General features: G+C 55.9%; 2 protein-coding genes and 1 long non-coding RNA gene across 6 annotated transcripts; 2 read left to right on the top strand and 1 right to left on the bottom strand.

Moving 5' to 3' along the window:
• Window positions 1–43,056: 43,056 nt before the first annotated feature.
• On the top strand, window positions 43,057–46,078 carry LOC125282010 (translation initiation factor IF-2-like). The gene is made up of 2 exons (XM_048215908.2): window positions 43,057–43,395; window positions 45,789–46,078. Exons 1-2 carry the CDS (start codon window positions 43,092–43,094, stop codon window positions 45,827–45,829), a joined length of 345 nt encoding a protein of 114 aa, XP_048071865.1. The 5' UTR covers window positions 43,057–43,091; the 3' UTR covers window positions 45,830–46,078.
• A 1,822-nt stretch (window positions 46,079–47,900) lies between these two features.
• LOC130543892 (uncharacterized) lies at window positions 47,901–62,896 on the bottom strand. Of its 2 annotated transcripts, none has more exons than XR_008959647.1 (3): window positions 62,642–62,896; window positions 49,285–49,429; window positions 47,901–48,776 (listed from the first exon to the last, which is right to left on the bottom strand). It is a non-coding gene; the product is annotated as an uncharacterized LOC130543892 (long non-coding RNA). The 2 variants fall into 2 exon arrangements; XR_008959648.1 differs by having other exon boundaries at window positions 49,285–54,980; window positions 62,642–62,894.
• LOC125282798 (DENN domain-containing protein 3-like) lies at window positions 50,040–62,292 on the top strand. Of its 3 annotated transcripts, XM_048219401.2 has the most exons (5): window positions 50,307–50,394; window positions 51,305–51,419; window positions 53,623–53,765; window positions 60,705–60,824; window positions 61,180–62,292. In XM_048219401.2, the coding sequence occupies exons 2-5, from the start codon at window positions 51,365–51,367 to the stop codon at window positions 61,669–61,671; spliced, it is 810 nt and encodes a 269-aa protein (XP_048075358.2). In that variant the 5' UTR covers window positions 50,307–50,394; window positions 51,305–51,364; the 3' UTR covers window positions 61,672–62,292. The 3 variants fall into 3 exon arrangements, with proteins under 3 accessions (XP_048075359.1, XP_048075358.2, XP_048075356.1); XM_048219402.2 differs by lacking the exons at window positions 60,705–60,824; window positions 61,180–62,292 and adding an exon at window positions 56,740–57,502 and having other exon boundaries at window positions 50,040–50,394; XM_048219399.2 differs by lacking the exons at window positions 50,307–50,394; window positions 60,705–60,824; window positions 61,180–62,292 and adding an exon at window positions 56,740–57,502 and having other exon boundaries at window positions 51,123–51,419.
• Window positions 62,897–68,790: the final 5,894 nt, after the last annotated feature.

Below are 68,790 nucleotides of genomic sequence, written 5' to 3'. Positions count from 1 at the left end.
GAGGTGTGTGGTATGTGTGAGGTGCATGGAGTGTGTGATGCCTGTGTGGTGTGAGGCATACGTGTGTGGAGGGTGTGGGGTGTGTGTCAGGTGTGTGGTATGTGTGAGGTGCATGGAGTGTGTGGGGTGTGTGAGGTGCATGGAGTGTGTGGGGTGTGTGTGATGCCTGTGTGGTGTGAGGCGTACGTGTGTGGAGCGTGTGGGGTGTGTGTCAGGTGTGTGGTATGTGTGAGGTACATGGAGTGTGTGGGGTGTGTGTGATGCCTGTGTGGTGTGAGGCGTACATGTGTGGTACGTGTGGGGTGTGTGTGAGGTGTGTGGTATCTGTGAGGTGTTTGGAGTGTGTGGGGTGCGTGTGAGGCGCGTGTGAGGCATGTGTGGTGTGAGGCGTACGTGTGTGAAGCGTGTGGCATGTGTGCGCTGCCGTGGGTCCGCAGGAACAACAAGCCTCCAATGGCACAGGCCTCACCAGACACGGATGTGCAGACATGGACAGTCCCGTGTGGCCAGCAGTGCTTTTCTGCATCCACATCTTTTCCAGACCGAAGACCTCGCATGCATGTCGCCCCCCAGGTGGGCCTTCTTGTGGTTTTGTAGCTGGAGGACCAGCAGCTGAAAGAGGGGAGCTGACGGCGCAGCGCTAGGACACAGTCCTGGGGACCTGGAGGCAAGCTCCGGTCCGAGTGCTCTGCTCTTTCTTGCGCGTGGGGCAGAAGCATCACGCCCGGCACTCGGCTCAGAAAGAAGTAAGCGTCCTTGCGAGTGTAAGCCAGGCCCGAACCCCAGGAGGTGTGTATTCCGCTGTGTGCCTGATTCTCTGGGAGGCCAGCGTTAACTGGGATGAGGAAAGAGCCAATCCTGTGTGAGAACACAACGCCCTGGACTGCATCTGCCAGGGGAATCCAGGAGGGCGTGCTGGAGGAGGTGTCCCACGGACTGCTCTTTGTGCCAATTAGGATTTCTGTCACTAGGTGTACCAGGTCACTATGTGAACCACAGTGGCTTAACCAGAAGGGGGTTTCTAATGGCCTGAGAAGCCTGGAGGAGCTAGCCCCGGGCTGGAGCAGCCACCTGGAAGGTGGTCACAGCAGAGGCTCCTTCTAGCTCCCTGCTTTAGCATCCTTAGAGGGCGGCTCCATCGCTAGGCTTTGGGTTTGCAGGCCAGGAAAGAAGAAAGGGAGCGTGAAAGTCAGAAAGCAAAAGGTTAGCAGAGTCAGCACTTCCCACTGGGAACCTGGCAGGGTCCTGGGGCACCAGGGCTGTCTGAGTAGGGCAGAGCAGAGGGAGGGTGTGGGGGGGCCCTGAGTGGGCTGTATTCCCCAGTCAGCAGGGGGATGAGGGGTGGGAGGTGGAGCGGGCAGCCGGATGGAGGGAGCAGGTGGGGGCGCAGGGTGGCCCACTGGAAACAGGAGGTGGTTCACTGTGGTGAGAGGGATGAGCGTTCCTGCCTGTGTGCGTGCATGGATGCGTGTGCACCCATGTGACTGCGTTCGTGCGCCAACATACAAGTGAGAGCGTGTGCACACGCTGCCGTGAAGGACTGGGGATGATAACCGGTGGTGAGGACCCAGCTGGGCTGGAGAAGCTGTAAGTGCAGATTGATTGCATTTTGAGTGCCACTGACCACGGCAGGGGAATGACTCCGTGGGCCACAGGGGCAGCGCGGCAGAGACTGGATGAGAGGAACGGGAGCCTAGCAGCCAAGACACTGGTGGGGGGGCACCTTGGAAGGGGAAGTTCAGAACCACACACGAAATGCCCATACTGTTCTCATAAATGAGGCGCCAGTGGGAGGACCTAGAAGCCTCTCCTGCAGGTGCGCTGGGGGCCAAGTAAGCTGGAGGCCAGGCAGGCTCGCAGTGAAGCTGCCTGCTTCCACTTCCAGCTCTACCACTCCGTACGCATCCAGGAGGGACTCCTCTGTGTCTTGCTCTCCTTATGTGAAAAGCATGGTCAATGATGGTCTGAGCAGATGCGGGCAGCCGAATGGGTGCGAGGGTGTGGGTGGTGATGGGGCCACTGACCCCAGCCTGGAGCTCAGGGGAGACCTCCTGATAAGGTGATGTCTGCACAGAGGGAAGGACACACAGTTTCTGCCTCTGGTGTCTCACAGTCTGTCCCGTCAGGGACACAGGCATGTGTCACCTTGTGTTGCCCACTTCTGCTTTCAACTTCGAAGGAGCAGCTTGTATCAAAACAACTCTTCTGCAGAAATCAGTGACGAGGGCCAGAAACAATACAAAATAAAACCAATCTGAGAGCTTTGTGGAGGATTGAAGGTCACGTAGAATTGGGGTGCCCCAGTCCTAGCTAGGGAGGAACACACGGAAGCAAGTGGGACCTTCCACGTTCCCCTCTGGCATAGGGGTGATAATCATGCTGTGACACACAGAGGCTGGACATGAAGCACCTGCAGCTTTTGCAGCCTCGCAGTGACTGGGGCGTGAGGCTACCAAAGCAGCGGAGGCTGGAAGAACACTAAGAAAAGCAAACCAGAGGCAGGGGCACCTGGCATTCTGGGCAGCAGCTATGGCTCTCAAAATCTTTGCTGAATCTGGAGTGGCTCAGAGGTGAGAGGTCGGGAAGCCAACAAAAAGTGGCTGCTAAGAGGCCAAGGTGATAAGCTGTACTGTTAGCAGTCTCAAGAGGCTGGGGGAGAAGAAAATTGGAGTTCAGAGCCATTCAAGAATGATGGACTTCGTAAACACCCCCAGTTTTCAGCTAAGACCCCTGTAGGGTATGCTCTAGATGAAGCGAAATCAGAGAAACCAGTCCTCTCAAAGCCTGAATCCAGTCTTACTTTCTCTCAGGTTCTGAGTGGTACCAAGGGACCTTTCTCTATTCTTACTGCCAGTGGGAGAAAATCAAACCCTCTCTGGAGGAAAGTAAAATCCTCCAGAGCCTCTGTGCTTTTTCAAACACAGAGTCCGGCATTTAATGCAAAAATGACTAGACATATCATCAGACATGATTATTCAAATGTCATTAGAAGAGCCAATGAAAGAAAACCAAAACCAAAGCCAAACCAAACCCAAATGACATACTCAGGCAATAGAAACAAACCCACGGTTGATGCAAATATTAGATTTGAAAATGTAATGAAAATGTTGACATATAGATATCAAGATGGAGAATTTCAAAAAATGTGAGCTTATACAAAAGTAGAAGCTATAGGACCAAAACATATAATAACTAAAACTAACAATCCCATAGATGGGTTAATAGCAGGCTAGTTACAGCAAAGAGAATTAGTGAGCTAGAATTTAGGTTTGTAGGAAATGTTCAGACAGAAACATGGGAAAAGAGATAGAATAGGAAAACACAGAAAAGAACATTAGAGAGATATGAGGCATGGTGGAAAAATTTAATAGTCCTTGAAGGAAAGCAGAGGATAAGCCAGGAGCACAGCCTGAGATATAATTGTTGAGCGTTTTCAAATTGACAAAAGACATCAAGCCACAGAGTCGAAAAATTCTAAGAATCCAAATCAAGAGGAATAAAAAGAAGATCACACCTGGGCACATCATTGCCAAGCCAGCAAAAAACAAAGTCAAAGAGAGAGTCTTAAAAGTGGCCAGTGAAAAAGACACAATTACTTTAAATGGAGTGAGGGCAGAACAAAGATGGCCTGTCAAAGGACATGATGGAAGTCAGAGACAATATTCAAAGAGTGGAAGGAAAATGATGGAGAGCCTCTAATTTTGTGGTAAGCTAAATATACTTCAAAAATGAACTTGAAATAAAGATGTTTTCTGTCAGTAGTCACCAGATGACCCACGCTAAAAGAAACACTGGAGGTAGTTCATCAGATAGGAGAAAAATTATTCTAGATGAAGGTAGTAATGTAGGAATAAAGAGTGCTAGAATAAGCAAACAAGTAAATACAACTAAATAAATATTAACAGTTTAAAATAATAGTAATTTTTATGGGGTTTAAAACACATGTAGAATAAAAAGTAGTACAAAAGTCAGGATGGGGTTTATGGAGTTAAAATATAAGGTCCTTCTATTGCTTAGGAAGTGACAAGTGAAAAAAATTACAGTAAACTCTAAATAGTCAAGGATACATGTTGTAATTCCTAGAGTAACTATTTAAAGATAAATGATTGAACGCATAATTAACACCCTATAAGAAGAAAAAGGAAATAGGCTATTTGAATAATCAAGTCAAAAGGCAAGACAGGAGAGAGAACAAAGAACAGATGGGGCAAATAGAAAATAAACAGTAATATGGTAAATTTAAACTCAAAGAGATTAGTAATTGCACTAAATGTAAATGGACTAAATACTCCAATGAAGAGACAATGATTGCCAGATTGGATTGAAAACAACATAACAACAACAATCCAACTATATGCTACTTTTTAAGAGATGCATTGTAAATTTAAAAACACAAGAAGATTGAAAGTCAAAGGATGGGGAAAAATTTGGCATTCAAATGAACACAAAAGAAAGGAAAAAAGGAAGGAAAGAAGGTGGTGCAGTTAAACTAATATCAGATAGAAATCTGAGCAGCCATCATTATGTTATCAATGTTAGCCTTCAGAGTTAAAAAGGGACATTTCAAAATAATAAAAAGGTCATTCCAAAAGTAAGATATGAAATCCTAAGTTTGCACTCACCTGATAACGTAGCCTCAAAAGACATAAAGCAAAATTTGACAATCTAATGGATTAAGGACTATGGTATAGGACAGAGGAGTCAGCAACTAATGGCTGCCAGAAAGTTAGCAGGGGCTTCACTGAGGAGGAGACCTTTGAGCTGGGTCTTCAGGTATGAGTAGGAGTTTTCTAGGTGGAAATGACTGCAGGAATACTAACAGCTAGATCCTCATTTCTTTCCCTACCCCATTTCACTTAACTCTCAGAACAACCCCGTGATTCAGACTCCATTAGATCCCCAGCACTGAAACAAGGACACTGAGGCCAAAGGAGCTCAAGTAATTTGACTAAGGTGATGAAGCAAATGATGGATGAATCCAGGATTTGGACTCCTATCTGTTGGCTTCCAAAGCTGGGGTGCTTGGCCTCTAGGCCACCCTGTCTCGTGTGCAGAAGTATCGTGTTTGTTTGCTTTAGTCTCTTGTTTGACTTGTGTCTGGAGTGTTGATTTGAGGAAGACAAGTAGTCGAGCACCCTTAATTGTAATGTTCCCAATCCTAAAATATATCTGTATTTGTATATAGATACTGCAGATTTTAGATATAGATATAGACACAGATGTAGCTATATAGGTATATATCGATATATGCATATCGATATATATGACATAATTCTGCCAATGAGAACTTACAAAGCAGTAATAGGTGTCTTGAACTGAAATCTTACCTGACTTGAGCAGCGCAGCACAGCGCCACCCAGAATACGGGTGTGCATACTGCCACCTAGTGGCAGCCTATAAGAATTACAGGGACTGTGTGATAGAAAAGGTTTTACAGAATGCGGGGACTGAAAACCTGAAGTTATAAGGGAACGGGAAACATGGGACCCTGGCATTAAGTTGTTCAATAAATATTTGTCGATGAATAGATCATTGCCAGCCGCTTTTGATTCACGATCTCCACAATGTCCTTTCCCCCTCATTTTAAAAGTAAAATAGTTTTCCCTTGATTTTAGAAATTAAAAAGAAAAATAGCAGTCATCACTGGCTTTAGTACTCAGTACTCAGTTTCCAGAATGAATTCTGGTTAATGAACTTAATGCTTTCTTTCCATCTTACTTTTTAAGAAAAAAAAACCATTAAAACAAAATAAAAGTGCTACCTGCTCATAACAAAGAATTCTCAACATGCCCAAAATCCCCAAGATGGAATTGAGAACCCAGCCCCGGTCCCACCTGCCAGAAATAACCACTGGCATTAGGTGAACATCATTTCGGGGGACTTACATGCAAATACACAAACAGAAGGATGGGTGAGGAACAGATAGGTAGAAAGACTTACAAAACCAGAAGAATCATATATTGGTACTATTTTTATGTAATTGTACTTGAATTTAACAAAGGAAAAAGAAAGGGAAGCTAATGGAATTGCTGGGTTCATATGAATAGTTCTTCTAGACAAGAGAGGTTTTCAATAAAACATCCCTTCAAGTTTAAGAGAAGAGACCGTGGGGACATTAAAAGGTTGACATCATTATGATTTTTCACAAAGACATATGATCATTGTTGTTGTAGAGACTGACTTCTTGCTGTGAAACATGAGCTCCCTGGCCCAGCCACACTGGCACCAGCATGCGGTTTTGAGGATACAGAAGTCCTTTCATACCAGCTGGTAAATATCGGCTGCTGGACTCTGTCCACAGTGCTCTGCTCCCCAGCTACCCCGATCCACAGCCAGGAGCAGCTCCAACCCCATCTCCCCAGGATCCAGGGCTACAGGGAAAATGGGACCCTGGACCTTTCCCCAGGACCGCCTTCCACACCCCCTCTTCAAGCAGAGCGGCCCAGTTTTTATCCGTTGTATAGACTGGGCACCCACACAAGGCGTTGCTGGCAAAACGTATTCAGCACCCAAGGGGACTGAACACCACTGCTCAGGGTCAGTCCTCAGAGTCTTGCAGCTTTACAGTCCCCGGCCTCAGAGAATAGAGACCTTTCTGCCCAAGCATGCCTCGCTCATGAAGTCATCAGAGAACACGTCTGCAACCTGAGTGTAATTCCCTTGCACCCTAGCTGGCAGCAGACACAGCCCTTCCGCGTGGAAACTCCCCCATGATCCTGCTCCAAATAGGGTGAGGCAGGTGTGGAGCCCGGGCGCACCTGCAGGCAGCGGGAAGGGAGTGAGCTTTGCTCAGGGTCGGCTCCGCACCTGGCCCCGCGCCCAGGTCCTTGTGCTGAAGCTCTTCCCCCATCCCCTGAGGGATGCTTTCTCTCCCCACCCTCCACCCCTGCTTACAGGTGAGGACGCTAAGCTTGGAGGAGCACGTGCTTGCCTGAGACCCTCCTGTCCCCTCCAGGTACAGCCTGGACGTGAACTCGGGTCTGTCTCATGCCAAAGTCTGCTCTTTCAGGGTAGCCTCCGAGGACACCCCATGCTGTGTGGAGAGGGAAAGGAAGTCAGGAGCTGCCCCCGGAAGGGGCTGGGAGTGGGAGCTCGGAGGACAGCTTCATGCTCCCTTCTGGAGACAAAGCGCCTGAAACATGACTTGGTTCCTTTGTGTCCCTGAGCGCAGCAGGGCCAGACCCTGGAAGCCCCTGAGCACATGAGCAAAGGGAGCACGAGGCCCCAGCCCACGCTGACAGACAGCAGGGGTGGTCTTGGGGTCAGAGTGACCTGGGTTGGAGGCCGGCTCTGCCCCTTATCCCTGGGGCCTCAGGCAGATCACTGTCCTCCCAAGCCTTTAGCCGGATCCTGTCACTCTCACATTTGCAATGACCCCAGCTACAGCAGTGGACACCAACCCCGGGAGTTGGTCAGAACCAGCTGGGAACTTCCCACCGTGGCCTGTGGGTCAGAATCCAGAGCCCAGGGGCGCCTGGGTGGCCCAGCCGGCTAAACGTCTGCCTTCGGCTCAGGTCACGATCCCAAAGTCCTGGGATCGAGTCCCACATCAGGCTCCTTGTTCCACAGGGAGCCTGCCTCTCCCTCTCCCTCTGCCTGCTGCTCCCCCTGCTTGTGCTCTCTTTCTCTCCGACAAATAAATAAAATCTTAAAAAAAAAAAAAAAAAAAAAACCCAAAACCCAAAGCTGTGTCCTTGGTGAGCAAGTTCACAGTCATTGGCCCAAAGGAAAATCTGCAAGCCCCTTGCCCAGCATCTAGGCATTTTGTGATTTTGGTTTCCACACCCATCCAGCCTGATCTCTTGCTAACCACCCTGCCCCACACTCGTGTCCCTTTTGCCCCAGACTCCTCCTGGCACCTCGGTCACATCCACATTGGAGCTCACACTCTCCTTGCTGCCTGGAACGTCCTTCCCCTACCCGCTTTCCTTCTGACAAACTCTTACTCGCTCTTCAAGGCCCCATTCAAAGGTCACCTCCTCTGTGAAGCCCTCCTTCACTACTCCCACAGCTATACTTCTACACCACATTCTTCGGTGGTATGGTGGGTATGTGGTCCTCGTACCTGTCTCCCTGTTAGACTGGCAGCTTTCAGGGGACATGGGCCTGACACAGAGTAGTGAAGGAATGAAGAAGCAAATTGATAAAAAATGCATGGCCACCTTTGGGTGAGGGGTCTAGCCCATAGGACATGTTCCCAAGGTGGGTTGAGGGCCTGTGGAAGACAGATCTTCTGGGGCTTTGTCACAACTGCCCAGCAGTGTAGAAGTTTCCAGGGAAGGCAGAGGCCTTGGGGTCATCAGATATTTATTTTCTTTTCTTCAACAAATATGTATATAATCTATGCTCTTGGTAAAAATTCAGATAATCATGGAAGTGTGCAAAGCAAGCCATTCACACAGCCAGCCCTCCTCCCTACCCACAGAGGCCTGCTGGGGTATTTATTTTCAGTGGAAAGTTGGACTGGTTTCTCCCCACCTTGGGCCTGGAGCCCAGCGTGCAGGACTCGCCCTCAAGGGGACCGCTCGGGGCCCTCCGCCGCGTGCCCGCCTGCTGTCAGCCAGCCCCCCAGGTGAGGGCTTCTGAGCATAACCTGCTCCTGGTGGCTGGTGCCGGTCAGTCTGCCTGCGGCCGGCAGCCGTGCCCCCTGACCCTGTGCCCTCATCTCTAGCCCCTCAACCTAGCTGCCCGCGTCGTTGTGGGGGCTGCCGAGACCTGGACGAATGTTCATCCTTCCTGCCACCTCCTGCTTACCCTGAGGCTGGCTCAGAGTCAGGGCTGCCGGAGCTCCTGGTCCTGGACGGGTTGGGTGAGACTCCTGAACCCGACCAGAACCTGGGGTCCCTTCCTCCCGCCCGCCTGCCTCCCTTCCTTCCTCCTTCTCCTTCCAGCCCTCCCTTCCTCCCTCTCTTCCTCCCTCCCTCCCTCCCTCCCTTCCTCCCTCCCTCCCTCCTTCCTCCCTCCTTCCTTCCTTCCTTCCTCCCTCCGACCCTCCCTCCCTTCCTCCCTCTCTTCCTTCTTTCCTTCCTCCCTCCTTCTCTCCCTCTCTCCCTCCCTCTCTCTCTCCCTCCCTCCTTCCCTCCTTCCTTCCTTCCCACACATTCTCTCAGCACCCACTCTTCTGTGGTGTGGAGAGAGCACCCACTCCCCCAGGAAGGAGACTCTCATAGGCCAGGAAGCTGACAGACCCCAAAGGGCGGAGATCTGTGCTGGGAAGCACGCGGACACGTGCTGGGTCCAGTGCGAATGGGGGAGGATAACCAGGGGGACTGACATCTCATCAGCTCCCTCCTTCCTTCCCTTCTTCATCTGGAAGGGGACATTGCAACAATGAAGCAACATCTACTCATTTACTGAGCAGCAGCCTATCCCGGCCCTGGGGACACCGGGTGGAAAGGAGACCTCAGAGCCCCATGAAGACGCAGGGGGTGGAGGCAGGTGCAGAATGCAGGGGGACGTTTCCCAGTGGGGCTGGACGTGAAGGGTGAGGAAGGGCTGCCCACATGGAGGGAACTGCATAGCCGAAGGCACAGAGGCAAGAGAGCAGCGGCTGGTAGGGGAGCTGCTGGCGGCCCTTCCCTGTGGGAAGGAGGGTCTGGAGCCCTCACTCTAGGAAGTCTTGGCCAGGCTGGGGTCCCCTGACTCATTTCCTGGCCCCTTGGGCTCTCTGACCTCCTTTGCTCCCGGCCGTGGCCGTGGGGGAGGAAGTGGCACGGGCCTCTGGCTGCGCAAAGGGCCACTTTGACATCAGAGAAAGGGAGTGAGGAAGGAGGGGGGGGGCGAGCCTGTCTTTCTGGATGCAGCTCAGGAATCCTCTCCTCTTTCTTCTCCTCCGAAGCCATGGCAACCAGGCCCACAGCTGGGGGGAACTGCCTGCCCCAGAGCTGCTTAGCGGAGGGGGTAGGCTGGGGTGCAGGCCAGGAGAGGCCGCTCTGCTCTAGCCTCGGTTTTGGCGTCTGCAGTGTGGGGAGAGCGATGCAGTGTTGGCAGCACTGAACAGGGCCCCCCAGGGAGCAGATGCCCAGGCAGGATTGTGGGGCAAGTCTGTGCGGTAAGGGAGGGAGCCCGTAAGCATTCCGTGGTCCCTTTCCGTTATGCAAGGCCATCGGGGAGTCCCGCAGCCCAGTGGCCCATCAGAGGTGGCCTGCACCTCTCCCGGAGCTCGTGGCCCTCCCCAGCCTCAGTCTCTGCCCTGGAGCACCCAGAGGACACCGGGGCTGCGCCACGAGTGGGGAGCTGGGGTGGTGGCGGCCACCCGTAGCTGGGGATCTGAGTGGGGGTCTGGGGCCACCACACTGCACAAACCCTCCTCTGCCGAGGTACTGGGGCTTTGCTCTTTCCAGAACTCGGTGGAAGTGAGGAGGCGACAGGGAAGGAGGGGACAGCCCTGTGTCTGGGTCCTGGGGCTGCACCACAAATGACCACCAAGTGGCTTAGAAAACAGGAAATACCCTCCCAGGGTCTGGAGGCTCTGAAGTCAAGGTGTCCCCGAGGCGGGCTCCCTGTGAGGCTCTGGGGGAGCATGCTTCCTGCTTCGTCCAGCTTTGGGGCCCCCAGGCCTCCCTGGCTTGTGGCCGCACCCCTCCGTCTCTGCCTCAGTCTCCATGTGTCCTCCTCCCGTGTCTCTGTGAGTCCCCCTTCCTCCTACAAGGACACCAGTCCCTAGAAATAGGGACCGCCCTGCTCCCACATGACCTCGTGTTAACTAATGCCATCTGCAAACACGCTTTTCCCGAATAAGGCCACATTCTGAGGTTCTGGGGGATCATGAATTTTGGGGGGACACTTCAACCCCCTCCAACCTGTTGGGCAGCCAGGGTGGGGGAGCTGGCAGGGGTGAAGCCAAGGTCCTGGGGAGGAGCACTCCCACGGGGATCCCAGAGGGTGGGGTGGGGCGGGGTTTCAGGGGATGGTGGGTCAGTGCTGGGGGAGAACCAGCAAAAGGAAGATGGGACTGAGCCAGGAGATGAGGGTCCCTGTTCCCCACTCTCCCCCCCAGCCACACTTACACACACACGTGCATGCATGCAGGACAAGGTCATGTCCCTGTGTTTGCCTGCCATGGCCAAGGGTCCTGCTATCCCTCCAGGCTCCTCCTAGGACCCAGTGCCTGCAGAAAGTCCTGCCCAGCGACCCTGGGCCTTCCTGGGCTTGCCGCGGGCGCCTGGCTCCCTCAATGCCACCGGGCAGGAGGTGGGCGATGGGGTGAACCTCCCATCTCAGCCGCACCCTGCCAGGGCCTCAGTCGCCCTCGTCAGTGAAACGGGTGATGCTCTGCAGGGGGCTGCTGGGGGTGACTTCAGCATTGGGCCCGTGGGGGTGTCCCCTCCAAGGTGGGACAGGCCCTCTCTGTCCCAGGGGAATGGGGATGACGCAGGAGTGGGGGGCCCAGCTCCTGGGCTGAGGGCAGAGCCTTGGGAAAGTCCTGCACAGGGTGGGGGGGGCCTTCCTGGTCCCTGGGCTTCCTGGGCTCTGTTGGCTGTCACCACAGCACCCCTCACACCTGCACACACACTCACACAGACCCTCGCTTGCTCTCACTCACAAGCACACACTTATTCTTACACACTCCTGCTCACATGCTCTGCTCCACACACCCACACTGACCCCTCCTGGCCGCCATTCACGCCAGACACTCCCCCTAGCGAGTGTGCAAACAGCATCTTCCAGGATGCCAGGTCTCCCTTCCCCCTCTCTGGGCTCCTCTCCCCTCCCTTCCACCCCTCTTTCTCCTCCCTCTCCTCCCCTTCTCCTTGTCTTCTCTCCCCTCTCCCCCCTCCCTCTCCCTCCCTTTTGCTCCCCCTCTCCTCTCCTCTCCCCTCCCACTCTCCCCTCCCTTCCTCCTCTCCTTCTCCCCTGCTTTCCCTCCCCTCCCTTCCCCTCCCCTCTTTTTCCTTTCTGTCTGGGCCTCCCTGCCCCAGTTTCTGGGTTGTCCCAGTGGAACTCAGAGAACAGGCAGTTCCCGGCCCATCCCACCACTTCCCTCCTCCTGCCCTTTCCTGGAAGCTTTGGAAACCAGAAGGAGGCCAGGACAGAGCAGGATGGAAGCCCAATGGAGCTGAGCATGGAGCTGAGCAGGGAGCTGGGCAGAGACACAGCCCAGCACACAGTGGGGCCTCAAGGGTCCAGCTTCTGTCCTCCAGACCCTTTCTGGGCCTAGTTCATTTAGGGAGGAGGGGAGCACCCCAGCTTCTAAGCAGGTGTCCCCACCCTCCCCACACGCAGCTCCTCCTGCACAGATGGCCCTCCCCTGGTCCAGGCTTACCTTTCAGGGATGATGTGACAACAGCTCCCCCACCATCCGTGTCTGCTGTTCAGCCTCTAGGCCCACAGCTGTCCTGTGGTTGGTGGGACAGCTTCCGGGTCCCTGAGACACTCTCTTTTGCTCCTGTGCAGGGACGGGGTGGCCTGGGTGAGGACGGCCTGTGGAAGCCCAGACCCAGGGCCCACTCCCGCACCCACCTCTGAGCCCCACTTTCCTGGCACACGGGGGCTGTGTCTGGATCGCACAAAATAGATGCTTGGCCCCCGGGGGCATTGTTCCTGAGCATACAACTTCATCTGACCGTGGAACCCGGCCCCAAGTCACAGGCAGGGAAGGGTCAGCTGCAAGACCCCATCTCGGCCCCTCCTTCCAGGACCGCGCTGCCCCTGCCACCCCACTGCCTGTCTACACTGTTTTGTTTTGTTTAAGATTTTATTTATTTATTTGTCAGAGGGAGAGAGGGAGAGAGCACAAACAGGGAGAGCAGCAGGCAGAGGGAGAAGCAGGCTCCCCGCTGAGCAGAGAGCCCCATGTGGGGCTGGATCCCAGGACGCTGAGATCATGACCTGAGCCAAAGGCAGACGCTTAACTGACTGAGCCTCCCGGGTGCCCCTGCACTGTCGTTAACACTAGCGCTAGTCACTGAGCACACAGACGTTCCACCCTCGTCATCCTCAGTTCCCAGGACTAGGTTTATTATCTCTCTTTTCCTACACAGGCTGGGGTCAGAGAGGCGAGGTCGGGGTGGGGGTGCCAACCTGGTTGGCCTCTCCCAGTCCCTCCACTGTGCCAAGTGTTCCAACCTCAGGGCCTTTGCACTGCTGTCTCCTCGCTAGAGCTCTGTTCCCCTTGCTATGTGCCTCAGGGACTCCTTGGTGTTCTTCCTATCTCAGCCTGAATGTCACCTCCTTGGAAAGCCCCTCCCCCACCCCCGCCCCCGCAGCCCCCTCACAGAATCCAGTGACCAGCCAGGAGGCACTTATAACAACGAGCCCAATGTATCCAGGCATTCGCTGGTTTTCTGCCTGTCCCCTCTGCTGCCCGTAACTTCCCTGAGAGCAGGCACGAGGCGTCGCTTGTCACAGGGCCCAGCGCAGCATCTGACACACAGTAGGTGCACACGGAATAGATAGGACCTGCTGGGAACAGTGCTGAGGGCTTCCAGACCGTGGGTCTCTGGCCCTAGTGGGGCCAAAGGCAGTCTCCAGACTCCATCCCCTGGAGGGGACTGACTGGGTCAGGCCAAATGGCCTGGGCTGGGCTGGAGTGTCTGGGAAGGACAAAGCAGGTCACAGCACGTGGGGCAGAGCCAAGCTGCAAGGCCCAGGAGCTCATGAGCCAGTGGCCGGGGAGGGGGGGGGGGGGGGCGGGAAGGGCCCCAAAAGGGCTTGGTGGTCGGAGGCTGGGGCATGGGGCCCTATGGCACACGAACACTTGGGGTGGGACCCAGGGTCAACCCTATTTGCAGATTGTCCCCTCCCCTGGGCAGCTTATGGCTGGGCTCTGGCCAGCCTAGTCCAAATCCCCACCCCACCCCTTACTGACCATGTGCCTGAACGTCACGCCTCTTTGCTCAGCCTCCCCCAGCCCAGGGCCTGGAGACCGGGGGCTTTGGGGGGACCGAGGGACCCTCTCATGGGCCCAGCGAACACCAGGCCAGTCCTAGATGCTCTCCGTCCTTGCCCAGACGTGTCAACCGAGAAGCAGCAGACCAGCGGGTGAAGGAAGGACCTCGCGGGGACTTAGTTCTGGTGTTTATACGGGGAAATGTAACATTGTGTCCAAATCAGCTGGTTCGGTTCAGACACCCAGGTCACAGAGCTTTTACTCTTATGCAGGGGCAGCCAGCCTCCATGCTGACCTCCAGTGAGCCCGCTCCCTGGGACTCACATCGTGAAGTGGCCTCCCGTCGGGGGCGGGCTGACCCACGTGACCCACGGGGGCGGCGGGAGCGAGCGGCGTGGCCTCCGTCTTGGCCCCGGACCGCTGCTGCAGGGGAGGCGCGCCGGGCCGTGGGGACGCTCGGGCGCGTGTGGAGAGACCCGCGTGGGGAGGACAGCCGCGTGAGTGCGACAGCGTGGCCGAGGGCACGTCAGCCCCGTCCAGGCTGCAGGTGAGTGACCTGGGGCAGAAGCAGCCGGCGGCTCAGTCCCGGATCCCAGGCCCTCGGAGGGAGGATGGGTGTTCACTGTGGGGACTCTGCTCCCCAGCAGAGCCGGCTGGCACACACGTTTGGTGGCCTTTTCCTTCCAGGGTCCCCCCGTTCTGAGAAAGCCGTCCCTGAGCCGCTGTCCGGCAGGAGGCCCCCCTCGTGCCCCTGCTCTGAACAGGAGACTGCCGTCCTCCTTCCTTCTGATTGCAAGTGGATCAGAAGGGTGGCTCTGAACCCAGGAGCCAGGAGTAACCGGTTCAGGGGTGGCCGCTCTGCAGAGCCCGCAGTCTGACCTCAGGGAGCAGGGTCAGAGGAGGAACTGAGGCGCAGGTGTCATGTTGGGCTCGGCCGGGGCACCCGGGGTCCATCCTGTGTCAGCTCCCGGGGAGCCTGTGGAGGGATCTCAGAACTGTCTTTGGGGCAGCATTTACCCACTGGCTTCTCCCCTGGCTGAGTGGTTAGGGGTGGCTGCACGGGCATGACTGCTCGAGCGTGGAGCTGCCCCCAAGGGCCTCCCACCTGGGGAGAAGCCTTGGGGAGGACGCAGGTGGGATGTATCCCGGGCCCAGGCAAGGGGCCGGCAGGTGACACCCTGAGTGGGCGCCTGCCCGGAGCTGTTCACCCACCCCAGTGTGGCTGGTGTGGGGTGGGGCATAGGAGATGTGGGTTGGCATCAGGACTGGTTCGATCCAGGGACCTGCAGGCCCCGCCCCCACCCTGCTGTGGAACACATCCTGGCAAATGACCCCGCACAAACCGCACAGTTTCTGTGGCACTGGGCAGGTGCACATTCCCTGATCCTCCACGGAAGCGGGCCGTGGCTCCTTGGGCTTCCCCAGTGCTCCCTGCGGTCCCACCGAAGTCCCACACACAGTGGGCCCACCAGCGCTTACGCGGGGCCACGAGCAGCGGGACCGGCACAGGGTCGTTGAGCAGAGAGATGGGCCCCAAGGCTCCAATGTTGTGTCTCACATGTTCCTTTCCTCCCAAACCACAAGGAAGCAGACCAGTCAGTACCGTGAGTCAAGCTCCTTGAGTTTGGGCTTTGAGGGAGAAGAGCAAAGGCCCAGCTGTGCTCCAGGCCAGCCCCGGGCCTGCTGGAGAGTGGATGCAGGAGAAGGGCAGGCAGCAGAGACAGGCTGGCGGCTGAGCCAGGGTTGCACAGGAGGGTGGGGACAGAGGGTCTTCTGGGCATGGGGGGGGTACCCACCGGAAGAGCGAGCCATCTCAAGAGCCCTGACAGGTGGGCCCCGCCGTGCCCCCTTCACAGAGGGGTGCAGTGCCCACTGCTGAGTGGCCGAGCTGAGACCCAGCCCTGGGCTGTGGGCCTAGCTCCGCTCCTTGCCCAGGACCCTCCTGTCCTCCTGCTCCCCGGTCCAGCCTCAGTGATGCGGGAACCGGCCCTTCTCCCGTGCCTCTGCCGCTGGCAGTAACGTGTATGAGCAACATCTTGCTTAACCCTGGGAACAGCAGGGCAGGAAAAGGGAAGGAAATGAAGCACGCCTGATGACACGGCGGGGGCCAAGCCCTGGGACGGCAGCAGTCACTTCTCACTCTGGCCGAGGGCTCTGTCATCAGCCCATTTCACGGGTGGGAAAACCGAGGCCCCTGGAGTGAAGTGAGAGGCTCTGGAGCCGTGTCCCTCGTGCCCCGCAGTCCTGTGTCCCTTCCTGGAATAGACCCATTACCCCAGCAGTGTGATAAGCAGGGGGCATGAGCGAGGGAAGAAAAGCCCCCCAGCTCCCATGGCTTGGTTCCTTCCAGACCCTCTGTGCGTCTCAGCCACATGCAGATGTCACGTTGGCCGTTGTGACCCTTGGGGCCTCACAGAGCTGCTGTTGCCCCAAAGCCCCTTCACTTCCTTGTGGCCACACCAGATGTGCAGTGACGAGGTTTTGAAATCTCTGTGGTTCTTTTTTTCTCACATTAAAAATTCTATGTAATTATTGCAAAAAAAATGTAAAAATAGGCAAAAAGAAAGAAAAACCACCTGTCATCCCACGACCATTCAGCAGCGCCCGTCCTTTGTTGATCTGTTCATTGAGCAGAGATTTACTGAGCACCTACTATGTGCCCAGGGTACAAAAACGAACCAAACAGAGACGTGCATTTACAGAGAGGGCCGCCTCAGTACCTCAGTACCTCTCATCTGTGCCCCGCCCCCGGCATGTCACGGCTGGGGCGCCAGGCAGCTCAGTCTGCGGAGCAACTGACTCTTGGTTTCCTCTCAGGTCTCATGACCTCAGCGTCGTGGGATGGAGCATCGCCTCGGGCCCCTCGCTGAGCAGGGAGTCTGCTCGAGATTCTCTCCCTCCCTCTGCCCCTCCCCTTGCCGGGCGCGCTCACATTCTCTCTCTCTCAAACAGATAAATCAAAATCTTTTTTAAAATAGAAGAATATCTTCTCTTTTTAAAATTATTTATTTATTTATTTTTAAAGATTTATTTATTTATTTTATGGGGGAGGGGCCGTGGAAGAGGGAGAGAGGGAGAATCCCAAGCAGACTCCCTGCTGAGCCTAACACAGGGCTCCCTCTCATGACCCTGGGATCAGAGCCTGAGCCAAAATCAGGAGTTGAATGTTTAACTGACTGAGCCACCCAGGAGCCCTAATAAATCAGTCTTTAAAGAAAACAAAGTGTGTCATGGCGTGGCTGTCTACACCGCGGTATCTCAAACAGCGTGCCTCCAGGCCGCTCCCACACGTGCCATTTAGACGGGTATGGAGGGCATTCCACATCACAGATTTCCCTGCCAAGCCCTTCCAGGTGCAACCCTGTGTCGCCGGAGCGATGGCCCAGCTGCTGGGGTGAGTCTGTGGCGTGGAGGTGACGGGGCCCTGGCTCCCCACCCTGGGGTCTTCCCCGCCGTGCCCTCCTGTGGGGCACACTCTCGCAACTGGGCTCGCTCTGGAGGAGCCCCTCGTCCTCCCACGGGGCAGACTGCTGGCCCCTCAGACCAGAGCTCCCCTGCGACACTGAGGGCAGGAGGGGAGGGGCATCTCAGGAGGCAGCCTGTGCACTTGGCAGGACACTGGCCCTGATCTCACCACGAGGGAGGTGTTAGGACCCCCACTTCTCGGACGCAGAAGCAGAGCTGGAGCGGAGCGTGTCTCCTGCCTCTGGGTTAGCCACTCCTCGGGGCTCATGGTGCACCGCTGGCCACCTTGTCATGGAGAATGAATGATGGATGAATGAATGAATGCTCCATCTCTGGGCCCATCTGCCTGGGCTGCAGCAGAAAGGAGACTGGCTTCCAGGCCCGTATGCCCTTGGGCGAGCCACCTCCAGGTCTGGTGGCAGGGGACTCCGGTGTGGGGAGCCTGTTCTCTGGGACCCTGGGCATGAAATGCTACTTCTGCTGGCCTTGGAATCCTCAGCCCTCACGTGGGCATGATGAGGTTTCCCGGTTCGGGAGGGTTCAGGGCGATGCCGCTAAGGCCCCGGCACGGTGCCCAGCGGGCAGCATGTGCTCCACGGAGGCTCAGTGCTGCTGGCCTCGTCCTCACCACTTCCCTCGCTGCCGGGGCCGAGCTGCGCCCCCTCCAGCCCCAGGCTGATGGAGAGTGGGCGAGGTCTGCGTAGGTCAGCCCCCAGCCAGGCCCGGGTGCAGAGAAGGAGTAAAGACAGGAGACAGAGCTGCCCCACGTGCCTGGGACAGACCCCAGGAACAAGCAAGGTCAAGTGGGAGCTTCCACCGCAGGGCAGGTTCCAGCCATGAGAAGACCGGCCCACCTCCCCCAGCATGCCCGGGTATGCACACGCACACACTCATGCAGACGCGTGTGTGCACATATGCCCAGTGACACACGTGCCTGCACACCTAGATACAGACGTGCACACACATGCATGCACACAGACACACTCATGCAGACGCGTGCGTGCACATATGCACAGTGACACACGTGCTGCACACTCAGGTACAGACGTGCACACACACAGGCAGACACGTGTGTGTACATGCACACACGCAGCGATACGCACATCTATACACGGAGACGGGAACAAGCACGCACACACACACACACTCCACCCCTGCTGCTTTACTTTGCTGCCTGCATGTATCCTCACCTAACATACTATTTATTTCACGTGTTTGTCATGAACTTGGGGTTCAGGTTTCCTGGACTCACAGCCGGGCTCGGCCCCCGCTCGGTCAGCTCGGGCTACTGTAACGGGCACCACAGACACTTATCCTCAGTCTGAGGAGGCAGGGGCCTGAGAGCAGGAAGCCGGCTGGGGGGAGCTCCTGGGGGGCTCCTCCTGGTTCAGTCTTCTCACTGTGCCCCCACATGGTGGAGCGAGGCCGGCTCCGCCCTCACGACCTAACCATCTCCTAACGCCCCACCTCCTAATACTGCCCCAGTGCGGGTTAGGGTGTCACCACGAATTTGGGGTGACACAAGCACGTAGTCCAGGGCAGCGGTGTGCTGGCTGGGGGGCCCTGGGAAGCTGCCGTCCTGTCCGGCACCTGAGACTCTCCCCCGCAGACAATAACGCGTCTCCGCGCGGAGCCCCGTGGCCTCTGACTCCCGGCGGCCCCTCAGCTTTGCTCTGGCTGCACCCACCCCACCCAGACTGGCACCCGCCACGCAGCGCGCATGCAGTCCATGCTCGAGGATGCGGGCGCAGCCCCGGGCAGCCTGCCAGGGCTCGGATGTAGAGGGCGCGGGGCCCAGGTAGCCCCCGGCCCGGCTCCTGTCCATCAGGAAGTCAGAGCTGACTCAGGAGGGTGGACAGCTGGGGCCCAGGGCCAGGCCAGACCCTGGGGAACTGGTTTGAGACGCTCTTCCTCTTCCCAGCACAGCTCGGCATGTGGAGGGGCTGGGCAGGAGGGAAGGCCTGTAGTGCTGCAGGGGGCGGGCGGTGTCCTTCCCTCCTGAAAACTCTGGGTTGCCGAGCCAAGCCGCACTCACCCAGGCCTCAATTCCACCGCAGCAAGGGCCTGGGACTCCCCGGCCGGACAGGTGCCCTCCCTGGCATCACCTGGCACTTTCTCTTGGCCTCAGGGCCCCTGTGGCCTGTCCAGACCATGTTGCCACATGTGGACCAGCTGGGAGCCAGGGCTCCGGGCTCAGAGAACCCCAGGTCAGACCCTAGCTTTGCCACAGTCTTGCTGGGTCACCCGTGCAAGTCCCTCAGCTTCTTGATCTGTGAGACAGAGTACCCTTCTGTTTGTGTTCGTGGGATTTCCAGCTTTGCAAACACTGATCAGCTCCTACCATGCGCAAATGTGGCACGTGCTCTGAGGCGGGCTCGGTGCCACATGGGTTTGTGGCCAGCTGGCTCCCAGCTGTGGGTATATTCTTGGTCCCCTAGCGCTGCCCCTCTGTCCTGGGCTCCCGGGGGTGGGGGCCTGGATGTGGGGTCTCTGACCCTCTGAGTCCTCACCTACCTGCCCTGACGTGGCTGAAGTGGCCCCATTTCTGTCACCTTTGGGTGTTGGTCTACGCAGAGAATGGCCGCGTGCTCTGTGCTCAACAGCAAGGCCTCTGTGGGGCGCCCACTGCCGTGCCCATGGGGACCCACACTCTGTCACACTCTGAGGTGCAGAGATGTCCGTGAGGCTGCCTCAGCCCAGTGTGAAGGTGCAGGCCAGGGCTCCAGTCCCCTCTGTCCTCAGTTTCCCCGCATTCTCCGGGGTTTCCTCATCCCCACCTCACTGTCACAGGGGACTCAGCCGGGGACGGAAGCTGGCTGGCCTGCACTGTGGGAGGCAGGCCGGGCCGGGGGCAGGCAGGTGCCTCTCACCCATGTGTTTCTGCGGAGCGCGGAGCGCGGAGGTGCGCGGCGGCCTGCAGCCGGCTCTCTCGTTCTCTGTGAACTGCTCCGTCAGCCCTTCCCCGGGCCGGGAGCTTGGAACTCTCCTCCAGGCCGCGGCCAGATCCGGGAAGTGCTGCAGGTGGCAGGAAGTCTAGGGGAAACCCAGAGCGGTTAGCAGCTCATGAGTATCAGCCCGCACACAGCCCTGCTCGGATGTGGCCAGAGAGACAGACATGAGGAAGGCCAAGATGGTCCAGAACGCCCCACCAGGGGGCTGGTCCGGGTCCTTCGGGAGCAGGGAGCCCCAGAGGGCTCTGGCTGTATGGACACTGAACGGGTATGGGGTGAAGGTAGAGACCACACAATATTCTGTCGTCCAGGGAGCAGCGGTGAGGTCCCGCTAGGGGCAGTGGCTGGTCGGCGAGGTGTCTGGGTGGAGAATCAGCAGGTGGTGGGGGCCACAGTCTGGGCTGCCCAGAGGTGAGTTGCCCTCCCCACCCCCATCCTCACGCGGGGTGTGGCACATGGTAGGTGCTCAGCAAGTGAGGGATGCCGGGTGGCTCGCTAGCTGTCAGGTGCGGTGCCAGGTGCTGTCACGGCCCACGATGTCATCTCCCGAGACAAATCCCAGCTGGCCACAGGTCAGGTGAGGGCCCTTGGCCAGGTTGCTTCCCCCTCGGGGCCGGTCATATGGCATGCTGCTCCGGGTTACCGGGAGGAGTAAATGGAACAGGCATAGGAATGGAAGGGCTTGTGAAGGCTCCAGGTGATGGCAGTTTGGAGGGCAGCCTAGCTGTAAATACCCCCGAATCCCCATGTTAAAAAAAAAAAAAAAGAACAATTGGAGAGCAAAATCAAAGAACAGCATTTATGACAAGACTCAGATAAAGATGTCCCCATGACCCCCAAAATAGAAGTAAGTGGAGATAAGCTGACAGTGTTCAGGTTCTCCCCAGAAAAGGGAGCTCAGGTCCCTCTGATCTCAATTTCCCTAAACCCATCTGGAGTTCCGTCACTCCACCCGTCAGAGGATGGGCCTCAGAGTAGGGGCTTGGCCCCCAAAGGACCCTACATCCATATGGGTGGAAAAGAAGGATGCAGCTGGGCGGCCTGACAACAGGACAGCCCTCAAGCGGCCCCAGGACCCCGCCAGCAGCGTGCACAGCCTCAGAGGACAGCCGCTGGCTGCAGGAGTCTCACTGTCCCAAAGCAGGTGAGCACAAGGGCTGCAGGAGGTGTGGGGGCCGAGCCTCGTGAACCCTCAGAATGACCAGGGAGCCCCGAATGTGAGACACCGAGCCATGTGTCTTGCCCGATGCAGGCAGACGCAGGCTCAGAGAGTTAGAGAAGCAGTCCCAGACCATAGCACCTAAAAGCTCAGAAACCAACTAATCTCACCCAAATGTGAGCAACAGAAAAGCACTGAGATTAAAATTCCATAATGATGTTCTTATGTAAAAAGAGAGAATAAAAGGCAGAATAATACCCCAGGTAGACAAGGAAAGCAGTCCAGAAAGACACACCACAAACCAGACCAAAGTTGTGACCTACCGTTTTCAGGACCAAAAATGATCCACGTGAAATGAAAAAGGAGAAAAGTAACCTGCTCTTCATTCCAAGGTGAGCTGACAGATGTTAAGGACACAGTAAAAGCCAGGAAAAGAGCAGTGTAGACCGGAGATAGAAAACCCAGGATAGGAGGCACCAAAATTCAGGAAAGATTCAAAACAAAGGAATAAACAACTGTGGAAATAAAGACTAAAATAGAAAGAGCACGGTAGATAAAGCCTTGCGAGAAACAAAACAGTGACTAGGAGGAACGCTCTTAAAATCCAAAAAGAAACAAAGGCGCAGGTAAAAAGCATTCCAGAGAAAGCTGACCCTCGCCTACCAGAGGTCCGTTGGCAAAGAAGACCCAACATAGAGGTAGCAGGAGCCCCTGCACGAGGCGGTCACGGACGAGGAATGGACAAACGCTAACACTGCAATTCCAGACAACTTCCCTGAAATCGGAGCTGGAACTACGTATCAAGAGCACACCGTGTATTTGAGAATATAAACACATTCTAGTAAAATCCTTTAAAGAAAAAGGAGGAAAATCCCTCAGGAATTTAGGTAAAAAGAGTGAGGGACTTACAGGGATGAAAATTCGATTGTTTTCAGACTTTCCAATGGCAATGCTTCCTGCCAGAGGAAAGTGGAGAAGCATGTGTAAGATACCCAGCAAAGTAAATGTGAGCCCAGTACCGAGCCTCCGGCAAACCAGACCTTCAGGCAGGAGAGGTGTGCGGGCACGGGCTGCGGGGAGTCAGGGACTGCTCCCGCCAGGGTCTGAGGGTCCCAAAAAACCATCTGGAGAATGAGCAACCAGGGAAAGTCTGGAAGGAAGATTGGCTCTAGGACCAAAGCTAAGAGACGTCTGTGAGGATCTAGGACTGCACAGGATTGCACAGGATCGCACAGGATCGCAGATCCTACCAACGACATAGGCACAGGAGAGACATAGAAACCAGAGTGAGACTGGGGAGAGCCTGCGAGACGGTGGGTTGTCTCAGGAATCATCCCTGTGGTAGTAACACTGGTATTGTTACTCCAAGCCGGTGGAGTGTGGGATGAGGGAGAGAGCAAATGAGTAATTATGAGAAACTATGATGTGATTATCAGGTTCTTTGAGCCTGAATTCTAAACGTGCAAGGAAAGGGGTAGCAGGTGTGCGACAGACTTTAAGTCAAAATGCTGGAGGCCTGGAGTTTGAGTTGGAAGTATCAGTTTGAACTCATGAAGCACTTTATAGTTAAAAGAAATATTGGTATATTTCCTAGCTCTGTCCACCAAAAAAGCTTCTAATTTTTTAAATTTTCATTATTATTATTTTTAAGATTTTATTTATTTATTTGACAGAGAGAGACAGCCAGCGAGAGAGGGAACACAAGCAGGGGGAGTGGGAGAAGAAGAAGCAGGCTCCTAGTGGAGAAGCCCAATGTGGGGCTCGATCCCAGAACGCCAGGATCACGCCCTCAGCCGAAGGCAGACGCTTAACGACTGCGCCACCCAGGCGTCCCCAAAAAAGCCTTTTTTAAAAAAAAGGACTAACTCAGTATAAATGAGCGTCCCTGGAGTCCACACTGTGCTCTTGAAATGCAGTTTCTTACAGAAATAAACCAAGGCTTTTTGGAGAAATGGCTGATTCGGGTTTTGCAGCAGGAAATAGACAAGATGAGCCTGGAGCATCTGGACACACCAGAGAGCAAGAAAGCCGCCACAGACCAGGGTCGTATTGAAAGATCTCTGGGTCCAAACTTGCAGACGTGTCCACTGGCCAAAGATGGTCAAGTTCAGCCGGAAAAAGCATCGTACTTGCAACTGATTGAGACTTTCAACTACGTCCACATCCGTGTGTCCACGCTGAGTAAACAAAGACCCTGACTGGTCACCTGCATGGGGTGAAAGCAGGTCAGTTCATTACTTCCACACTGGCAATGAAAAGGAAAGACTCTAGTATTTCCAAAGGGCGCAGTTGAACCACCTTGTCTAGCGACGGCAATGGGAGATGACAAGGGGAGACAGAGCCTGCAGGAAAGCCATTTCTGTACGGGGCGGCGTTTGCTTCAGGGCAGGTAAGGCTATGACGTCACGTGGCCCGTCGAGCAGCTGAGGCGGGGCGACAGTTTCCTTTCCTGGCCTGGACGGCAGTTAAAAGGGATCCCGTTGATGACACTTCACTAAGTTGTACATAGGTTATGTGTGTTTCTCTGTAGATGTTTTATCTTACGATACAAACGTGAACAAAGAAAGGTGATTTTTAAGGTGGTAGACGCTGTTCCCCTCGTGGGGGAGGCTGGTTACTATTGCTGGAAAACCTGATTAAAGGCCAGTAGGAATAATCAGGGACAGCAGACCAAGGATGGCTTCCTGGAGGAGGTGAAGCTTGGAGAGTGGATGGGATTTGGTTTAGACCAGGGCTTCTCAACCTTGACACTGTTGAAATTTGGGGTGGAGAATTCTTTGTTGTCGGGCTGCCCTATGCATTGCAGGATTTCAGCAGCACCCCGGTCTCTATCCACGAGACACCAGCAACCCCTCCTCCCCCAGTTGGAACATTAAATGTTTCCAGATATTACCAAATGCCCCCTGGGGACAGAATTCCCCAGTTGAGAATCACTGGTTTAGAGAAGCATAAGCAAAGAAGAAATGAACAAGAAACCCAGAACTTTTGGGTGTGTCTGCTTGTAGGTCCTCCTCTCCTTTCTTTGGATTTTGGGCCTGTGAGAGACCAGAGTGGCTGCTGGTCCAGGCCCCATGGGAGTCTGTTTCCCACCCGAACTCCTGCAGGCCTGCCGGGAGTCATGGCTGGGGGCCCCATGACTCCAGCTGTGGCCAGAGTCAGGAGGCAGGATGGTCACAGACACCCCCTGGTGCTAGAACACGTGCTTCCACCCTCGCCAGCCTAGGAAGAACCCGGAGCCGGAGAGGGAAGTGCCAGGCTGTGGCGGAGCAGGGGCCCTCAGGGACAGCGTCCCTGACCCCAACAAGTCCTGTCTGTGCGGCCCGGAGCCATAGCCTGGTGCCATATGGGCTCTTCAGGCACTGAGCTCAGGCCCCTCATTTCACTGGTGGGGAAACTGAGGCACACCAGGGGGACGGAGCCGCCAGAGCAGCACTCAGGTGTTCTGATTCCCGAGGAAGCTGAGACCCCTGAATCATTGTGAAGCACCTATGATGTCGTACGAACGTCCCCTGGTCGGTCATTTCTGAGCAGCTCCCGCACGCTTCGCCCTGGGCTGACTTCTCTCTATACCCCTTCATGGAATTCCGTAAAGCCCCCTGAGGCCAATTCCTTGCAGGGGCAGAGGACTGGAGGGGCGGGTGACATGGCCACTCTGTGTCCTGGGGCGTCGAGGACAGACTGCGAACCAGAGGCTGGGTGTGACGCGTGCAGCGAGCCGTCGGCCAGCAAGGCGGCTGCCGCTGCGGTAACGCCCCCTGTTGCTGATCACGTTCTAGTTCCGGACAGACAGACAGACCCTCCTGTCCACACCAGGGAGGACTGCGCTCCCGGGGCCCCGAGTGCCCAGAACGCCCAGGGGCCGCCGTGCCAGGGGGTGGGGGGCGGCGGCGGGGGAGGGTCACTCAGGCCTCACCACCCCAGTTCCACTTGGATTTGCCTGAGATTTCATTTGAAGCCAAGAATCCTGCCATTTTAAAAACAAGTTCTTGGGGCGCCTGGGTGGCTCAGTCGGTTAAGCGTCTAACTCGTGGTTTCGGCTCAGGTCGTGATCTCAGGGTCGTGGGATCGAGGCCCGAGTCGGGCTCCCTGCTCAGCGGAGAGTCTGCTTGTCCCTCTCCCTCTGCCCCGCCCCCGATCCATGCTCTCTTGCGAGCTCTCTCTCTCTCAAACAAATTAATTAATTAATTAAATCTTTAAAAAACAAGTTCTCAAACCACAAGCTTAGATTATCTATGGTTAGAGACCACAGTGAGGGCTAGAGAAGACAAGACAGGCAGATGTCCTGAGGAGTGAGGACAACGTGGGCCAGGCGGGCGTGGCTGATGTCACGTCAGGGGCGGACTCTCCCCATCCTCTGTGGCTGTGTCCCAGCCCTCAGAACTCGTCACTGTGCTGCTGGGCTCACGGATTCTGGGGGCATGAGTTTGGACGGGGCTCAGGGGAACAGCTTGTCTCTGCTCCATGACACCCAGGGCCCCAGCTGTGACGGAGCTCATTCAGCAGCTGGAGGCTGCAGCCACCTGCAGGCTTCTTCACTCCCATGCCAGGGTGACGGGGCTCAGCTGGGACAGGCCGCGGGAGCCCGCCGTGCGGCCTCACCGTGGGGCCTTGCTTCCTCACCACGTGGCGGCCATGTCTGAGCATCCCAAGGGGAAACATCTGGAGACGAGTTGTCCGAGGAAACCAGACAGACGGTCCAAGGGCTTTCGTGACCCAGCCTCGGGAGGCCGTGCTGCGTGACCTCGGCTGCACAGTGCTAGAGCACTCACCAAACCGTAGACTCGAGGGGACAGGACACACAGCCCTGCTCTCAGCGGGATGAGTGCCCAAGATTTTGCAGTCATTGTTTTAAAAACCACCACACTGACAGTTACTGAGCACGTCCTCCGTGCTAGGTACCGTGTAAAGGCACGAATAGCCAAAACCATCTGAAGTTGTTGGCAGTGTGGGTGCCATTCTACAGAAGGGGAAACTGAGGCACAGACAGGGTAAGGAGAGCCTGGTGCAGAGCTAGTAAGTGGCAGAGGCCATGTCAGACCCACGTCCCTCCCCTGGTTGAAAACCACCTATTTCTGCCAAGTGCACTTAGAATAAACTCAGCCTCCCCACCCTGACTAGGAAGACCTTGGCTCATCTGGCCCTGCCTCGTCACTGCCTCCTCTCCTGTCCCATTCTTCCCGCTCAGCACACTCTCCAGCCACACCGGACATGACATGTGGGCCCGTTGGGGGCTCTGCCCCAGTCTGCCTCTCTCATCATTAGATTCCAGCTCCCTCGGTCTCTTCTCCCGCATCCTGGCTTCTGATACAGACTGAAAGGCTTTCATTGTTGTATTTGTTTTATGTCCCCCACCTGCTGGAGTGTAAGATCCAAGAGAGGACACTATGCCCTTCTCGTGGGTGGTGGTACCTTCAGCCCCTGTCACGGCCTGGCACATAGTAGGCACTCAGTGGACACAGTGGGGGGTGGTTGGTGAGTGTGTGCGTGTCTGACCCGGCGCCTGCTTCTCCACCACTGTGTAATCGCGCACAGTTGTCCGGCACGCTCATTCACTGGTGCCTGCTGCGTGCACAGAGTGGAGGCGTATGTGATCATGGTGGGCTCAGCGAGAGCCTGCTCCGTTGTGGGGGGCCTTTCAAGTCCGTGCTGCCCAGTTTTCTCTCTGGCCTGAACTGCTTCGAGCTGCATTTGACAGATGAAGAGATCAAGGCCTTGACCTGCCCAGGGCTGCGTAGCTGGCCGGCGGTGCCGGGATCCACACAGGGCCCTTGGGGTCATCCGGTTTCCACCTTCCTGGGGAGAAGCGCGGTTACTAGATGCAAGTGACTTGCCCAGGGTCACCTGGCTCCTACATGCAAAGCTGGGGCTGGAACCTGTCCCGTCTGTGGTTCCTGGGCCCTCCGAGGCCTGCCAGACTCACCTGCAGGACCCTCCAGCCGGCCTCCTCCCCTGCACTGAGGGCCACCCCCGTGGGATGTGCTGGTGAACAGGACGTGACTGACCTCAAGGAGCCGTCCTCCCCTAAGGAGACCAGAAAACCCTCTGAACGGATCTCCAGCCCCACACCAGCATTTCCTGTTTCCAGGAGAGCCGGCCCAGGGCTGTGTATGTGCCCTTCCGGAACAGCAACTGAGTGAGGTGCTCCCAGGGGACGGGCGGGCCGCAGACCTGTAGGTTCTGCACAAAGCAAGGAAGCATGATGTCACCAGAGGGAGGTAGACACAAGGACACTTCCTCTTTCGCTTCCACAGGGCTCCTGCCTGATTCAGAAGGTTCTCGAACCACAGAAAAGTTTCCCTCCCAGCCTGGGCAGGGGCTCAGTGAGCTTCTCTGGGGCTGCCCCCTTTGTGGGACAGGGAGGGTTAGAAACAGACAAAGCAGGCAGAAGTCTTCGAGCGCACAGCACCAGAATCCCAGAGCCGGGAGGGGTTTCCATGGCTGACAGCAGCCCCACCCATCCCGCCCCCTTCAAGGGTGGGAAGACTCAGTCCCCAAGGGTTCAAGCCACCACTGCACAGATAACTTGTTACCGCCATGAACAGACAAGGCCTCAATCCTGTGGTTTGGGGCTCAGGATACTCGACTTACCCAAGTCGCTTTCTCGCTGTGTGTCCAGAAGCCCACATCTCCGGCATCACGTGTTTACTCCCTGGGGTGTCTCGGCTGGAGCAGGAGGGACACCCCGATTAGGGGGACTTCAGTTCTGCCGTGGCAAGTCCTCTGTTCTCTCTGGTCTCAGTCTCCTCCCTGATATCAGGGGCCCTGGCAGCTGCCTCACAGAGCCACAGTGAGGACTACTGAGGCAGAGTGTGTGCAGATCTCAGCTTGGGGACCAGCCCAGAGTGGGTGCATGATGCTGCTTTCTGTACAACGGAGATCAGGATTATACCTTCTGTAGCCATTAAGACTAGGCAACAAGTGACAGAAAACCTCTAATAGTGGCAGTTTATGCAAGATAAAAGTTTGTTTTTTCTCATGTTAGAAAAATCTGGAACTACAGTCGCCAGAGACCCAGGTGCCTCCGATCTTTCTGCACTGCCATCCTATCATCTTGTGGTACAAAATGGCTGCTAGAGATCCAGCCATCACATCCTACCTCTGGGGAACAGGAAGGAGGAATGAGGAAGAGGGTCATGCATTTAAACGTTCCTAGAAGCCTCACATAATGGCTCCTCACTCCTATTTTGAAGAAAGGATGGGAAATGTCATTTTTCAGTTGGGCACATTGCCATCCCCAGCAATATAAAAGTTCTGTTAGAAAGGGAGAAGGGGATAATGGATATTGGGAGACCAACAGTCTCCTACACACCCTCCTCAACCTCATGGTTAAGGAGCTCTATTAACTGTAATCGTTAACCAAATATAAGGAACTGAATGTCAGAAAAAAAAGAACTAAAATAGATTTTTTTTAAATGACCCTCTTTTCACAAGGATGGCACCAAAAGCAAAGAAGGAAGGCCCTGGGGCCCCTGGGTGGCTCAGTTGGTTCAGTGACTGCCTTCAGCTCAGGTCATGATCCTGGAGTCCCGGGATCAAGTCCTACATCGGGCTTGCTCAGCAGGGAGTCTGCTTCTCCCTCTGACCCTGCCCCCGTTCATGCTCTCTCTCTCTCATTCTCTCTCTCAAATAATAAATAAAATCTTTAAAAAAAAATGAAAGAAAGAAAGAAAGAGAGAGAGAGAGAGAAAGAAAGAAAGAAAGAAAGAAAGCCCCTGCTCACACTGGACCCTAAGCCAAAGCGAACATGGAGGAGGCCAGAAGGCAGTGCAGAGGGGACATGGGGAAGAGGAGGGGCTGCATGTCACCGCCTTCGGCAGCCCAGATGCCCTGAGAGGGAGCCCCCAGGAGCAGCGAGCTAGAGCCCTACTCCCAGGCCACGGAGTGGGCCATGAAGAGAGAAGAGTACCCCATGTCCTTTCTGGGTGCCCGGGCTGGGAAGGTGCTCCGTGGCATCGTGTGGCCAAGGCCAGCTCCCTGTGGTCAGCTGGCTCCAGGCTGTGACGCTTTGGAGGTTCTGAGCCCAGAATGGCTCTCATCCCATGTCCTCCGTGACCTCTGCCCTGGCTGCTCGCCCCTGGCTGCTCGCCCCTCGCTCCCCTGCATCAGCCACCCTGGCTTTGCCACAATTTATCCCAGGCCACCTGCCGCACTTCCGGTAGGGCCTTTCTTCTTCATGGTGAAAAATAGATACGTGTAGAATTAACCATCTGGATGCGGTTTCGATGACACCAATGTTGGGAACACTGGGAGTTCTGGGCCAGAGCGCTGCCTTAGGCTTCCCAGAGCGGCTCTGGCTGCTGTCCCGAGAGGGGAGGCAGGGCAAGGACAGGGTCCGATTAAGGGCTGCTTCTGTCAGGGGAGGGGCGGGGGCGAGGCAGGAGCGACCTGGGCTCAGTCCTTGATTTGCAAAGCAGCTTTAAAGAGAAGGGGAGGCCACATACTCACTCGTTCATGTAAGACCACCACCCAGGCCCAAACCTGCTGTCTCACGTGACTCACACCGAAGCCCACCCAGTGGGGCTCTCACTGTCCGATGGGGCCCACGTGTACAGGGTCTGGGAGGGTGTGTAGAATTGGGTGGGGAGCACCCAGCTCTGAGCTCACTGGGAGTTTTCAGTGACCTGGTCAATAACAAGGGCCCATGGCAAGGTCCCCAGCCGGTTCGCCTGATGGTCCTGCCTCTGAGCCACGAAGGGGCCTCCACGAGGACCTTTTGGATGGAGGGGATCCTGGGGAGTGGGGCTCTCAGTGCAGGAACAGTCCTGGGTAAGCCAGGCGGCAGGCAGCCCAGCTTCTGCTCACATGCCCCCCCCACCCCGCCCACTCCAGGGGCCCCTCCCTGCCTGGCAACACGCTGGCGACCTCACTTAGCATCTTGTTTTGGGTGAACTGCTTCTGCATCCGTTTGCTGGGCCAGCAGTTAAGCTGTCTCCCCTTGGTGCCTCCGTGATCTGGCTCCGTCCGTGTCTGAGTGCCTGCCATCCCTAGACGCCGACTTAGCACCCTGTTCTCAGAGTCACTCCTTCTAATTACAAAGTGAGATAGGACACGGGCCGGGGTGCACCTGCTGGGTAAGCCAGGGCACTTCCAAGGAGGAGGCTTGCTGCCTGGGGACGTGGGGAAGGCAAAATGGCATGGACGGGTCTGGAAGGGCCTGGAGAATTAGACGCTGCCGAGCCTCTTCTAGTTGGGAGGCAGTTGGGTGTGTGGGGAGCAGGAGTTGAGACCGCACAGGCCAGCCTTGCATGGGCCACGCCAAGGGCTGCAGGTCATCTTGAGGGCACCAGGGAGCCATGGAGCACCCTAGGCGGGGAGGTATAGGACAATCTGATCGTGGGCAGAGCAGCTGGACAGCCTTGCCAGACTCTGGGTGCCACCCCCCAGCCTTCTGCTCAGCTCGGCCTGCACCAAGGGCCACGTCCCACGGCAGGCAGCAGTGAGGACTGGACCCCTCTGCCAGCAAGCAGCTGTCCAGCAGGGCAACTGCTATTAGGGGGCCTGGCGGGCTCCCTATGGCCATAGCGTCCGCTCAGGAGGGCAGTCAAGGTCAAGCCAAGGCGCCAGCTGGGGGCAAAGGGAGCTCCACCAGGCCAGGCTGGGGACCTGAGTGCCAGGCTGGACAAGGAGGGCAGCCCTGTGGCCACCAGTAGCCCTGGCTAGGACGCAGGTGGGGGACGTGCCGGAAGTCCAGGATAACAAAGATGCCCTGAGTTAAGGTGCTGGTGCGTGATGGGGATCAGATTTGGTGGCAAAGGATCGATGCTCCACTCCGCTGTGCCCCGAGGGCTCACCGGGCCTCTGGGGATGGACAGACACGTGGGCCTGGCTCCCATCTCCAGAGCTGCCTCGGGACGCCTCCACGCCTGACTTTTCTGAAGTAGGTCTAACGGGAGTCCTGGCCCAGAGCGTGCTGTGGGGTGGGCGTCAGTGGGAGAGGCTTGACCAGAGACCCTCGAAGAGAGCAGGCATCCAGGAACCCTCGGCTCCAATAATCACCAGCTGCAAGACGCTGGGCAGCTCTAGCCCCCGACGTTCTATGGTGTGAAATGGGATACTCGTTCTTATCTCAAGAAATGTGGTGAAGATCCAATAATAAAGTCCGTAGATAACGCTACGATTTGACAGATGGCACTATCGTCACCCTGCGGGTCTCTCTGCAAATGCCGAGATTTTAGGAAGAGCTCTGCTAAGGTTTGCAAGCGTAAAGGATCTGAGAGCGTCGCCGCACGTGTCTTTCATGTGTTTCTCTGGGTGGATTTTTTCCCACAGAATCATCAGCTGAGCATTCGTCCAACACGTCAAACACAGATAAACCAGGAAGTTAAGCCAGGGCGCCGATGCGGTGAGGGCAGGTGCTTAGCCTTCGTGCTACGCTGGCAAAACTCAGGGTGAGAACAAACTGCTTTCGGGAAGACTGGACCCCGGAGCCGGCTGCCGCCAGCACGGGGAAGTGGTGAGGCGGCCTCCTGACCCGTCTGGGGGTTGGGAAGACGGATGCAGAGATCAGGGCAGCACTTGGTCTGTTGGAGGAGAGGTTATTTTACATCGATGCACTTTTGACTAAAGAAAGGTTTCACAGTAAGGGAAAGAGCAGAATTACGGGTCGACTCGGCACTTCCATTTATGATTCTTTAAAAAGCATTTCATTAGAACCGGTTCCAAATGGTTGTAGGAAAACCCCCACAGTACCCACGAATCCAGAGTCCTCTTTCTGTTTGGGGCAGGGTGCCATGGCGTTGGGGAGGGTCGCCCCTTTGACTTAGATCCCTGCAGTGGCACGAGACGGTCACTCGGTCACTCAGCTGGGGAGCAGTGCAGGGGGGGCCACGCCCTGCTGCTTCCAAGCTCTGTGCTTCTCTGTGCCTGGCACGGGCTGAATGGCTGTCTCTGAGAAGGAAGGACTGACACCAGGCTTAGCAAGCCTCCTAGCACCCCTGGGGGCAAGCATGCAGAGCAGGGGCCCTAGACCCGGGCCCGAGGCTTGCCTCCCCACCGCCTTGGAGCGTGGCCTGGAGCAGGGCCCTGGCACTGTGGGGAGGTCTGGGGGTGCGGGCACCTGCTGACTTGTCTCTGCATCCCTGACACACACAGTGGACGCTCAGTGAACACCATTGTAGGTGCATTGGGGAATCTGTCTCTAGATTCCCTTTCAGAGACTCATTAAATACGGGCCAACACTGTGCACGAGAAACAGAAGGGCAGCTGTCCTCAGGTCGGGTTTAGGGCCTGCCCTAATCCAGGATGACCTCGTCCGAACGTGCTTCACATCTGCAAAGATGCTATTTCCAAGTAAGGTCACGTTCCAAGACTCAGGGGATGTGGATTCCGAGGGACCCTTTTCCCTCCGGCCGAGGGTCTGATGGGTGCCCCTGCTTCTTCCCTGTATTATCGCACAGTTGTCCCCTGATACAGTCCCATGTGAGGTCTGCTTCTCAGGGGCACAGGGCTGACGCACAGAGCTGTGGGGCGAGAGGCTGGGGCTTGTCCAGGGGTGGGGCGGGTGAGTGGCATCCAGAGTGGCTCCCACAGGCCCAAGACTGGCTGCCAGCTGGACAGGCGTCGGGGGGGGGGCTCTGTGGGGGCAGGTTTGGAGGAAGGAGAGACACCGGGTGGTACTGAGAATGCTCAAGGACAAGTCCTGGGGCCCAGAGGTCATTGCAGGAGGCTGGCCTGGCCCCTGACCTCCTCAGTCCCCAATCTGGTTGCTAGGGTAAGGGACACAGAGGGGCCCTGAGGGTGTGCCACGCCTCCACATGCAGGGGCTGCCTGGGAGGGCAGACCTGGTTCCGTTGTCCAGGGAACCCAGGTCATGGTGCTGACCTGAGGCTGGGCATTGAGGCCCAGGTCAGAACCAAGAATGGCCAGTCCAGGAGGGGATGCGGCTAGAGAGGAGTAGAGGAGGGGTGGGGGTCAGTGTGGGATGCTGCAGGTGAAGGCTGCGGGCAAGTTCTGGGTGGGGGGGCGAGGTGCAAGATGCCCCTAGGTTCCTGTGCCCCCTCTCCTGGGTTTCCAGTCCCTGATTGAAAGGGGAGCAGGTGGACACCATCCTGCCTGCAGCCCCCTGTCTGGCGGGGGAGGAGCTGTCTCCTTCTCCAGGGTCTGATCCCCAGTAGGAGCGGGAAGGAGCTCTTAAACTCACTCGCAGGTCAAGGGCTGTGTTTCAGGTAATGAAAATGCCTGGGACCCAAAGCCTGTGTTGCTTTTAACAAAATGCACCTTGGCTGACTCTCCCGGCCAGGCCCTTCCAGACCATTTGATGTCAGCGTCCCCAGTCCTCCCATGCAGGGTGGGGTGTCTCTCCAATGGAGCCCCTGCTCAGTGCCTGTGGCCTCCATCCTCTTAGCAAGAATGTTCCTAGATGCGTGGGGGGAAGTGGGAGGGGCTCCTTCCTTCCGTAAAGCCCCAAGCTGAGCTGAGCGTAGGCCTTGGAAGGGCTCCAGTGCTTGATAAGGACTAAGGACGTCTCTGGGTCAGGGGTGAACGGAGGAGGGGGTGACCCGGGTCCCAGGGATAGCTGTCCACCAGCTAGCTCTCGGTCTCCCTCCTCCCAGGTGTGCACGTGCAGAGGCAAACACACAGGTGTAAGTGCACGCCTGGAAACGTCAGAACCAGCTGGGGAAGAAGGGTTGGGGCTAGGCAGCAGGGGGGCCTCCAGGCCTCTGCCCCTCCCTGACCCTGGGGTCAGCCTGGCTTTGGCTTTGGAGGTGAAGAGGGACAGAGATGGGACAAGAGAGCCCCACTGCCACTCTGACCTGAGCTGGCCCAAGGGACCCAGCTCCTGGCCGGGGCCCAGGCAAGCCCAGCACTTCCGAGGCTTCTCTGTGGGTGGGAGCAGGACCACCCTCCTGGGCTGGTGAGAGAGAGTGTGACCTGCATGGACTGGCCTCCACAGGCTCCCTCAAGAGCCCTGAGAGAATGAATCCCCTCTCTTTTGGGAAGGTGGTATTTCCAGTCTGGCCTTGGAGGTCCTGCTCTGGGTTCCTGAGGCCCTGTTCTGTCCTCTCTGAGCTTCGTTCAGGACCCAGCTGAAAACACTGCCCTGGGTCGTGGGGAGACAGGAAAGCCACCAGGCCACCCCAGTGTCTATGCCAACATGCACAGTGTGTGCGGAGACAGGTCCCAGTGGATTTACAGAGCACTGTGAGGTGATGGCCTTGAACTCTCACGGTCCTGGAGCTATCGATTTGATCGACTTTGGCCAAATGGTCTGAAAATCCCTTCTAATACAGTATTCCAGTGAGGGAGCTATTGTTAACTGCCAAGCGAATGCTAGAACCCCCTGAAGAGGAGCCGAAGGGCCCACGGGGTGAGCCTGTCCAGCTGGGGAAGGCTCCAACCACGCACAGAGAAGCAGGTCGGCCTCGGGCAGGGGCCTGGGCTTTGGGGGCAGACTGACCCAGGTGCGTATCCTCACACTGCCCACCGTTCGCTCCTGGGTCAACAGCTGACCAGATGAGCCTCGGTCCTGATCTACCAGATGGGGTGGCACATTTTCGTCGCGTTGCAGGGACAATCGATAAGAGAAGGCCTGTGTATGCATCAGGCACTGAGCAGCGATTGGGCGAGCAGTCCGCAGACTTTGCCGTCATTACCACGCCTGCCCCTCACCTCCGTCGAACCCGGACAGGCTGGGTAGCACTGCAGACGGTCCCAAGGAGGGGTGAGTCCAGGGCAGGGTGGAGCAGGAGCGTCTGACTTTTCCTGAGGGTCCACCTATCACTCATGCCAGCCTCGTGGGGTCTGCCTGGCTCTCCCCCCTTGCAGCTGGTGAAGGGTTGAGGGTGGGCTTGTAGGGGTCATTCTGCCTCTAATGCCCATGCTCTTTGCACCGGACGGGATGTAGGGCAGCACCCTGTCTTCTGAAAAGTGCCGTGTGAGAGGGGCTGAACCGAGGCTCCGGAGCCAGGAGCCAGTGAGGGGGAGGCTGGCCAGTAGGTCGGAAGCCCAGGGGCAGGCACAGAGGACATGAGCCTCATGGTCAGAGGGACGTGACGAGGGACTGAGGGGTGTGTTGGGGTGCAGAGGGTCGTCCTAACTTGGGAATCAGGGAGGCAGGTTCAGGGGGCTTCCTGGAGGAGGTGGTATCTGAACGAATGAAAGGTAGGTCAGAGTTATCAGGGAGGGAAGGGGAAAGAGCGTTCTAGGGCAACAGGAACAGCAGGTACAGAGGAAAATTACCTTGAGTCACCTTGGGCCTCTCTCAAGTGCAGGTTAGCGCCTGACTTCCTCTTTTCCCCCCATTTACTGTTAGCTGTCTATTTTTACTTGTCTTAATTCCTGGTCTGGATGGGTTAAGATAGTTCTCGCATCTGTCCTCTCCTCCCACCTGAGCACCCGGCGGCAGCTGACCACAGCGGCAGCCAACGACCCGTTGGGCAGGGCTGGCTTCCCTGTTTCCTGTGGAAGTCACCTTGTGTCCCCATTCTCTCAGCCTGCCCGCTGTCTCAGGGCGTCTGGGACAGGTGCGCGGTGTCTGAAGTGGAGAAGTACCCTCCATGCAACTGCATTGTTTTAAACACAATGGTGCTCCAGAAATAGACGAGACCGTTGGCTTTCTCTTTCTTCATATATACAAAGTATTTTGTATTTACAAAGAATATGTCTAATTATAACACGGGCACCGCTGGCCCACCCGCTGAACCCTCAGACGGCCACTGCACCCGGCCCGCACTCAGCGTCAGCACCCCGCTCTGCCTCATACTCTCACCAAGGTGTGTCCTGTCCACGCTTGGACTTTGTTAAATGATGCCATAGCGGGGGTTCTCCTGTGACTTTATCCTTTTACTCAGTATCAGGCCGGGGAGATCCCTGCTGAAGGGCAGGCACCCTGCAGCCCAGCTGGACCCTAACCAGTGGACAAGGGGGACTTTGTTCTTCTTTTCATCAAATACTCCTTGAACCCCTATTACTCTGTGCCCGTCGCAGAGCCGGGACCCGGGAAGTAACGTGCCCGGAGCACAGAGAGCCTGCCTGGGGGCCCCTAGTCTGCTGGAGCCGGGCTGGGTCCATGTCGGGACAGGTCCGATTTCAACCCCACTACGCCCCAGAACAGCCAGGCACAACGGCGGCCCGCACACAGTAGACACTCAATAAATGTTTGTCGTGTAGACCGAATGTTGCTCTTAGGGGAGGGAAGTACTCTCACTTCATTTCACCACTGACGACATAGAGCATTGACCCTGTGCTCGTGAGGCCTGGCTGGACCCAGGCATGGCCTCGATCCCTGCAGGACCACAGGGCCCGGCCCGACACATGGCCCTCCACCGCTCGCGGGGGTGCCTGGCGGAGGGCTTGTTGGACCTGAGGCCAGGGTGAAGGGCCGCCCTTTGGACCCGTGCAAACCCTGTGAGATGCTGAGCTCAGAGATTACGCAGTCTCCGAGTGAACCGGCGGTAAGCATTTACCAACACATGGCTTCCTCTCATTTACGAATATTTGAAAGAGAAAACTACTTTCGACAGCGGGGCTCTAGCTGCTTAGGGTGGGCTGTCTGGGCAGGTCGGAGGCATTTGGCAAGGCGGCCCCCCTGAGGCGTGGCGGCCCCGTGGCTTTGCCGCGACCCCATCTCTCTGGGGGGCGCTCGGGCTTCATCGGCTGTGCAGCCGTTCCGCTGTCCCCTCTGCTGGAGCTGCGCCCTGGCTCTCTCACAATCCCTGTCCTTCTGCACCGTGGGAGCAGACGAAAGAGGCCCAGCCCGAGGCACAGGAGTACACGAGTTGCTCACCACGCGTGCACACACATGCACACACACACCCAGCCCCCAGGATGCCCCATTTAGATGCTCACAAGTCCGTCAAGGTCATCGGTCCCTCTGAGGCTCCTCTGCCCCGCTCACCCGCCTGGTCCCGACAAGAGAGATCTTCCTGTGCGATCACTGTGCTGGGCTCCAAGGGAGCGGGCATCTCAGCCACAGTCCCTGCCCTGGGAGCGGACGGACCAGCACGAGGGCAGAACATCAGGCCTCTAGAGGACGGTGTTGTCCACGCTGGGGAGGTGGCACGGGGGCCCGTCATCTGTGGGGCCACAGAGGAGAAGCCTGGACTCACACACACCCCCCCCCAGCCCCGTCCCTGTCCTGCCATCCTGCCTCCCAAGGGTTCCTCACTCTGGGCCCTCCCCACTCTGCACCCACTGCTCACTCGGACCCCTCGCTCACCAGCCTGATGACTGTAGAGCTCAGGTCCCACTTCCGGCCTCTGCCCTGCAGCCTGGGTCAGTCTCCTCAAATACCTCACTGGCTCCATGTCTTCCTGGGCCAAGTCCTCAGCCTCTTGCCACCATCCCCAGGACAGATGCCAGCCTCCCGAGCATGGCGCCTGAGCCTTCCCAACCTGGCCCCCGCCCCCTCTCCCGCTGTCTTCATCCCTCCCCAATGTGCGCTGGAGCCCATGCACTGGACCCTGTTCCGGGGCCAGGGCAGAGCCAACGGCAGGACAGACCTCCCCACCAGCTCCTCAGCTGCGGGACCCAAGGACTTGCTTGTGGGGCTCTGCACACGCCACACCGTCCCCACTGCCTTGCCTGCCGTGCTCTCCAGGCCTTTTCTCCCTGGAAAATGCCTCTTCACCTTCCTGGCTGGTCTCAGGGCTTTCTCCTCTTGCCCGAGCCCCCCGCCGGAGCCCTGCTCTGATTCCTTAGCGCCTCTGCCCTCCTCTCTTCCCTGGGTATGCACTTGCTGCCCAGGGAGCTCCGGGGGGAGGGCCGGGGAGGGCTTGTATTTTATTCTTTGCGGGCCCAGCTATTATCACAGAACCAGACGTATAGTAGGTGCTCAGTAAACATCCCAATAGAACCGAGCACGCGAAGGCTCAGGAGGGGAAGCGGCTTCCCAGCGAGCGCCTTCGGACAGCTTGGGTCTGGGAGCGGTCACGTCTGACTTCTTCATAGCCAACATTTTCTCCTGATGTGCTGGTCCTCTCGTTCCCCGGAGAAAACTCTTTATTCAGACTCATGTTTTTCTTTGTTTATGGATATGTAAACTTTACCAAGAAAAGTCAAAGCCTGGCTTATATTTTCACGTGGAAAACCAGCTAGCCCTCAGCTCAGGACTTTTGTGAGGAATAAATAATTTAACTGTTTTAGCTGTAGTGCAGTTCCGTGTTGCTGGAGAAGGAAAGAAGTGCCCCGGATCCTTCCAGAACACTTGTTCTCCTGGGCCCTGGGGGAGGAAAATGCTCTGGATCCCTGCAGGATTAATTTATTCCAAAGAAATAGAAGAATGCTCGGTAGGCGAACATCGGATGAAGTGCCAAAGGCCAAGACAGCCTGTCCTCCGGAAGCTATGCCCTGGGAGCAGAAGGAGGTCACACAGAAAACCTCCGGGGAGGGCGGACCCAGCCTGGCCACGGGTGGAAAGAGGACACGCCCCTGGGGCATTTGGACCCTGGAGAAAGGACAAGAGGAGTAGCTGAGCCCGAAAGGCTTAGGGAAGAGAGAAGAAGAGTCAGAAACAAGTTTGTGTTGGTGCCTCGTAGGCCAAGACACTCCCTCAGCTGTCCTCACCGTGTGTGCTCTAGGCCTTGAGTTCCTGCTTTGCCTCATGTGAAAATCTGGCCCCTGATTTCTTTCTGTTAGCGTTTCTGGGGTACCCCTGACCTTTGTTTTACTTTTAATCATCTGGTGGAATTTCGTGTTAGGTCCTTTCCTTGTTACCAGCATCACACTGGATTTTGTATTTTGACCTGTTCTCCAGGTCTGTTTTTCAACTGGAAGATTTCACACATCTGCGCGAAAGTATATTCATTCTAGACTGTAAAGCAAAACACAACAGATTACACAGCAGTCTGTTTAGTATCAGCTCACAAATGTAGGACTAAATCCCAAACTGTGTGGGCGGAGCATGTGTGTGTATGGACGTACATCAAAAACTTAACTGCTCATCCTGGGTGGTGTGAGCGTTTTCTTTTTGCTTAAATGTATTTTCTCATGAACACGTGTCACACACACACAAAGGATTAAAGTTTCATAGGTTAAGAGTCAAATAATTTGCAACCAGGTTTAAGGGCAATGGGGCACCTCAACTCTTGATGGAAGAAACTCACATTACCTCTGGAGCTCTCGGCCAGAGGAGTAAAAAGGGCAATGATTTGAGGACAATAAACACCGGCTGGAACATGGTGACGAGCACCCGAACGCTGCAGTGGGCATTTCGGGTCTGTCGTGTGTGGACGCTTACGGTTATACATGTCAACATGACCCAGTGTCCACTTACCATTAAGTCAGAGGACGGGCCCTGTAGATGATTCCTATAAACCATGAGAGCAGAAGGATATGCCGATCGCACCTGACCATCGACCGTGGTGTATGTGACGCTGGACCCTCAGAACAGCCCTGCAAAGTAGGTAGTACTATTCCATCTTACAGACAAGAAACCGAGGCCCAGAGAGAGAAAGTCACTTGCCCAAGGTCAAAGACAGCACATATTGGAATCAGGATTTGCAGCAGGGGTATGAGAATGAGGAGGCCGGAACCCTGAGTTCAGGGTTGTAGCTTGGAGGGAAATAGCCCCTCCCACTGGGGGAGGAGGTAGGAGAACACAGGTGCAGCCCTCGGCTGAGGTGTGCTCTGGGCAGCCCTGCAGGGAGGCGGAAAGCACCATGCATTTGGTGGGGGGGCCCTGACCAAGTCTGGGTAGTGCAGGACAGGCTCAGGGAGGGGTGGGGCTGGCAACATGGGGGCCCAGACTTCGAAAGGCCCATATGCCTCCCGGGTCGGACTTGTAAATATTCAAATGTCCCCGCTCTCTGCACGAGGCTCTTCCACAGTCACCGGTAGGTTCAATTTTTCCAACAGCCGGTGAGGTGGGGGTCGTCCCTGTTTTACAGATAAGGGAACAGGCAAATATTTGTCCCCTTCGGTGGATTGCCTTTTCATGCTCTTAATAGAATCCTTTGATGCACAAAAAGGTTTTAATTTTGATGAAGTCAGTTTCTCTCTCTTTCATTGGCTGTGTTTTTCTGTCATATGCAAGAAATCATTGCCAAATCCAACGTCATGAAGCTTCCCTCTATTCCCTATATTTAAAAGAATTTTAACACCTAAACCACTGCTAAAACGCACAAGGCGTGCTGCTATATAGCACAGTTTGAGACCGGGTCCTCCTAAACTCCGTTAGAGGGATGCCTGGGTGGTGCAGTCGGTCGGCGTCAGACTCTTGGTTTTGGCTCAGGTGGGGGTCTTGGGGTTGTGGGATCCAGCCCTACCGGAAATCTGCTGGAGATGCTCTCCTTCTTTTTGCCCCTCCCCCACACTGCACGCGCTAAGTAATAAACCTTTAAAAAAAATAAACTCCATTAAAAAAAATTTATTGAGATGAAACTCCATAGCGTAAAAGTAACCTTTTCGAAGTCGACAGTTCGGTGTTGTTCAGCATTACTCACAACGGTGTGCCCATCCCCCTATTTTTGCCTCTGTCCTTTACGGTTTACAAACAATTTTCATATCTATTTTCTCCTTTGCTCTTCACAGTAATCCTGAGAGTGAGACAGAGCAGCAAGGCTGCTCCTCGGGATGGGGGTGCCCGCAGCAAGAGCCCCTGTAACAGCGAGCTCTGCAGCCAGTCCGACCTGTCCCTTCCCTGGCTCCAGCGTGGGGCGGTGTTACGCCCTTGCAGGTGGCCCCGTTAGCCAGGCTCTGCGTGCTCCCGCTTCTCCCTTGCCTGCATCTTCTGCCTCTAGATGGCCGTCATGTGGCTTTTCCACCTGTGCCTTTGGTGGCTGGTTATCTGCACTTCTGTGTCCAATCCCATCAGCACTCAAGGACAGGGCAGGCGTCTGCAGCACGAGCACTGGGGACTCACCGAAAAGCACAGGGTAAAGAAGGAGCCCTGTGGAGGACCTGTGGCCTTCTCGGGTGTTAAGGGTGAAGCCCACAGAAGCAGAACCTCGCAGGCCCCGTGCACGGCGGGAGCCAGGCCCGGACCCGTTGCTACCCGGAGCTCCCTTCCTCAAACCCACCCTTGCACCTCTTGGAGGAAAAGGGACACTGCTCTCGCCCGAGCCTCACTTAGGTCTTCTTGACAGCCGCCAAGTGTTTACCTCCCCGAGTCCTGACCACACCCAGCAGCATTTGAACAAACAGGAAGCCGCCGAGGCTTAGGGCCAGTGAAGAGCTTGGCTGTCCCACAGCTCGCACAAGAGCCAGGCTCCAGCCCAGGTCCCTAGAGCCCAGGGCTTTGCTGCCTTCCTGGAGTGGCTCATGCCTCCAAGCCGCATCAGTGAGCCTTTCCTGGGCACTGGGGGTTCATGGGTATCTCCACTCTGCCCTGTGCTGAGGCCACCAACAACGAAAACACCACGGAGAGAGCCAGACTACCAATGAGATCGCGGATGCCAGACCTAAGTGAGAACCAGCAGTGACCCACAGCCAATAAATAGGTGACTTAGTGAGTGAAACTCGGAACCCATGAGTCAGGCTGCGGGCAGTGAGGGCCTCACCAGGCTGGGAAGGTTGGAGGAATACTGCACTCCCAGGTCCAGGCCCACCCATCCCCCTTGTGATTCTGACATTGCTTTGTTCCTTTTCATCTTAGGCTGATGACAGATGTTTGACATTATTATTAAACATTTGTGGTTTTTAAAAAATGAATCATGGATTATTAGAACTAGAAAAGTTCCTTTCATATCATTTCCCGCTTTTTCTTTTTTAAAGATTTTATTTATTTATGTATTTGAGAGAGCTAGAGTGAGAGAGCACAAGCAGGGGGAGCAGTAGAGGGAGAAGCAGGCTCACCTATGAGCAGAGCTCTCAATGTGGGGCTCAATCCCAGGACCCCAGGATCATGACCTGAGCCCAAGGCACACACTTAACCCACTGAGCCACCGAAGTGCCCTACCCGCTCGGTTTTATAGATGCTTATGCTGGCCTGCAGAGAGGGATAGGGATGTGCCAAGGTTGGCGGGCAGGCAGAGCTGGGACTGGGACCAGCCACGAAAGCCAGCCTCCTGGGCCCAGTCTGTGGCTGGGGGAGGCCCACGGTCCCTCCCCCCCCCCCCCCCCCCGAACAGGCCAGTCTGGAGCTGGCCAGATAGGGGCCCTGTCTCCTCTCAGACCCTCCTCATCTCTGTGCTCCCAGGCTCCATCCATTCCAGCGGTGCCCACCCCGCGGGGTTTCCTGCCGAATGTTGCTCAACCTCTCACTAGACAGAGCCAGCAAGGTTAACCGGGTTAACCAGGAATGGATCTTTCTACCCCTTCCCCGCCAGCCTTTTCTGCGTCCACGCCCGACCAACTCCGCAGTCCAGGGCACAGGAGGGCTTCCAGGAGGCAGCGAGAGCCGGGATCACGCCCGGCCTAGGTCTCTCCTCGCCCTGTAGAGCCGACCCAGGGCTCGCCAGAGCAGGTGACTTTCATGCCCTCCGCCCCGGGGGCTGGGCGCCCTCGCCTGCCACCTGGGGACTCCGCCCACTTTCCTCCGTTCCCCAGGAAGGGGGCTGCCGGTGAGGCGGGGCCAATGGGAGGGAATGCGCGCGCACAGACACGGCGCACGCGCCAGGATCCGCGAGCCGGTAAGGAAATGACGACCTGGCGCGGGGCCCCGCGGCCGCGCCTGCCAGACCCCGCCCCTCTGGGGGCGCCGCCGCGGGGAGGCCCCGCCCCGCCAGGCCCAGTTAGGGCTCCGCCGGCCCCGCCCCCACAGAGGCCCCGCCCCCACCGGACCCCGCGCGCCGCAGCCGGCCACGCCACCATGGAGGCCCCGTCCCCAGGAGGCCCCTCCCCGGGGGAGGTACCGCTCCACAGACTGCTCATTGCGCGAACCCGGCGGCTGGCTGTGGGCCGCCTGGGTGCTGTGCAGGCGGCGCTGCGCGGGGCGCGGCGCTGGGGTCGGGGTCGGCGGCCCCAGGCGCCCGAGTGGGGTGCGCCCAGCGGGGCGAGGCCGCCAAGCAGCCATGGCGGAGGCCGCACCGCAGCACCTGACGCTGCCCTCAGGGCTGCTGGAGTCGTGCGCGCTGCTGGGGCCCTCCCGGGACAGCCTCCGCGGCCCCGAGCAGGTAGGGGCCGGTGGGGAAACGGAGGCGGGGCGCGGCCGGGCGGCGGCTACGATCGGAGCGCGGGTCTGGCCCCGGCATCCCGGGCGTCTGCGGGGTGGGGGCGGTGCTCGGGGCTCCGGCCAGACCCCCCCTCCACCGCAGCCCGCCCGGTGCGGGGACCTTGGCTGTCCTGGCCGCGGAGGAGTCGCGGGGGTCTGCGGACTGGGGAGCCCTCGCCGGAGAGGAGCGCGGGCTCGGAGGACGCCCCTCCAGGTGCTCCGCCTTCGGCCGCTCGGTCTTCGGGAAGCACACCTGCGCAGGGTGAAGGCGGCTGATGGGGGGAGGCGGGGGTGCGCCGGGGCGCCTGGGGTTACGTGGCGGAAGAAAGGATTTCATTCATTATCCCGGACTTACTGTCTCCTCGGTGGTGGGTGCTGTGCCAGGCACAGCATCGTGAGGTTTGGGGTTTTAGATGTAAGGGGCACTTTCAAATGTTCTGCATTTAGTCATTTTGCGATGAAACCTTCCTGTTTTTCTCGCTTGCAGAAAAGGCTGCCTACTCCCTGCCCCCCCCCCCCCCGCCCGGGGCCCTTTTCTCTTTCTCTGTGTGCTAGCAGCCAGAGTGACAAACCCTTTTCCCGGAAAGCAGCAGTTTTGGACACTCTCATTCTCTGTGTTTCTTTACTGTGCCCCTGCTTTTTCTTGGTTGTGTAACCCAGGCTTTCTTTTGAATCGGTTTGTGGCCCTCTTTTTCTCTTGGTCCAGGATGTCCATATGACCCTATCTGTGGCATTTTTCTCTGGTTAGTGGTGATGCCCAGAGTACTCCGAGATTCCGGCTCTACCGCCCAGTTACCTGGGCAAGTCCTCATCTCATTCTGGACAACAGCAGTGAGAGGCACAGGAAGGCACCCGAGTATTTAGGGGTGCAGCGGAAAGGGTCGAGGTCATCAGGAGAAGCTAGATGTTGCTCAAATTAACTGGATAAATGTCTCTTAATGTCTTGGTATTCTCCTTAGCTTTTTTTTTTTTTTTTTTAAGATTTTATTCATTTGAGTGAGGGAGAGAGAGATAGAGCAGGAGAGGGGCTAGGGGCAGAGGGAGAAGGAGAAGCAGACTCCCCGCTGAGCAGGGACCCACAACCCCGGGATCATGACCTGAGCAGAAGGCAGATGCTTAACTGACTGAGCCACCCAGGCGACCTGTCTCCCTTAATACAGAGCCAACTTCGATGGGTTCTGCATTTCCCTCCTCCTTTCTTACTCCCCAAATCCCGGTGATGTCTGCATCCCCTTTTGACCTCTGTCTCCTCTGACCCTCATCGACTGAGTTATCTCCCTGCCTCTAATTTGCCAATGGCATTGCCTCCTTTTTCTTCTGATAGCAAATGACCTGGTTTCAGTTGCTTCTTGGGTGATTTCGGCATGCATGTTGGTTGCCCCAGGGTGAGACGTGTCTCGAGAGCAGGGTGAATGGCACGGTGGTGCTTTCCTGCCCCAAACAGGCCACGGCTTTCCCAGGCAAGTGGCAGTTTGCTACTCTGCATTTTAGCTATTACCCTTTTTATCCTACACGCTGATTCTGTTAGGGGTTCAGCAAGAGGTGGAGCGCAAATATTTGGAGTAGGAAAAAGGCAGCCTTTCGGGACGGATCCAACTTCCTGGGCTGAGCCTCCTTTAAGGCCGATGTTGACGTTACAGTTACCTAAACATGTGACTTCACTTGGCCACTCTGCTGTTATAGCAGTTCTATTTCTAACGTCTGAGGCTTTTTTTATAACTTTGAAAATCACCATTTCTCTGTCGTTGAGGCATTCCTGCTCGGTGACAGATGAAAACAAGCCTGGAGGTATGAGAAACATTCCACTTCCTGGTAGGGTAGTAAGGAGTCCTGACTTTCCATTTCATTTCTTAGATGGGTGGTGTTTTGTGAGGGTAGTGACAAAGACTTGGAGAATACGTCCACCCCATGGGAGGTTCTGGCTTGGTTACATCTCTCTCTACTCCGTGGTTGCCGTGGAGACGAGGCGTGGGGTGTGGAAGGATCCACCACTAACCCTCCGAGTGGGCCGAGAGCTCCGAGCCTCGAGTAGCTCACTGGCGTAATTCTTGGTGTGAAGGCAACATTGTAGTGGTTCTTGGTGGAGAGCGTCCCAGCTTTCGGTTTCTAGAGCAGCGCTGTCCACCAGAACTTTCTGAGTGATGACGCCAGTGTTCCTCATCTGTGCCATCCGTGTGTCGGCCACTAGCCACACATGGCTACCAGGTGCTTGAGGCATGGCTAGTGCCACTGAGGAACTGGATTTTACACTTCATTGAATTTTAATTTCAATTTCAATAGCCACGTGGCTATTAACGGTGGTGGACAGCAAGTTCTAGAGTGCTAAACAAATCTGTTTTCTGCTTTATTTCACAGATTATGGCCCATCCTGTGTGAAGATCAGTGCCGTTCTATAATCTAACAGAAATAAATCTGTGGGGGCGCCTGGGTGGCTCAGTCATTAAGCGTGTGACTTCGGCTCAGGGCGTGATCCCGGCGTTCTGGGATCGAGCCCCACATCAGGCTTCTCCGCTGGGAGCCTGCTTCTTCCTCTCCCAGTCCCCCTGCCTGTGTTCCCTCTCTCGTGGGCTGTCTCTCTCTCTTTCAAATGAATAAATAAAATTAAAAAAAAAAAGGAATAAGAAATAAATCTGTGATGCTATCAATTAGGGTGTGTGTGTCTCATTTTTTTTAATTAGCTCTGGTTTTTTGGACTGAAATGGTTGTTCCCGGGGAGGGGTTAGTAAATCAGTGTGGGCGAGAGAAGAGCAGGAGTGACTGTCCCCAGGCTGTGAGAACAGACCTTGTCTCGCCCGTAGGGGAGGGGCCGTTGCAATGCTCTGGGATCCAGGACTGTGCATTCAGGAACTTACTCTGATGACCCAGTCGGACACGTGCACATATGTATGGCAGACACTGTTCACCGCTGCCTTTGCTCAGGTTGTGCGTGTGACGAAGAAGAGAGCATGCCAGCTGTCCCTCGGTAGGGCTGTTACTGCGTCGTCCCCGTGTGGCACCATACAGCTGTGACAGGGAATCAGCCACCCCATATGCTGAAGTGGAGAAAAAAGCTAGTGGAACCAGTAAAAGGAGATGATTGTATGTAGGGGGACAAATCATATTGATATATACGCACATAAGAAACGGGAAGGCTGTAATCTCCGCTGTGCATAGTATTACCCACCCTTTCATGGAATTAGGGGGAAGGCCTTTCCTTTCTGTTCTTATGTATTTTATTCTTCCTGTATTGTCGTTAGCTTTTAACATGAGACTGTATTGCTTATCCAACCAGAAAAGACGCAAGGACATACGTTCAGTGGAAAAACAGATGTGAGATGTATGGCCAAATGCCAAGTTGGCTGAATTTAGGCCATTTTACTTTAAGGGACTAGATAAATGGCGGGGCGAGAGGTAGTCTCCTGCCGTTATCATGGTGACCGCATTCCCTTCAGCATCCGGACTGCTGCGCTCTAAGAGGTCGTGGAGCGCGAGGATGTGAATGGATGAGCAACCTCCGCTGAGAGCCGTCGGCTGGCTGAATGTGGGGACACAGAGAGACCACACAGTCCTCGGCCCAGCCCACCAACAGCTCTGAAGGTGATAGAGTACAACGTGGAGGGCTTCAGTGCTCTAGGTGCTGAGCCAGGGCAGGGGGAGGCGGAAGGAGGTGCTGTAGGAGGTGAGGAGGGAGGAGGTGCAGGGGAGGTGGAAGGAGGTGCTGAAGGAGGTGAGGAGGGGAGGTGGAGGTGGTGGAAGGAGGTCCTGTAGGAGGTGAGGAGGGAGGAGGTGCAGGAGAGGTGGAAGGAGGTGCTGTAGGTGGTGAGGAGGGGAGGTGGAGGTGATGGAAGGAGGTGCTGTAGGAGGTGAGGAGGGGAGGTGGAGGTGATGGAAGGAGGTGCTGTAGGAGGTGAGGACGGGAGGTGAAGGTGATGGAAGGAGGTCCTGTAGGAGGTGAGGAGGGGAGGTGGAGGTGGTGGAAGAAGGTGAGGAGCCAGGGGCTTGATGGTCTAGAAGAGGCGCCTTGTCCTGGCTGCAGGTGAGGAAAGTCTCCCTCCAGTGGGGGTGGAGGGGGCATCCCTGGTGAAGAGGAGGAGTGGGGAGGGGGTGAGCACGAGTCCGGCGGAGTGGAGAGCAGGGAAAAAGCACAGCGTTGGACCATGGGCGCTTGTTTCTGGAGACCGAGAGGTTCAGCGGGGCACGGCTTTGGGGGCACCCTGGCTTTGGAAGCAGGCTGGCCTGCTGCTCAGGCGTACTATGCAGGTCGTCGTCCTGCCCTGTGACGTAGCACACATGTGCCACATACATGGAATACGTGGTAATAACGGTAATGTATGGAAACAGATTCCATTTTCATTCTGGTGGAGGGACAGAGATGGTGTGTGAGGCTGGTTTGGACCCATCGAAGGGTCTGCAGGGGTAAAAAGCTGGTGCCAGTGGCAGGAGCCACCGCCCGTTGGGGCAGGTGATGAGGTCACATGTGTTCTGTTTTTTAAGATTTTTATTTATTTATTTATTTATTTATTTATTTATTTATTTATTTGAGAGAGAGTGAACACAGCGGGGAGGGGAGAGGCACAGAGGGAGAGGGAGAAGCAGGCTCCCCGCTGAGCAGGGAGCCGGACCTGGGGCTCCATCCCAGGACCCTGAGATCATGACCTGAGCCGAAGGCAGACACTTCACCGACTGAGCCACCCAGGTGCCCCCCCTTTGTGAGAGTGGACAGTGCGGGTCGGGCGCCCTGGGCCGGGCGGGAGGAGGCGATGCCATTCTCATGGCAGAACCCTTGAAGGATTAGTTTGTGGAGTCTGTAGCTGCTCTAAGTCCCAGGGTTGGTGGCTGCTTGGTCTGCAGGTGCGCAGCTGGGCTGGCACTGGGGCTGCTTTCAGAGACCTTTCTGCGGTTGGTGGCTCCGAAGACCCGAGGGTCACTGTCTTTATCACAGGCAAGCATATGGGCGGAAGCTTGGGTTTTAGGGAAATCAGCAGGAGCTTAATTTTTGAAGCTGTGAGTTTAAGGGACCCGCCAGGTATGTCTGGAGGCAGCTGGGTGCGGTCTGGGACTGGCAAGAGGTCTGAGCTGGCAGTGGGACTCTGGGCGCCGTCCCTAGGTGAGGACACCATGTGAGTGTGGAGACTGCCAGCCAGGCGGGGCACTTGAGGAGGGGCAAGGAGTCAGCCCTGGGGGGGGTCACAGCCTGGAAGGAGGGGTCTGCCGGGGCCCTACCCAGGAGCGTCAGGGCAGAGGGGAAGAGCAGAGGGGGGTTTGCAGGCAAGGGGCCGGCTCCACGCTGTGCTCACCGATGTGATGTTTGACGTGAGGAAGGAGCGGACGTGCATACTTTCATAGTTAAGTAGGTCCGAACTGCTGGATGGTGATAAGGAAAGTTTTAGAAAGGTTTTATAGAACTCAAGACGTGGTTTCCTTTCATGCCTGATACACAAAGATGTAAACATTATCCAGTACTATGGATTTCCCATGTTTGGTCTTTGTTCCCACTGGTACTAAACTTTTTTCCAAATATAAAGAAATTATTGCCTGAATTTAAATTATACAGAATAAAAATAAGCTTTTTGAGTTTAGAGAGTGTATTTACTGATGGGAGTTCCTTGTATGAATCCTCTCAAGGGTAAGAGTTCCCCTTTGGCTCCACGATTCTTACTGAAACGGTGATGCTGGCTGTCCCTTCCCTGCCGGTGACAATTCCATTTCTCCTGGTGACAACGATGTCCTTCCTGATGCCCTCTCTGAGTCCCTCAGAGATCTTTGATTCCGCGCAGCCCACCCCACCCCGGCGTCCTCCCACCTTCCCACATGCTTGCCACCCAGCGAATCCTGCCCCTGACTTCTGTTTCTCCACTAGCTTGGAGCTGACCTGCCCGTTTCTCTGTCACGGCCTGTTGACCTCTTCTGGGAGCTCGGGGAGCAGCCCGGCAACTGCCTCTGCGCAGTGGCCCGTCTCAGGCATCGTAGCTAGACAGAACGGAGGTCGGAGGCAGAGCCCGTGCTCTTCATATTATCTGGGGGAAGACAGAAAAGACAAAAGGTTTTGTAAAAATCGGGTACCAAGTTAAAGTTCGAAAGTGTTCAGGCTGAATGACCCTGTTGTGTAGACCTGGGGTGACCGTTTGGTTGCTGGAGGAAGGGTGTGTCTCTTCTCTCTGAGGCCGGCAGTCCTTCTTCTCACCCCTCGGTCCGTGTCCCCAGGTCAGTGGCAACAGGACCACTGGCATGGGGCATGACGCCGGCACCCCATCTGTACTGGGCTGGACAGTATGCGGCCCCCCTCAACCTGGGAGGGCACTGGGGCCTCTGGTGCGGGGGCTGGGGTTGAGCCTTTGACCTGCGACCTTGCCCCCTTGAGAGGGAAGCTCAGGGATGCGGCGTTCGCTGCTGCAGTCCAAGCAGAGCTGGATGTGAACTGAGGTCGGCCTGTCAGTCCTGGGCTGGCAACTGCCGGGCTGTGTGCCCAGGGGCAGCCGGAGAGCCAGACCCTGTGCTGTGGGTGACTTGCCTGAACGCATGGCCTGATGGGTCCCTAAAAGCAGCTTCTGTGCGGTCCTTCCTGTCCTGGGCCACTGGTGGGTGAGGCCACACACACACGTGGGTGAGGAACCGGCACTCTGGCGGGTCGAAGGGGAACAGAGAGACAGTGGGTGCTTGGACAGAAGGTGCACAGCGGAGCAAGGGTGAGCGCTGTTGGCTTACTCGTATTACTCCCTTTAGGTGTCCCTGAAGCAGGGGGCCAGCAGCCCCTCTTCTCTCGATCTGGAGGTCCTGTCGGTTTTTGTGCCTCCTTTCGTCAGTAAGGATGACAGTCAGATGGCTGGCGCCCCCTCCGCGACTCTGAGCAAGACCAGAAGGCGCTCCTTCAGAAAGAAGAGGGACAAGCCCAAAACGGAGCCCTGGAAGGGCCTCCCTCCTGAAGACATTAGTGTCCCCAACGGTGTGGACCTGCTTGGCCTGCCTCAGCTCTGCTTCCCAGGTATCCCCCGCCCTGCTTTCCCAACTCCCCCATGGTCCTTTCTAGAAACCAAGTCAAGAAAGGGTGACAGACGGGGGACTGGTTACCCCTGGCAGCCCCGAGGCCAAACTGCAGGTCTCAGTTCTCTTAATCTTGGGGGTTTGGGAGCTGAAGGACGTGCAGCCCAATAGTGCAGCCCCCATGTTTTGGAGAGCGAATCCCAGACGAAGGGCTGTCGGGATCGCCAGCACGGTTGGTAGAGGTGCTTTCCAAGGATTTTCACTTCTGATTGACAGGCCCGTCTTCCAGAGGTCCGGCCGGTGGGTCAGGATGAGTCCAGTTAGCCTGCAGCATCTCCCCCAGAGTACACTTCCGCCGGGCTCCCTGGCCCCTGTTTTCTGGGGACCCCGGGGCCTGTAGCCCGGGCTCACATGCTTTCCCCACCTGGCCTGTTCCCGGCAGTGGGTGGCCCTCATGTTTTCCACTGGTCTTTGAGAAACGCTGAGTGGCTGGTGTAGAAGACTCAGACTAGGGACTTCCCGTCCGTCATTCCCCGTCTGGGAGGTTCCATCGGGAATGGCTGCTGTCTCCCGGTCTCAGGGATTACAACCCGGGGACAGCTGGGACAACCCCTGCACCTGCCATGCTCAGAAATGGTCGCCTCCCCCAGGCACACCCCAGAGGGTTTGTCTGCGGTTGTTCTTATGTTCCTTCGCTAAATTCTGCAGAGCACAGAGGGTGGCTGAGAAATGGGCACCCACGGAGGGACGGAGGGGGCCACGGCTGGCTGGCGGCCCGACCCCCCAAGTGCCACAGCTGGCAGGGCGAGGACAGGTTCTGTAGGCCGCAAAGTGGGCTCACGGAGAGCCCAGCCTCGGAGGTGGATGCCACGGGGCCGTGCCGAGATTTCCTCTCCTTTCTCTACCCGCAGGGGGCGTGTACGTGGCCTCCGAACCGAAGGAGGACTGTGTCCACTTCCTGGTGCTGACCGATGTCTGTGGGAACAGAAGTATGCCGTGGTTGCCCAGTACTCCCGACCCCCGCACGTACGTGACTGCCGTGAATTCCCTCTGAAATCTGCTGGTGTTTATTTTTGCTGAAACACGCTTCCCGCAATCACCACGACTGTAATCATGTTAGCGTGTGTGGGTCAGCGGCACTAAGTACACTCCCGCTGGCGGGCAGCCCCTGCCGCGTCTGGTTGCAAAGACGTTCATCACCCCGGAAGTCCCGCCCCCGGCCCCCGGCCCCCGTTCTGCCCACATGGGTTTGCCTGCTTCGGACACCTGGTGTCAGTGGACTCAGGCTGCATGTGGCTTCTGTGTCTGGCTTCGTGCACTCAGTGGATGGGGTCAGAGTTCATCCACGTTGGGGCAGCAGCGCCTCTGTCCTTACGGCCGAGTCCTACCGCCCAGTGTATGTGAGCCACAGCTTGTTTCCCACATGTCCGTGGAGGGACATTTGTGTTCTTGTATGCGGGGTGACGGCTTTGGGCCTCCAGAGCATGACTTGGCCCTCCCCCGCCCGGCAGGGCCACGAGTGCGAGCCAGCCGGCCCCTGGAGGTCGCAGGGGCCGCCGTGCACCTGAAGAGGCGGGGTGACCCACGGCCTGTGTCCAGAGGGTTTCCAGAAGCAGCAGTGCTTTACCCCGGGGAAGTCCAGGAATCCCACACCGAGGGGGCGGTGGCTGCCCGGTTGTTCCTCCCCACTCTGCCGTCAGAGGCTGGGCCAGGTGTGCTGGGAGAATTATCCCTAAGTGTCACGGCATAAGGCTCAACTCGATGGGCTCTGTCCCTTCACGCCTGTGGATGTGCCTCGGAAACCTGTGGGAGTCCAGCATTCTGCTGATGTCTGAGTGCACAACCTCCGTGTCTGGACTAGGTGTCCCCTGGACCCCTGGACTAGGGTGGGCAGTGGGCAGCGCGGGGAGGCCACCCCTCATGGCCGTGTGTGCGGGCTGCTGGGCCTGCGGCGTTGGCGGCCTGCCTGCTTGCCTGGGTTAGGTAGGGGTGGGAGACGAGCCGGGGGCCGAGTTCCTGCCCCTCCCTGGCCAGCGCTTCCGGCAGAGACAGGATGGGAGGCTGGATTATTCAGGAAGGTGCTTGGGAGCCTGTCTGTGAAGTGATCGCTATGAGAAGTACATGTTATTTCTCTTATCCTTAAATACATTTTAAAAAGGTCACAGCCTCTGCTTTGCCTGTGACTCCCCCACTACACCTGGCTGCTGGGGTGTGCGTGACCCCTCGCCCATCCTCTCAGTGCCTGCGTGGTTTCGGGGTGACTCTGGGCCCTACATGCTGGCCTCCCCACCTCCCCTCGTGCCCAGTGACCAGCCACGCCCTGTCCTGCGCTCCTGTCTTTCCGTGGACTGCACGCGCAGCCCTGCCCGGAGTGCAGACGGCACTGTGGTCCTCATATGCCAGCTGCCCGTGTGCTCAGCCCGGTGCCGACGACCCTCCTGCACAGTCGTTCATTTAATCCACAGCGAACGGGGCTGGGAACTCTCAGCATCATCCCCGTTTTACCGCTGAGGGAGCAGGCAGTCGCACAGGGAGGTGAGGGGACTTGCCTGGGGGCCCAGCACACTGACTTGAGGGCCTTGGTTCAATGTTGGTGGGTAGACGAATGGCGTGCCCACTGCTTGCCGGGCTCTCCCCCTGTCTTGCAAGACCCTCGCGTTCACACCATCCCCAGGTGGAGCTGTTATCATGGTCCGCCGTCCCTACTGAAAAACCCCAAACAACCCTCCACGGGGGCCAGACTGTGGCCCTCAGTGATGCGCCACTCGTAAGCTCTGCAGTGGTCTGTGCCTTCTGGAATCTCGGTGCCGGTACTTTTCTCCAGCTGAGAACCCCCCTTCTCCCCCACCGACACACACACATATGGCCCAGTGCTGGAGCTTTTTTCCTGTGTAAGCAGAGCCCATGGCCCCTTCTGTGTCTTACTGTGTTCTCACTGTGTTCCCATCTGGGGTCGGGACGTGTCATTGTCTCTGCCACCTCAGCACATCACACACTGGGGGAGGGGGGCATCTGCGAGGACTGGGACTCCCAGTGACACAGGGGGGGCATCCACGCTGACTGGGACTTGCGGTGACACCGGAGGGGGCGCCAGCCGGGTGGCGGGGGAGCAGGATGCTGTCTGGGCCCCTGCCCTCTCGCTTCTGTCTGCAGAGGCCCACACTGCTGAGGATAGAAGCTGGGACCAGCTGGATCGGAGGGTGACACGGGCCTGTTGCTTTCTCTCCAGGACGAGTCGTGTTTCTACAACGGCAAGGCGCACTGGGAGCCATCCTGGCCGACCGCGGGCGTGGCTGGCTGCTTCGGACCGTTCGCGGTGTGCGTGGTCTCCAAGCTCCCCTACTACAACGCCCTCAAGGACTGCCTGTCCTGGTGAGCCCGTGCGGTGCCCGCGTGTCTGCGAGGCCACGCCTGGCGCTGGCGGTGGTGGGCGGGCTCTGGTTTGGTGACGGGAGCTCCCGTGAAGGCCCAGAGGCTTCCCGAGGCGGTAGCCTGTGGGGAAGGTCTGCCAGACAAGGGAAGATGAAACCAAACTGTGGGAAGTAAAATTAGTATGGAGGATTTTATGTTGTTTGGTTTTTTAAAAAAGACGTCCATCAGAAATAGCTCTCCTCCTGTTATCTGAGAAAATCAGGCTGCCGCTGCTGTCAGTCCTGTTAAGTTCATGACAGTTAACGAGTTATCTTTTCTTGGGGTGGAATCTTGAAGTGCCTTAATGCTGATGATATTGAGTAGAAAGCCTGAGGACGTAGAGAAGTTTTGAAAACTCTAGAGAGAATCGCGTCGGGCGCACTTGCCGCCTGTCGTCGGGGGATGATTGTGGCGTGTGGACACGGTCCATCCCCCGGCCACACGCGCCCTGGCCGCCTGGTTTTCGTTCTCACCAAGTTCTAGTCTTGGAATTCTCAGTGGTTTGGTTAACGACAGAGGCGGCCAACGGAGGTTTGCCTTAATGTCGTAATACCCACCCTCCACCCCTGGCAAGTCGCAGACTTCTGGAAAGACCATCATTTTGGTTCTCACACTGTGGTCAGAGGGATGAGCAGGAATCCTTCCTGACCAAACTCACCACCTTCGGAGCTCAAGTTCCAGCGCCTTAATGTTTTAGTTTTCAAAATGTGGCTGGTGTTTGCCCATAGTTTGGGTCTAGCCCGCGTTTTATTGCCCCCGACACAGAACAGAGCGCTCGCCGGGTCTCCCTCCGGGACTGCGTGCTCAGTAGGGCATGTCTGCCCGGGCGTGGGCAGTGATAGGATGATAAATTAGGACAGGGTCCCTTTTCGTTAATTAACTGGTAATCTTCAGCACCTGAGGGTAGGTGGCTTGTGCACCCATCTCGTTTCCTCTTCTGTGAATTGGGGGTGGTGTTGCCACCCTTTCTCGAACGGAACGGGTTCGGGCCTGCGGGAAGGACAGCACCTGCTTCACTTTCTCGGCCTTTGTACGCGTGATCATTCACGTGTGACTGGCAACAAATACCATCCTGCTAGACGTTAATGCAAAGGAACATTTAACTCGAAAAACGTGTTCAGTTTCCCTGCTCCTCGAGTTTTCTGTCTCCTGATGGTCGTTGCTAAATGACCCGAACTAGAAAACAGAAAAACAGATGACAGAAATGCAAAAGGCAGTTTATAAATACAGATTTATAGATTTTTAAAATCTGTTTTTCTGCTATAATGGTGGCGTGTAAACTAGGCCTCTGTGTGGACAGAAATTGGGAGAGAATGCTTAGTTGTATTTGGGGAATTAGATTATGGAGAGTCTGGTTTTTTTTTTTTTTTAACTCGATACTATTCTTTGACAATAATTAAAATATGGAAGAATATTGAATTATCTCCATTTCCTGACACTAACTCCAGGAAGAGCTATTATTATTTTTAAAGATTTATTCATTTATTATTTTTAGAGAGAGAGAGAGCAGGGAGGAGGGACAGAGGGAGAGAGAGAGAGAATCCCAAGCAGGATCCATGCTGAGTGCAGAGCCTGACACGGGCTTGATCTCATGACCCTAAGATCGCGACCTGAGCTCCAATCAAGAGTCAGCTGCTTAACCGACTGCGCCACCTAGGCGCCCTGACTGACCCCAGGCGGACTTATGATTTGTTACTTAAAGTAACAGCGTAACCGCTTGGCTTGCGGGACACGCGTGGGCCCTGCTGTGGCCCTGCTGTGGCGAGTGAGGCCGGGGACTGCCCCAGGGCACAGAGGTGGGGTTTCCAGGGCAGTTGGCTGAATTTTGCCTAATGTAGACACCATGTCACCACCACTGCCATTAAGACAGAGAACATTTTCACCACGCCCCAAAGTTCCCTTACACCCTGTGGTCGCTTCCCAGCCGCCTGCCCCCAGGCACCTGCTGGTCCGTCACGCGTTTCAGTCACTTGCCGCTGTGCCTTGAACAACGCGGTTTGAACTGTGCGCGTCCACGTACACCTGGATTTTTTTCAACAAATACAGTACAGTCCTGTATATGTATTTTCTCTTCCTCAGGATTTTCTTAAAAACATTTCCTCTTTTCTAGCTTACTTTATTCTAAGAATACAGGATATAATGCATATTACATGCAGAATACCTGTTAATCGATCGTTCGTGTCATCGGTAAGGCTTTAGGTCAGCAGCAGGCTATCAGCAATTAAGTTTTTTGGGGGGTTGAGAAGTTCTATGCAGGTTTTCAACTGCGTGGGGGAGAGCACCTTTAACCCCTCACATTGTTCAAGGGCCAACCGTACTTCAAAAGTCAGAATGCATTTGGGAAACAAACGTGGCCAAGCACTTTCCTTTGAGATGTTTACTCGCTGCTGAAGTATGACCCAGACAGAAAATTGCATGAATTCCAGCTGTGTAACCAGCACTCACAGCAAGAAACAGAACATGACCAGCCCCCATCCCCCCACGCCCCACCTCTCCTGTGCCCCCCTGCAGGCAGGTCCTGACCCTGGGCAGCCTCACCTTGCTGTCTGAGGCCTAGGGTTGTCGTCAGTGTCCTCCCGCCACCTCCCCCGCCCCCAGCCTGGAAGGCCCTGGGGCTGCCGGCACTGGCAGACAGGTCAGCGCTGATTAGAAATGCTAAGATGTCCTCCAGTCCCCTTCATGTCACTGCAATGTTGTGTAATCGTTCTTTCTGATGGCTGAGTAATATTCCATTGTGACGGGTAGTAAGGAGGGCACGTATTGCATGGAGCACTGGGTGTTACACGCAAGTAATGAATCATGGAACTTTACATCAAAAACTAAGGATATACTGTATGGTGACTAACATAATAAAAAATTATTATAAAAAAAGAAATGCTAAGATGACAATTGGATATTCATACTTATTTTGTGATTTGATTTTTTTTTATTTTAGTTTATTGACTCATCTGAAGCTCTGTAAAGATTTTGAAGTTGACAATCACATAAAAGATTTTGCTGCAAAACTGTCTTTGACACCTAGCCCGCCGCCTGGACCGCTTCATTTGGTCATTAAATCTGGAATTTTGTCTTTTCTTTATGAATAGTAAAAGTCCTATGTCGACGATGGTTTTAATGTTTTAAACTGTTTCTTACGTTCCAGGGTGTTTAAATTACGCTTCTCAGGTTCCTTACAGAATCATCTAATTACGCTGTTTCTAGAGATGCGTTTGCCGGGCGGCCCGTGATACGTGGTGTGGAGCTGGTGATGGGCCCCCTTAGTGCTTAATACACCGGCTCATTTGGTTTATTTGTCTGGAATATTGGGTATTGTATTAAACTGATTCATGTTTTCTCCTGTCCGGGGTGATTAATGAAAAGTACCTGGCTTCCTATTTTTTGGTTTTTCCCAGTGCCACCGTGTTGTTGAATAAGTGGCCAAGCGTTTCCGTGGGTCTGGGTTCCCTGGCACGCTTGTCCTGAGATGTTGTTGGCTCTTTCACCACTTGAGGGTTTCGGGCTAAGGACAGTTGCAGAAAGGCAGCCCACGTTCCCCCTTTGCCGAGTAATGGGCCAAGACGGCTGAGCTGTGATGACACCTGTCTGGCCTGGCATCTTCCAGACTGACGCAACCACCGGGCATTTCCTCGTTCTCAAACAAGCACCTGCCAGATTAGTGTCTGGAAGAAAGTCATAGATGTCGACTCTGCTTTACTCAGTCCTTTCTGGAAGCTTAGACATAGAGATCTCGGTTCTCTACGTATTGATTATTATTCACAGTTGAAAAATTAATTTTATTTCGCAGGAGACATGTGATCATGAACTTAAAATGTATATTTTTAATATCACACTACAGTGTGTGGGATGGGGGAGGGAACCCTGCCAGATGCATTCCAGGCCCAGAGACAGAGCAAGTTGCCCCAGGACCTTGGTTCCGCTCCCAGAAACCTTTGTAGGGACGTTTATTGGGTTCTTGTTTTGTGCAAGGCTCTCATCTTTATTATGTGGATAATTGGTATTTTTTTATGGTTCAGTGAAGTCATCAAAGTTTCTGTTCTTGCTCTAATCACTCAACAAGTGTTCCCTGAGGACCGGCTAAGCAGTGAACAAAGCCGAGTTCAGGGCAGTTTGAGGGTTAACCGTATGTACTATGTTCCGCCTTTGAGCATGAGTAATGCACGAACCGCACCCATACCCATCTTCTGTACCTCGGAGTCTTGGATGAGCTCACATTTGGTTCTCCGACTTTTACCACCCCCGTGAGAAAGTTTCCTGGGGGTCATTCTTGATGCCTCTTCTCTTCACCCCTGCATTCCATCCATGGCTCATCCCTGACCGGCCAGCTCCCGGCGTTTGCCTCTAGTTGGCCACGGCCACCACCCCACGCAGGGCCACTGGGTCCCACCTGCGTGACTTGGGGAGCCATTGGTCTGGCCACGTCCATTCTTGACCCTTCATTCAGTTCATCCTTTGCATAGTGGCTGCAGGGACTGTTAACATCTATCCATTGGACTCTCCTCTTGTGCGTAAAACCCCACAATGGCTTCTCGCTGCGTAGCTGCCGCAGTCCTGCATCCCTAGCCCCTGTATCAGTGTCCTGCTCTGTCTCATGTCCTCACTCCCTTGCTGACTGTTGTCCAGCCACACTGGATTTCCCTCAGTCCCTCGCAGGTGCTGCCCCCAGGCCCTTGCATATGCTGTTCCTGGAAGTCAGGTTCTTCGGGATGGCCTCTGTGTGACCTCCCACCCGTCTCTCTGTGCCCTGCTCCCTTCCTGCAGAGCCCAGCATGGTCTGCAGTTAGGGCCCGCACACGTGTGTGTTTTGTTCAATGTCCATCTTCTCCATCGGCCTCCAAGCTGCATGAGGAAAAGGCCCCGTTCAGAGCTGTGTTTGCGACGCTGTTACCATGCCTGCTGCTCCCACAGCTGTCGAGTGAATGAATGAACGGATGGGTCGTGTTTCGGCGTTAGCCTGTCCTGTTCACAGAGCAGGGCCTGCGTCTTGGTTCTTGCGCATTTGTCCAAATGAGCCGAGTCTGGCTCAGACTAGCCGCTGTGATCCCCCTTGTGCAGCCTCACCAGCTCTGGGGTCCTCATTGATACGTGGCCCTGACCCATCTTTGGGAGTGTTGAACCACTGTGGCTGTTCCTTGTTTTGGAAAAACGCAAGGCCAAGGTTCTTCTCTAACCCCGGAGCCGATTCAGCATGGAATTCCAGAACCCACTACAAGCAAACATTGATGGAGAGGCTGTGTAGCTAGTGGTCAGGAGCTGTGGTTCCCGTGAATCAAGCGTGTGGGCGCCGGGTGGGGCATCTCCTGTCTGCGTCAGGGGCGGTGGCGCCCAGCCTCCACCAGGCCTGGCTCGGTGCCCTTTCGCGGACGGCGCCTGGACCACCGGCCCGAGAGCAGCAGACACCCGCGTCCCTGGGCCCGCTCTGCCGCTTCTCTGCCCACCAGCGGGTCTGATTTTACGTGCTTTCAGAGCACGGCCAAGTCGCTGGGTGTGCACGCGAAATGCGCCTTTTCCGTCTCACTCTACCGGACTCACATCCTGTGTTGCTTTGTGCGTGGATCCTATTGTCTGCGTGGGGCTACAGTCAAAGCTGAACTTTGGAAAGTGTTTCCCCGAAATCTCTCTCCCTCCTCAGTCTCTTCACCTGAGAGGTGGGGTGGACAGCAGAGCCCAGCTCAGAGGGTGTGGGTCTCACGCACGTGAGGTCGCTGGCATCCCGGGGGCCCAACAGCGTCCCTGGTAGAATGACTGGTGTTTGTATTAGTTTCTACCTGTAGTTGGGAAGCTGGTCGATACGTTTATTTTTTGAAATATTGAGGGGAATTTTTCATATAAACTTTACAATGATTCATAGTTCATCACCGCTGGGAGCATGTAACTCTGCTCTACCGTGTTTTGTTTTAAATAAAAAGGATGTTACTGTCCACACAGCGCGTCCGCCTTGATTCTGATGTGTCTTGCTTCTGTGGGCCAGTGGGTGACAAGACGGTGCCGTCGGGGGGCCCTTGCAGAAAGAAGGCTTCTCCTGCCCTCAGGTTCTTTGCACGAGCGTTCACGCAGAGCCGTGGTGATGCAGGTGTGAGCACGTGTGGAACGCGAACATTTGTTCTCCAGCCAGTGCTCCGCATCTCTCCGTGTGTCCTCCTTCCACACTTTTCCTGGCGGGAGCTTCTCTGTGCTCAGATTCGAATCTTCTCTGTGCTTGTGGCCCGGTGCTCCTCACACTTGGGTCACTCCGTTCTGCTGGTCCCCAGGGCTCCAGGGACGCTCCTGGGTGCCCCCCAAAAGGCTGACACCCACAGTCAGGAACGAACTTGCCAATGAGCTGGAAGGCTTCTCGGTGGAGGGGCCCCTACCGTCCCCCTCCGTCTACCGCGTCCTTTTACACAGAAGGGGCATTCTGCAGATACTGAATTTGAATCAAAGTGTAATTTTGAGATACCATCATTGAGAAAAATAAAGTCTTTCTCAGCGATTTCTTAAAGTGCATGTCTTTAAAGAGCTTTGACAATTACGTTGAAAATACTAAGAGAATTTGTAATATGCAGTAAGTGTTCTGAGAGTAACCCGATCATGTTTGACTTAGAACCTGTGCTAATCGGGACAGATGTCCAGGTGTCAGTTTATCTTTGCCGATGGGCAGTCTGCTAATGAAGTAAAGAGTTTAGGGAAGTTTGGCCGAAAAAGACATTCAGTACTTGATTCACGTCTGAGCCTTGCTCAGCAATTCTGTGTGTCTCTGGACTGTTTGGTTCTGTGACATATACGGGGATAGTGTGAGTCTTCAAACACGTATCCTAGGTCAGACACCCTCGGTGCCAGAACGGAGAGTCTGGGAGCCTCTGCTGGGAGCGGCCTCTGCTGGGAGCGGCTCTCTGAACTAATTACGGAACTTGGTCGTCACAGATATTTAACATGAAGCCACTACAGATCGTGTTTCCCTCCCGCGTGGACCCTGAGAGCCCGGTCATCGACTTGGACCTTCACCTGCCCTTGCTGTGCTTCAGGCCCGAGAAAGTGCGGCAGGTAAGCGTCCCTCCGGACCTGGGGCATCCGTGCTGGTTGGCTTGGTGGGGCATCTAAGCTGTCATCGTCTGGAGGGTGATTCCAGGGCACGTGTCTTCCAGAACATTCCAGAATGTTCCGAATGTTCCACAACACACTGGGAATAGTTGCTTTTTGGCTTCAAGCAGACATTCAGGACTGTGCACACCATTTACAAGCAGTGCTTTTGGGGGTTAAAGGGGCTTTCGTTTTGGCAAACAGCAGGGAAACCGGGTGAGACCTAGGCTCCACGTGGTTTTGGTGGCGCATTCACACGCATGTTCAGTGCATGGCGCGTGGTCAGAGGTGTGTACACGGTGTCGTTGATCTCCCCCAGATCCTAACGTGCCTCCTCATGGAGCAGCGGATGGTGTTCTTCTCCTCCAGCTGGGCGCTGCTACCGCTGGTCACCGAGTGCTTCCTGGCCTACCTGCACCCCCTGCAGTGGCAGCACACGTTCGTGCCCGTCTTGTCGCGCCAGATGCTAGACTTCATCATGGCACCGACGTCCTTCCTCATGGGCTGCCACCTCGACTACTTTGAAGAAGTCAGCAAGGTTAGGCCTTGGCCATTTGCTGTAGAATGTCAGATCCTTGTGACCCCTGCGGGGACTGGCGGAGAGGGGCTTCCAAAGGGCCCTGCAGGGAGGGCCACGTGCCCTGGCCACAGGGAGAGGGTGGGCACTCCTGTCCCTGGGGCTCGTGCTCTGGGCTCCACGCACGCGGGGTGCTGTCGCGGGTCTGCACCATCCTGCTGCAGTCCTCCGGGTGTTTTCGAGGCTGGGGGGTTCTGGGCGCCGGGACCCCGTGTCACGTGCCAGTCCCCTTAAATTCCCGGGGCTCCAGCGAGGAGAGTGTGGGTGTCGGCACTGATGGAGCCTGCTAACCGGCCTGGCCGTGGCTGCTTTCTAGTTTTGTGGCCTTGAGTGAGGTGCCAGCCCTTACTGAGCCTCAGCCTCCTTGGCTCTAAAGTGGGCATGTCCTCCTGGGCCGGGCTCTGTGTGGGGACCACCCCGCACCCGCCAGCACAGGGGAAGGGCTTGGCAGACCCCAGCAGCCAGTGTCCCGGTCCAGATCTTGTGTTTCTCTGGTTAAGCTTCTGTTGTTCAGTAATGCTGTGGACCATCCTACTGGAAGACGCCCCGTCTATGGATTTCCCTCCTCCTCCTCCTTCCTCTCTCCCCGCTTTTGTTTTTGAGGCAATCCGCTGGCTCCCAAGAAAGCCAGCTGGCCTCCCCAAGCTCCCAACCTCCCTGTACGCTCCGGCCTCCAGCCCCTCCGTCTCTCCGAGACCCCCGATTCCACCAACCTCCCCATCTTTCACGAAGCCCCCCAGGCCTTCTCATGTCCCCCAAACCTCCCCGTTTACCCGAGCCCTCAGCCTCCCCTCGTCCCCTGGCCTGCCGGAGCCCGCCGACCTCCCCACAAGTCCGTCCTCCACCCATCCCCGTTCTCCCAGAACCCGCCCCCTCGTCCCCCTTCCCTGGCCTCTCGTGTCCCCCCGCCGGTCTCCCCACATCACCGTCCTCCCGGAGACCGCCAGTCTGCCCCACATCTCCCGACCGGCCCGCGCCCCGGTCCTTCCCACAGCGCCGTCCTCCCCGGGCCCCTCCCTCGTCCTCCCCACTTCTCCGGCCTCCCCACATCCTCGGCCTCCCGAGCCCCGCGCGGGAGGGGCCCGTCTCCGCCACATCCGCCGCGCGGACCGGCTCGTTGGCCCCGCTCGGCCCTGCCAACCCCCAGCTCCAGGAGCCGGCCCGCCCGCCCGCGTCCCGGCCCCCTCCCCAGGCCCGCACTCACTCGGACCGCGCGGGGCGCCGGGAGGCCAGGGCAGACCACTGCGAGGAGGCGCCGCGAACCGACGGGCGGCCCTCCCTCCCACGCCTCACGCCGCAGGCGCACAGCCGTCCCGGCCCGGCGGCGGCAGCGGTGGCAGCGGGCTTGCACCCTCGGGGCCGTGCTGCGTCCGTCGGCGCGGGCCGCGCGTGCGCGGCGACCGGCTGAGCCGGGCTTCACCGCCAAGGCGCGCGCCGGGCCGAGGCCCCGCACCGATCTTTGCTCCCCCGCTGGGAGGACCGGGCATGCGCCCCGCGGCCCGCGCATGCCCTGCACGCCACGGGGCTCCGCTTCGGAGACCGCGCCAGACAGTCGCGCCGGGAATTCAGGACGGCAAGGGACTGAGCGCGCATGTGGTGGCCGGGTCCGGGGAAGCCTCGGCGGAGGCCGGGAGGGGCGGCCCGCCGAGCTGAGGTCCCGGAGGTCCCACTGGCGGCACTCTGGGCCGGCGGGGCTGGACCGACCTCGGGGAAGCCCTCCCACCCGCTGCCCTGCCCCCCACAGCCCGGACGCGGCCCCTTTGCAGGGCCTCCCTAGCCCGCTGCCCTGCAGCCCAGCCCCAGGGCCGGAACCCGCGCAGTCGCGCCCCGCAGTGGGCCGGGGCCTGGCCCGAGTCCTCGCGCGTGTCTTCGCCAGGCTTCCTGCCCACCCCGAGGAGTTAGGTGTCCCGGGCCCCTCTGCACACAGGAGAGTGAGGCTCAGGGGTGTGTTCCGTGGCATCACAGCTCATGCTGGGCTATACTTAGATTGAACCCTGGAAGACGGCCTGAAAGAGGCTGTGGGAGGCGGCTGGAGGTAGACAGATGTGGGGCCTGCGCGCTGGTCTCAGGGCTGGAGACAGAAGAGGAGGACCCCGGGGATCTGGGAGTCACCAGGCCTAGGGCAGCTGAGCAGACCCAGGACTCCGAGTGGAAGGGGCAAAAATGCACTGGTCCAGGGGCTTCTTCAGGCATCCTTAGGAGCCTGGCCTTTGTTCTTTAGGCCGCAGGGAGCCTGGGGAGGGTTTCAAGCAGGAAGTAATATCTGATTTGTGTTCTTTAAAAAAAAAAAAATGACAACCTTGCGGTAGGAAATGAAACCAGAGGCAGGGCAACTTTCATCTTTATGGTGTCACTTTGATCCTCACCACAAGCCAGGAGGCAGGTTAGGGCCACACTCCTTTTCAAAGGTGAACTCCTGAAGCCCAAAAAGGTAACCCACCGTTCTGTCCTCAGAAGGTATCATTTGACTCTAGTTGTAACAGAAGCAGATAAAATAAAACAATTTTGCGTAGCAAGAGTTTTACTATATATGTTTTTGTTGTTCTTTAATGAAATGTGTTACGGTTATTTGTAGAATTTTTTTAACTCCATCCAAGTTTGCAAGGAAGTGTGTCTCTGAATGTGAGCCCCAGGGTCTTGGTCCCCAGAGTTTGCTCCACCTGGAACTCTCCTCCCTCTGGAGCGTGTCACTCCCTCATGTCTTTGAGGCTTATGTGTCACCTCATCAGATGCCAACTGACCACTCTGTGTATAATAGGAACCCCCACCCCCCACCCCCTGACTCTGCTCTGTTGTTCTGCAAAGCAGCTGTTGTCCTCCACAGCCCTACACTGTGTGCTTGTTTATTTCTTGGTTGTGTGTCCCTCTCCCAGAACGTTAGATTCATTCAAGCAGGGACTTTGTTCACTTCTGGGTCCCTGGCACATAATGAGATATTGTGGAGTAACTGAGTACAGCTTTGGGTGATGGGAAGTAAGAAACTGTTATTTAAAGTGTAAGAAGGGAGTGGGAGTCAGGGAAGGGAGTGGAGGGACAAAGGGGATTATAGTGAGGAGATCTTTGCGGGGCGGTGGGGGCGCTTTGGTAGACTAAAAATGGTCACCAACTTGTTGACGCTGCCCCCCACAGGAGATTGAATCCAGTCATTCACCCCTTGAATGCGGATGGCTCTTGTAACTTGCTTTGACCAGAAAAATGTGTCACAGGGGATGTGGTGTGACTTTTGAGCCGAAGCTGCAGGAGATGGTCTGGCTTTCTTGTCACCTGATTCTAAACAAGTCCAAGCAGGTCTGGTGAGGAGGCCGCGTAGAAGAGCGCAGATCCTCCTTGGCTGACAAGCTGCCACCTGCCAGACACGTGGGTGAGGCTGTGCTTGACCACCCAGCCCTAGCCAAGTAGTCGGCCAGCTGCGGCCACCAGAGACCCAGGCAGACCAGCACAACTGTGGAGATGCACTCAGCCCCAACCAGCCAACCAGAGAATCACGAGCAAATCAAATACTTGTGGTTTTAAGCCCTAGATGTTAGCGTGGTGACACAGCCATGGATAACTGACACATTTGATGACCTCAACCTTATCATGATGCATTCAAAACTGATGTTCTGGAGGCCGGCTTTGATTATTCCTCTGCCTAATAAAAGCAGAAAATCAGGAAAGGGCAAGACAAAAAGTGATGCAAACAGATACAAAGAGGACGAAAGGTAGACGGAGGAGATGAGCAGCAGGTTGTGCAGCAGAGACCCTCCTCATCCCCTGAGCATACTTTGTGGTGCCCAAGAGCTCAGGTTCAGGAGTCCATGAACAGTGAAGCAGACCCAGGCTCAAGTTCAACTGTTCCCCAGGGTCAGACACTGAGCAGGTGGCATAACGTCCTTGCTCATCTGTTAATAGAGGTTACAGAGAAGCTCCATAACCTTAGGTTGTTGTGGGGAGAAAATGAACTGTTCCTGTCAAACACTCGGCAGAGTGCTTGGCACAATATACCCTCCATAAGTATCATGGGTTAGCAATAGCATTCCTGTACAGGTTACTGTTCATCTTGATCATGGAGGGGCGATCATTCAAAGGACCGCCCAGAGTGCAGTGTTAATAAAAGCTGATTTTCCTCAGCTCTGTGGGTCAGATGCTGTGTCCACAGTCTCCAAACCTCATAGCAGCCCTGCAGCACGGGCATGTTAACATCATCTTCTTTCTATTGTTGTGAAAACCGTGACAAAGGAAAAATGCAAGCGATGGAACAGGTGGCAGGGCTGGAGCTCAAAGCTGCAGTCTGTCCCACTGCAAAGCGTGCACTCCTCCCTCTCCCTGTGCAGCCTCTGCTACGCTCAGACCCCACATAAAAAAACAAAACACACAAGACCATGCGGCTTCTCCCCTTCCTGCACTGCGCCACACAGGCTGAGCGCTGACCTTTTGTGGGAAGCATTCAGGAAGGGCTTCCTGTGTATTGGCAAAGCAGCTGCATCCTGGGAGCACTTCCTCCTTGAAAAGCACCCTCCCACCTCCCTAGTCTGATGAGGGCTTGTCCCTAGGAGGGACTTGCTCATAGTGGAAACAGAAGCACACTTTAAGACTGGGGGTGGGTGCACAGTAAAGAGGGTGGGCGGTAAGAAGCTGGTGTCACCAAGGACACACCGAAGCCCACATTATTGCCCACATCAAGGCGCTGACCAGCCTGCAGATCCACACAGAGACACTGGAATGAGAAAAAGTGGGATCCAGGAAACTGGTGCCCGGGGCCCTCGAAGATCCAGTAAGATGGGCCACTGGGAGGTATGGGTGTGCCACCTGCCCTCCGGGGATGCTGGCCCTCAGGTGGTCAGAACCAGGAGACTGGTCAGGGAAGAGGGACACCCTGCAGAAGAACAGAGAGAGGAGTCCGACCAATCTGGTTCAACCCCCAGCTCCCCCACGTGACAGCCCAGTGGCCCTAAGGGGACTGCTCTACCTCTCTGAGTCTAAACTTCCTCATCAGTGAAATGGGGAGGGGGGAGGCTGCAAGAGCAGAAGGGAAGGGGCCAGGGGGCACCCCTAGGGAAGATGCTCAAAGGGGAAGCACAACAAAGGAGGGACAATTTGAGGGACCAGAAGCCAGATTCCCTCCTTCAACTCTGGCCAGCGTAAAAGCAAGATGGGCCACAACCACCATGTGCACCTTGCCCAGGAGGGAACATTCTGGACTTTCAGAACTAGGCTGCTGATGGACGTTTTACAATATGTTTGAAATTTCACTTCCCACAGGAATTTAATGTAGGGATGTTGGAATGTGGGACTATTAACTCCTCTGGGTGGGGGGAAGGGTCATGCCCCCCAGTAGTGCCTGCAGTGGATGCAGCTCTTTTGAGGGGACATGTGAACGATTTGCCCCAGGTGTGGTTTCATCCTCAGCTGGAGCTAGGGGTGCCCCAGGCACTCCTGCTCACCTGCTCACACAGATCTCCCCACTCCTTGCCCCGCCATGGCGTTCCAGGTCCCTGGGATACAGGGCACACTAGCTGGACCTCTTCCAGGCCCTGTCCAGAGGCTCAGCCCTAGGGGCTAAGCCGCCTATAGCAGTGACCCCAGGACCTCACCCGTGGGGCTCTCCAGGGATACTGCTCTCAGGTCTGGGCCACACACCCACTTCCCATTACTCACAACCCCCCCCCCCCCAACACACAGAGGGGAAACCCTTTCCCTCTACAGCACTCAGCAGGTCCCGGACGGGGACAACCTCCCATCTTCCTGACCGGAAATGCCCGTTTGGCCTGGAAAACTTGCAGCTAGGGCTCAAGTTAGCCTCCATCCAGAGCACCCACATACCTGCACCAGCCTCTAGAGAAGAAAAGATGTACATTTTCTGGGAAATTCTGCCCCAAACCATTGGTTCTCTCATTTAATTGTCACAACTCATCAGATAAGTGCTATTAAATGCATTTTCCAGATGGGTAAACTGAGGCCAGAAGGTGATGACTACCCAGCTCAAGTCTACCCAGCAAGTAAATGGCAGAGAAAGGATTCATACCCAGCTCGTGTGGCTCCAAAGTTGTGCTCTCAGTTACTGAGCTCCTCAGCCTCCCAAGGCAGGGCGGGGGAGGGGAGGACCAGTTCTGAGTCCAGAGGAGTCTCCCTCACCTTCTCTCCAGGGTGAACAGGCAGTGCATCCTGGTTTAGCAAAGACAATGCAGTTGCAGGGGCTCCCCTGGACCTGTTTCTATCGTGGGCTGGACAAAAGTCATTATCAGTATTAAATCCCCACGAAAGCAGTGTTCTCTCTGCAGATTTTGTCATGCTCAGCACAGAAGGCTGCCCGCTTTCCGGTGTCTGCAAGGTGAGCAGACTGCCCTTGGAGATTTCCCACTTCTCCCATCTTCTCAGCTTTGTTTTTTCTCTCCCAGCTTCCACTTTCCTCTCCCCATTCTATCTCTTTCTCTCTCAAATAAACAAATAAAAGCTTAAAAAAAAAAAAAAAGGACTAGACTCACTCACTCATCGAACTTCGGGTCAGGCTGGCTAAGGCCCATCTCTCGAGGCTGCTTCCCCACCTGAAGCTCTAGGGTCCAGTCTCACAGTTTCCAGCTTGTGAAGGCAAAGTGGCCCCATCCCGTGCTGTCTGCTGATAGAAGTGTAAAACCACTTGGGAAAATAATTTGGCAGTTTTTTAAAAAGTTATGTGTTTCCCATTCGATCTAGGTATTCCATTCCCAGAGAAATGAAAGCGTATGTCCATACAAAGATGTGAACATGAATGCTCATAGCAGCTTAATGTAGAAAAGCAAACTGGACAAAACTGAAATTTTCATCAACCGGTGAATGGATAAACAAATTTTAGTATATCCATATAATGGAATATTCCTCAACAATGGAAAGTAACAAACTATTGGTGCACACAACAAAGGTGAATCTGGAAAGTATTAGGGTGAGTAAAACAAACCATACTGGACATACTGTCCATCCTGTTTCCGTGTATATAAAATTCCAGGGGATGCAACATTAACCTAAAGTGACAGAAAGCAAGGGAAACAAGGGCAAAAATGAATTATCGGGACTTCATCAAGATGAAAAGCTTTTGCACAGCAAAGGAAACAGTCGACAAAACCAAGAGACAACCGATGGAGTGGGAGAAGAGATTTGCAAATGTCTTAATCAGATAAAGGGCTCATATCCAAAATCTATAAAGAACTTATCAAATTCAACACCCAAAGAATAAATAATCCAAGCAAGAAATGGGCAGAAGACGCGGATAGACATTCTCCAAAGAAAACATACAAATGGACAACAGACACATGAAAAAATGTTCCATATCACTTGGGAAATACAAATCAAAATCATAATGAGATACCACCTCATTAACAAGTCAGGAAATGACAGATG

This window comes from Ursus arctos, unplaced genomic scaffold (genome assembly GCF_023065955.2).
Source record: "Ursus arctos isolate Adak ecotype North America unplaced genomic scaffold, UrsArc2.0 scaffold_16, whole genome shotgun sequence".
Taxonomy (NCBI): domain Eukaryota; kingdom Metazoa; phylum Chordata; class Mammalia; order Carnivora; family Ursidae; genus Ursus; species Ursus arctos.
This window is presented reverse-complemented; position numbering and strand designations above follow the sequence as displayed.

Coding starts and splice junctions, on each gene's coding strand:
- LOC125282798 (XM_048219401.2), top strand. CDS start 51,365: ATGTCTGTGGGAACAGAAGTATGCCGTGGTTGCCCAGTACTCCCGACC. Junction 53,766..60,704: donor CTCAAGGACTGCCTGTCCTG/GTGAGCCCGTGC, acceptor TGGTCGTCACAG/ATATTTAACATGAAGCCACT. Junction 60,825..61,179: donor GGCCCGAGAAAGTGCGGCAG/GTAAGCGTCCCT, acceptor GATCTCCCCCAG/ATCCTAACGTGCCTCCTCAT.
- LOC125282010 (XM_048215908.2), top strand. CDS start 43,092: ATGGAGGCCCCGTCCCCAGGAGGCCCCTCCCCGGGGGAGGTACCGCTC. Junction 43,396..45,788: donor GCCTCCGCGGCCCCGAGCAG/GTAGGGGCCGGT, acceptor TTTATTTCACAG/ATTATGGCCCATCCTGTGTG.